We start from the raw sequence: 65,978 nt of genomic DNA on the forward strand, positions 1-65,978 counted from the left end.
TCTTTGGGTACTTTTCCCTGTTTTATGGAGAGGTTAATTATGTGAGCTATGACTGGTGAGATGGCGGTTGCTGTGTCTCTGAGGAATTTGGAGGGGATATTGTCGTGGCCAGTGGCCTTGTTAGGTTGGAGGGCGCTCAGTTTAATGAGTACCTCTGCTGTTGTTACCCTTGCTAGACTGAAATCATCTTTGCGTACCCCTAGGTTTTTGTAGTAGGTCATGATGTGATCTACTCCAAAAAGCCCTGAGTGGGAGGGTAATTTATTTACAAGAGTTGTGGCTATGTTTGTGAAAAAAATGTTCAAGTACTTGGCCACATCCAGTTTGTCTGTGATGAGCCTGTTATCTGTCTTCATATTTAAGTTAGAAAATCTCGTTTTGAGTTTTTTACTGCAGCCAAGCTGGTTATTGAGTAATTTCCAAAGTTCACGGGGTTTATTTTTGTTTTCCTCAGTTTTGACATTGATGAAATTCTTTTTGGCAGTTTTGATCATGGAGCTTACGTCATTTCTTAGTCTGTTTCTTTCAAATTTTAGTTCAGTCACGTGAGCCTGGAGTTCACTGCTCGTGCTTTTGGAAAGCATTGACTGACTTTTATGAAACTCAGAGCATTTTTTGTCTCTGGTTTTCATGGCGGTCAGTATGCCGGAGTGCATCCACGGCTCAGCGCAATTTTTTACCCTGGTTGTTCTTAGGGGGGCCAAATCATTGAGTATTGCAGAGAATTTGTTTTTGAAACCAAGCCATGTTTCTTCAACTTGTGTACCACTGAGCTCATCTGACCAGTCCAGGCTCTCCAGTTCTAGGTTAAAGGCCTCGCTAGAGTAGTGTTTGAGGTCTCTAGATATGACTGTTTTGTGACAGCCGGCCCTTTGTTTTAGCTTTTTGCGGGTACAGAATATCATATAATGATCACTTAACCCGCATGCTATAACCCCTTTACTGGAGATCCTGGACTTGTCAGAGGTCAGAATGAGATCAATGGTAGTTTGTGTTGTTTCACATACCCGGGTGGGTTGGGTGATTAGCTGGCTGAAGCCGTGCAGATCACAAATCCTACTGAAGGACTTGAAGACGGACGTGTCTTTACGTTGCATATCCGTGTTCCAGTCTCCAATAATAATTGTCTCTACATCCCCCACATCAGCCAAACACCCATCTAATGTATCATAAAAGTCACTCTGTTCCGGTGGTCTATAGATTGTCCCGACTATTACAGATTTAGCATTGTCAAAAAGAATTTCAACCCACACAGATTCAATATTTTCATGATGCAGGTCAGTACGGTTTTTGAAATTGGTGTCTTTATGTATGTACATGCAGACACCACCTCCATTCACGTTCCTGTCCCTTCTCACTACAAGATAATCTTCAATTTCAATCTCTGAATCTGTAATGGAATTGTCCAATTTGGTCTCAGAAAAGCATAATATGCTTGCCTTACCGTTCATGAATAGCTGCCTGAGTTCAGCCAGTTTGTGTCTCAGGCTGTTAGTGTTCAGATGAAAAATATGTAGTCCATTTTTGTTGCTTAAATGCACAATGTCGTCAGCTTGCAGATATTTGTCTTTGTCCGTTACAGCAACCGGCTTGAGGCCTGCCGTGGTGTTTGGAGAGGTGGGGTGGTGGTGGGGGGAGGGAGGCTCCGTTGTAGCTTTAGCCGTTGATATGCTAGCAGGGTGGCTAACAACATGTCGGATATTTGTTCCCTCGGATCTCGGTTCTCTTCCTCTCGTCACTGCCTCATGCGTGTCTGTCTGCCAAGGCGTCCCCGGGCAAATCTCGAAGTCTCCGTTAATTCCTCGGTCTCCGCTGTCTCCACGGTCTCTGTTGTCGTCGCGTAGTTGTTGCTGCAGCGGAAGAGATGCTAATTGTGATGCTAGCTCCTCGAGCCTGCAGGACTGGCTTCTTGTCTGCACCGGGCCCGGATTCAGATGGATGTCTCCCGCTAACAATAAGACCAAGACGATCATACTTCTTCGGTCTAGTTTGCCTGACGAGGGTAGGGCTGGAGCTATTGGAGCTACAACGAGCCGTTAAAGGCAGAGAGTGAAATTCAGTGAATACACGTAGTTTACAGAGATGCTGTTTGAGAAACCAATGTGAGTTGCGTTTATCTTTACCCATGGATAAGAACGGATCCATATCGTCTTACTGCCATCCCACGGAGCTGTAATAATGGATATATTGCACATGTTTGCTGTAATTCATTATCATACTACATGGGCTGTATGATTAAATCTTGTACCCTAAATGTTGTATTAAATAAAGTTAATATTACCGACATTATTAACGTCCCTGTAGCTTCGTATTGCACTAAGAAGCTTATTGCACTGTAGGCCTATATAAATATATATATATACAGTGCAATAATTATTTCATGCTAAATGAAGCTCTGTTGGATATCACTAGATCCTGTTACAGCGTAATATAAGTACATAACGATTGATGTGTACATTAGCATCATTACTAGCTAGCTGCTAACTGCCGCCTCGTTCATATCAAATCCATGATAACAACAACCATTACCATGCTGTCATGAACGCGCGGTGCTGTTACGTGTACGCAAATTGACGTGCTTGATGTGAACGAGCATTTTGGTTAAAGTTGCGCATGCTCTATGAGCGCATATGCGGGTACTTCTCAGGCATGCTGGGTAATCTGTGACGTTTCACTCTCTCAAAAGGTGGGCCATTTTATCATCATGCGCTAATGAGCAGCTCTCATAGGAATGAATGAGGCCCCGCCTCCCACGCTGTATCCAGTTCTTATTATACATCCATGGCCCATACTGGCGTCAGTAAAAAAGGTTTTCCCCCCAAAGCGCAAATGTCAAACTCCGCCTATGCATCAGACTACAAAGTATAAATCCACTAATTAATCATTAAGATACCTGGAAGAATATAAAGTAATATAAATAAACCCCAGCTTTACCAAGAGCAACATTAAAGTGATTAACACAGTTATGCATCAATAATTACAATATAACAATATCATGTATGAGTCTGAAACGTACGGAAGAGGATTAGGGCCACATAAAACATTTTTTTGTGAGGATTTGAAAAAAATATTATTATTTTTTGTTCTGAGAAAAAAGTCAGAATTCTGACTTTAATCTTAGAATTCTGACTTTTTTCTCAGAACAAAAAAACTTTTTTTTTTTTGGGAGAAAAAAGTCAGAATTCTGACTTTAATCTCAGAATTCTGACTTTAATCTCAGAATTCTGACTTTTTTCTCAGAACAAAAAAACATTTTTTTTTTGGGAGAAAAAAAGTCAGAATTCTGACTTTAATCTCAGAATTCTGATTTTAATCTCAGAATTCTGACTTTTTTCTCAGAAATACCGGTAACTGTAGAACCAGCTTCACTGCGATTTACACATTGCAGTAGGCAACAATGGAGGACGTGAGTGAATTTCTGCGCGCCAGAGGGGTCCAAGAGGAAACCATAATAAATCATTTTACAACCATCTGCAATGTGTAAATCGCAGTGAAGCTGGTTCTACAGTTACCGGTATTTCTGACTTTTTTCTCCCAAATAAAATGTTTTTTTTTTGTTCTGAGAAAAAAGTCAGAATTCTGACTTTTTTTCTCCCAAAAAAATATTTTTTTTTTGTTCTGAGATCAAAGTCAGAATTCTGAGATTAAAGTCAGAATTCTGACTTTTTTTCTCCCAAAAAAAAAATGTTTTTTTGTTCTGAGAAAAAAGTCAGAATTCTGAGATTAAAGTCAGAATTCTGACTTTTTTCTCAGAACAACATTTTTTTTTTTTTTTTTAAATCCTCACAAAAAATTGTTTTATGTGGCCCTAATCCTCTTCCGTATAAATGGGCCATACTGCATGATAAATGCTTTTCCTTTTTGTACTTAGCGTATCTTTTTATGATAATATGTTTTACTTTTACTTCATATCTGAGTACTTCTTCCATCTCCAAATTACTAAATTGTGCAAATATGCTTTCATCGACTGCACAATTACGTCACTGCGTCAACGCCGGTGAGTGTGCGTCGGGACGGGGGGGCACGGAACGCACGGAACTGCTGTAGGGTCGACGAATAATTGGAGATGAAGAAGATGGAAAATAAACCAGCGGTTTTAGAATTGTAGCGGTAAATTGATAATAGAACAATTATTTGTAGCCTCGCTTTAAAGCGAATGTTATATGAGAACCCTTGGAGAAAGTGCTTTAATCGCAGTGAGGTAGCGAATGTAGGGAGAGCTGGGGAGGGCTGTAGCTGCTGGTTTTTTTTGGAGAGGGAAAACAACATGGCTGCGGTGGAGCTCGAATGGATCCCAGAAACACTGTACAACACGGCTATCTCGGCTGTGGTGGACAACTACAGCCGGTCAAGAAGGGACATACGGTCGCTCCCAGAAAATATACAGTTCGATGTATATTATAAGGTACGTTAAGATTTACAAAGAGGCTTAGGCATATGACACCCCACACTCGTACAGGCTGTACGAGTTTGTGTAATCAGCAGCTACCATTGCTACTTACGTTAGCTTACGTTACATTACGATAGAGTTACCCTAGTTTCTGCAGAAGGGACAATATGTTTTTGTTGGTTAGGCGAACTAATGTTAAGCGTTAGCTTACTCACCCTTACAATGTCCAAAAATACAGTATATCTCGTATGAATATCTGTATGATAAACGTTGTTGACAATGAAGCCATGAACGCCATCGATCCTGTAGCTAGTTTATGACACCAGCGAGCCATCCTGTAGCCATACATGAATGTTGTGGCAATGTTGTCATGTACATAAAAAAGGTAAAAGTTGGTTAAAAATGAATGTGGACCACAACAAAACCATAAATAATCTACTAAAAAACACAGCGTCAGTTGTTACAATATATCTCAGTCTGTTCAGGTCAGATATGAATTTGCCACAGACAACAACCTCTAAACAGCAACAAAACCATGATTGTGGCCCCTACGACATTTAATTAAATGCCACATTAAAATTGAGGATATAAAAACGACATTATCATATTCAGGGCCTTAACCAGGCACCAAAACTACTCAAGGACTGTACTTAAGTACAATTGTGAGGGACTTATGAATGTTTTGCTACTTTGTACTTCTCCCCCACTACAATTCAGAGGTTTATCGTGTACTTTTACTCCACAACATTAATCTAATACCTTTTGGTTATGTTGCAGATTTTGATTGATGATGTGAAATATAATCATCAATTACATTTGATTTTAGTTACACCTGGAATAAATTCACAAGCTACCCTGCAGTATACACAGTCATTAAATGTAGCTGCAACTTTACCAGCGTTGATAGCACTTTAATGCATCGATAATTATAATCAAAACATAATATATATTTTTCTGAATGTGCCATTCTGCATATTGCTGGCTTTTACTTTTGGTAAACTAAGTATAGTAAAATATATGAGTACTTCTTCCACCTCTGTTAATTGTTGATACAGAATTGAGTGCTGACATCAAACTGTTTATGAACTAATGCCATCGGCACTGTCATGTGATTAACAAACAAAAAAAGATGTTGGCAGCAGCAACAAAACGGGAAAAAAGGATATTTTGACAGCTGACTGAATCAAATCTTTCAGACAGCTGAAGGGTAGAATCACATTTTCCTCCTCTCCACACCTATTAACAAAACTGAAAAATAGAATATTTCTTGGTTATTTAGTGATGTATCCATTATTAACTGATGGAACCCAATATATAAAACGTCAAAAAGAAATTAGTACGGTAAAGTTCAGTAGACATTTTACAAACCACCAGTATTTATCTGCAAGAGTGTAGGTTTATTGATGGGCATGAAAACATCCCATTCACAAGACAGGATGTCACTGTGGAATAACCCTCACCTTCACTTCAAGGTTATAGTAAAGTCATAAAGTTAAAATATGTACACAAAATCATCACATAGAAAATGTATTAGACATCTACAGGGGGACATTTTTATAAAGGCTATATAAACATGCACTATTTAAAGAATGTACTTTTTACTGTGAAACCTCTGGTTTACTTGGAGACAACACAATGTTTTAAACAACATTGCAGCTGTTTTGCAAGTGTTTCTGTCTGAACTACATTTGACCCATTTGTGTGATAGTTCTGTCACCATATGTAGACTGTAGTTGACACTGCTAGTTAAGTTTTGTTTATACTCCCTTTCTCTTGCTCAGACACTCACCATTTCTAAACAGTCGCTTTCTGTCATCCCTTCAAATCTAGCACTCTGTCTAGTCCTGTTTGACATGTGTTCCTTGTTTAACGCACAGACACACCCTAAATGTCCAAGTATTGGAATGATCAGACGAGATGAAGACAAACATTTGAAAAAGCCCATATGTGGGCCCTCTTGACTCAAGTTGTTTTCTGTTACTCTTCTCATGCACTGATTCCCTGAAGTTGAACAGCCAAACCGAGTCATTCCACTCACTGGTGGGCTCCACTGCAGATTCAACATGCTGAAACAGTGACAAATGTGCAGACTAATGCCAGCAGTGCTGGAAAACGATAGCCTGGTGTCGGCCACCAGCCGGCCATCGCTTAGTTTGTCAGGGCATTAATGGAGAAATTGGAAACCATTTTTGACAGATATACATTGGATATGATAAATATACTAGTTGTATTGTTTTAAATGCTCTAAAACTCACTCAATGGTATACTGTTTCACGCTTATATTGTTTTATGCCACAAACGTGGTTATTAAAAACCGGTTAACATGATATGGAGAACAAATGACCTTCCTTGATAAATTGGCTGCTTGTAAAGCAGTATGACTTTATCTGTGGATTGGGCTGAATATGACTCTTATGTAGACCCACTACTGAAACTAGCTGTGTCCCCAGATAGACCCCAGCACACAGAGCCACAGCATATATCTAGTTCCAACTCAGTGCATTGTGATGACAGGCTAGACATCAGCCATTTTTTTGTTTAAACTCCTGATCAGCAGAGAGCATTTTCTAAAGCATCCCCTAAAATACACCCGTAATAGAGACCAGAGAACTTTGACACAGAGATGCCATCACACTGCTGGTCACACATACGAAGACGTTGCTTTTTAACACACCAATATTGTGTGTTTGGGTGTACCCAGCTGTTCTGACTTTTCCTGATAATCAGACATTGGCTCATATCTGTGACTACCTCGGATGCCAAGCAGCGGAGCAACTCTGTCTGCCCATTTAGTTTCCGTAACTATTAGGGGTGTAACGGTTCACAAACATTTCGGTTCGGTACGTACCTCGGTTTTTTGGTCACGGTTCGGTTCGGTACGTTTTCGGTACAGCAGAATTTTTTTTCACAGAACAAAACATATATATATATTTTTTTTTTAAAAATTATTATTAAACTGTGAATAATGTATTCACTCAAATAAATACAAAATAAAATAAACATTAAGGTGCAGCATTTCGATGAACTGAAATAATCTGTATTTGAACTTTACTGTAGGCTACTAGTACTCACAAAACATAAACTATTAGTTTTGGGTTTTTAATTATTATTAAACTGTGAATATTCACTCAAATAAATACAAAATATAATAAAATAAACATTAAGGTGCAGCTTTTCGATGAACTGAAATAATCTGTATTTGAACTGAACTGTACTAGTTCCTAAGCAGCCAGTTTGACATTAGGACTTGCTTGTCATTGTATTTTCATGTTTTTTTTAAAGAAAGATGAACTTGTCCACATTGCTTGCTGAAATGGCAGATCTGCTGGCACTAACAATGTCTCCTGCTGTGGAGAACACCCTCTCGCTAGGGACAGAGGTAGCAGATACAGCCAGGTAGCGCTTTGCTAACATGGCAACATAAGGATATTTGGTGTTTGTAATAGCTTTGGCTCGGTCTGAACTCTCTGCGAGTGGTGGAGGCTTAAATGCTAGTGGGAGTTGGGTTTGCACTTCAGTCTTTTTTCTTTTGGTACCGGTGATATTCACGTTCGGGTGATGCCTTTTCAAGAGTGTGCAAGTTTGATGTATTGCCAGCCGCGTAACCAATATTAATTGAACAATGCCGACAAACAGCTTTGGTTCGGTCCACCTGTCTTTGTCCGTCATCCTTGTACGTAACTGCGAAACCAAAATGTTCCCAAACCGGAGACTTCAATGATGCTGGAGGATTTTCGAGCTCAACTTTATCTGCGTTCGCCATTAATTTTCGACAGTTCCTCAAATTACTGACTACATTTGAACGCATCCCTCTGACCAGCTCTCATAGTAGGCCTCTCATCCAATGAAATGACTTGCTCGCTCTATGACGCGTTGAACCCAATGTGAGCAAATTACTCTGAATGCTGCGACGCAGCACCTGAGATTACTTCCAAAAAGTTGTTCACGTTCTCAATTTTTTACGTTTAACGTTATATTCGTTCGGTACACTTCGGTACACACCTGTACCGAACCGAAGGGCCCGTACCGAATAATTTCGGTACGGGTACGTGTACCGTTACACCCCTAGTAACTATCATACACAGTACAGGGCAGGCTGCATAAAATATGCTTAGAGTGAAAAGTTAGACAGAAACTTCAACATTGTAGTTACAGATCTCTCAGTTTTTCTGCACATTAGTATTCCAAACAGTTATTAACTTTAGACTGATCATTTTGCAGCTAATGGAAGAGTTGACATCTGAACTTTTGTCAGTGAGTGAACCACCTTATTCCTCAATCTGTATGTCTGTGTCTTTCAGCTTTACCAGCAGGGCCGGCTCTGCCAGCTGGGAGGAGAGTTCTGTGAGCTGGAGGTGTTTGCTAAAGTTCTGCGAGCTTCAGACAAAAGGTGAGAAAATCATGGGACTAAGTAAGAGGTGCCAAAAAAGTTGAAACATAGACCCATCAGTTATCTTAAAAACGCTTGAAGACTGGTCCCTTCCACATAGGGCTGTGCAATTTAATCGATCCTGCGATATATATCGATATTTAGTTTTCCGAGAAAGTATCGATATTTCAGCCGCGGGTATCGATACATTAAGTCTGATAACTGTGTTCGTTATTCTCGCGTCCAGGAGAGAAGCTTTAAAAAGGAGACTAATTGAGTCTCTGAGAAGGTTCAAATGTATACTTTAATTAATAAAAAGCGCGGTAATGTTACAAGCAGAAGATGGTTCAGTCAGAAAAACAGCTGTGTTCTGGCTCTTGTGAGCGAAGGGAAGAGAGCAAGCTCCATCTTTCCAGCTGTTAAATATCCTCTGCTGGCTCCTCCCTGTGGGCCGGTTGGCGCTGCTGGGGGCCGGCCCTCCACGTCTCCAATGTTTGTTGTTGCGCATTACAGAGGATTCAGACATTGTACATTAAATATATATCTAAACACGCCTTTTCTCCTCCTTATCTCTTTCATGACTTTTCATTTAATACATTTTAAACGCTGTAATCAATACTCTAAAAATACTTCACGGCTGGTATCATTTCCGGTAGTTCCGGATGTTGTCTCATGCTACCCACGTCTGTAAACAAACGTATTCAAATAAACTACCTTCATTTAATATTCAGCAATAATAATATCTCGACGTCTATAGTTGTAGTGTTGAAATCAGTAGGTTTCGGTGTGCAACACTCCGTGTCATATCGCTACTAAATTCACCTCTATAGTAAATGGTATATTAGCCACATGCTAAATGCTAACCGGAGATGAAGGATTTTCAGAATAAAAGCTTAACAACTGGTTGTGCACAAGAACTTCTGGTTTTTCAGTATAAAACAGCATTTAAACTGACGGTATGTTTAAGGTACTTTATGCCATCAAAACATTGATTTTAATTTCTAACAAGTCCCATTCAAATCCCCCGTGTTCCGCCACCTGCTGCACCTTTTAATTCTCCATTGTGATACTGCACTTTATGTACTTACGTTTCAAAGGCTTGTAAGCTACAGTTTGCACGGTTTCAATAAATGAAACTAATTTTCTCACCACATCTTTTGATTCATTTTGTCCAGCATTTGCAAGCTGTAGACTCTCTGTCAGAGCCATATATTGTATAATTGATGCTTTCAGTTGAATTAATTCAATCCAAGTCAATGGAACACTCAAGATGTCACCAAAATCACACTGTCCCTTTAAAATCATTCAGAAAATGATATAAGTGTATCGAATTATATCGAATCGTATCGTTGGCTGAATATCGTGATATATATCGTATCGTTGGCTGTGTATCGTATCGTATCGTGAGATTAGTGTATCGCTACAGCCCTACTTCCACAGTTGTTCATCAGAGCGGTTTATGCTGTATGTGCTGAAAACTGCATTATTTAATAGTGAATATGGTTGAATATTCTTAGCCTGATGTATTTATTTAGTTAAATCACCACAACCAAATATGTTTTGTATAAATAATTAAGCCAAACATGTACTGCATACCCTTTTAAATTTAAACTTCACCTTAGGAAAACGATTTGAAAATTAGGCGAATGCTTCTAACCCTCTGCTTGGTAAAATGAAACTCCTTAGGTGAAGGTACGTTATTGATGTTCTTTCTACAATGTTATTTGTGTGTTGTTGCTTTTACCCTTGATTGATGGGCTTAACGAGAAATTATAGTAGAAGCTATGTTATTCACTGATTAGCAAGGTGTTGTGACGTTTAAACTACTGAGTTTTTTTTATTAGTAAAGGCTTATATGTAAAACCATTACCTTTTACAGTTATGCCTTTGGCTGACATGTTCCATCTCTTTGTCCTACCCACTGCAGACACCTCCTGCACCACTGCTTTCAAGCGCTAATGGACCACGGTGTGAAAGTGGCCTCGGTTCTGGCGAACTCCTTCAGCCGCCGCTGCTCCTACATCGCAGAGTCTGACGCCCATGTCAAAGAGAAGGCCATCCAGTTCGGCTTTGTGCTCGGTATGGGAAAACATTTTCACACAACTGTTCCTTTATCTCTCAATAAGCCATTTGTTCCTCACACTGATATTATCGTAGGGTTAGCTCATTGGAAGAAAAAAAATAGGGATGAGAGTTGGGCCAAATCTTAGCCAGCATTTCATCCATCCATCCATCTTCTCCCGCTTATCCGTGGTCGGGTCTCGGGGGTAGCAGTTCCAGCAGAGAGCCCCAAACTTTCTTTTCCCTGGCGACATCAACCAGCTCTGACTGGGGGATCCCAAGGCGCTCCCAGGCCAGCGAAGAGATATAATCCCTCCACCTGGTCCTAGGTCTACCCCTTGGTCTCTTTCCAGCTGGACGTGCCTGGAACGCCTCCCTAGGGAGGCGCCCAGGTGGCATCCTAACTAGGTGCCCGAACCACCTCAACTGGCTCCTTTCGACACGATGGAGGAGCGGTTCAACTCCGAGTCCCTCCCGGATGACTGAACTTCTCACCTTATCCCTAAGGGAGACACCAGCCACCCTGCGGAGAAAACCCATCTCGGCCGCTTGTATCCAGCATTTCATAATTATTTAAAATAGCTTAAATGGTCTTATTATAACACATGTAATACTACTATGGATGTACTATTAAGTAGAATAGATTAGGGATGGCACAAGAACTGTTATTTCCACACCAAGTCAATGCCCAAACTTTGAAAACATGCTGGTACTGCAGGTACAGTAGGTAACACAAGTACCAAAGGTAACAGGGGATTGGGACTAAGGGAGGCTGTGGCTCAGTGGCTTGTGTGCTGGACTTTGAATCAGGGGATAGCAGGTTCGAGTCCCACTGCAGTCAGCATGTCGTTGTGTCCCTGGGCAAGACACTTCACCCCAAATTGCTCCTGTGGGGATTGTCCACAGTACTGAATTTGAATTTGTAAGTCGCTTTGGATAAAAGTATCTAACAAACGTCATGTAATGTAAAAGAGTCCTTTTCATTGGGATAAAAACGCTAACATTTATATTATCGTTATCAGTCCTAAAAGCAGACAAATGTGGCTTGTTTGCCCTGGAGCGCAAATCTCCTTGAAAAATGCTGTTTGCTGTCGGCTATATCCATTTTGTTCATCAACACACTTGGACGTCACTATTTCATCAATAAACCCACGATGACCAATCCGATTTTAACCAACACAAATCCATGTGAAATCATAAAGAGTATGGCTAGTTATTATTGGATTTAAGCTTTTTGCAGAAACAGAAGCGGCTATTGACATTCAGTGAAGATTAGTTTTGGTCAAAGATAAAGTATAACGTCATCGTGATGTGTTCAAATGTCATCTTATTAGATTTAGATCATTTTGCCTAAACGTATTAAATAATCGTTGTTTAAGTAACACGTTTTTAAAGGAAATGGAAAATTGTTAAGAAAATAGAATTATGACCTGTTAAGCCATCTAGGAAGAAAGTGTATTTAAACAAAACAAAGTAGGACTTCTACATTTCTGCTATTGTGGTTATTGTGGTATTGACACTCATCCCCAAAACATACATGTAAAAGTGCAACACCAGAAATAATTGTTGGCTCTTATCCAAGAAAGGTACTCCAGGCCAAGCCTCTTGTCCTGGCTTGTTGATCAGTTGCTTGAAACTGCTTTCCACAGATAAGACCGTTTCACATCTTCTCACACTTTAATATAACCTTAGTTAAACACTGGATGTTTGTTGGTGTTAGAACGCTTTGGATGAGCTCCTACATAAGGTTCTACAGATATGTTGCTTCTACACACAGTTGGGGTGGAGATTTGTTATGAATAGAATTTGTATTTATGTATTTTCAAAAAAGATAATATGTTTTACCCACCAGTTAGATGCTAAATCTATTTCCCTCTGACCCTAGACAGCTCTATTAATCTGATTAATCCAATATGATTTTAGGTGGCTTCTTGTCGGATGCTGGCTGGTATGGAGATGCAGAGAAAGTGTTTTTGTCGTGCCTGCAGCTGTGCACGCTCCAGAGTGAAGTCCTCCACTGCTTCAGGGCTGTAGAATGCTGTGTCAGGTCAGTGTGAAAAAACCTATGGCCACCAGAGTTGACGGAATAGTTTTTTTTGTGTGCTTGTAATGGTCTCATGCCATGACACCAAATCAATAATGCAGAAGAAATATGCAATATGTTCGTAAATCGTGTTTAATACAGTCTTATGAACCCAAAATTAACACATTTGCCATGTTTTAATTGCACTAAAAATATCAAAAGGATGCCGAATAATTGACATGATACAAATGAGTAAAAACTCTTTATTAATGCTTTGGCCAGGTGTGCCTGCAGACACTTTTAAAATGCTTGTTTTCTGAATGAACATTGGAATGATCAAGCTAATCTAAGCTACCGTTGTAGTTCATCCACACTCATGGCATGTGAAAAAGGAGTAGCTATTTTATCTGTTATACCATAGAAAGTGAATTGTTTGTACACATACATTTATAAGCATCAATTTGGCCCGGTTTCTGCACAAATGTAAGGTTCTGTAGAGCCCTGGCTGCCATTGCCCTTATCCAACAACCCGTCAGTATGTCAGTGAAAACGGAGGAGAATCTCACCGCTGATTGGCTTTTACAAGCTAGCATTAAGAATTAGCATTATTTGCTTCACCCGGCGTGAATGCTTCTATCTTTGCATTGACCTTAACAAATGTTAACTCGTCCGTTGTGAACGCACCATTACATTCCCAATAAAGTAAAAAGAGTTTGAATAATGCCATTACCACAAAAATAAATATTTTTTGATCACTGACAGAAAGTTAAAGTCTCCTCAAAAGTGGTTGTTCTGTATCGGTGGTTGGACAGTCACACCTGAGATTGTTATTAACGTTTCCTCTGTCTACACAGGCTCCTTCATGTCCGTAATGGCAACTGTAAGTACCACCTGGGGGAGGAGACCTTCAAGCTCGCTCAATCCTACATGGACAAACTCGCCAAACATGGCCACCAGGCCAACAAGGCAGCGCTGTACGGCGAGCTGTGTGCCTTGCTCTTCGCCAAAAGCCACTATGATGAGGTAGGTCTGAACACCAGTGACTGAACAATTTGTATTATCTATATTATGTATCATTTAGAGTTGCACAATTTAGAAAGAAATGACTTAATGTGATTATATTGACTGATTTTGGTATTTCAATATAATAAGCATTATTTAAGGAAAAAGTATAATTGAAAATACATTAAAATAATATATTTATTCATGAATTCATTTGAATGTATTAAACCTGCAGAATACTGTTGTAGTCTAGGATATCTCTGCAGCACCGCAACTTAAAGAGGCCCTATTGTGCTTTTTGGGGTTTTCTCTTTCCTGTAGTGTGTTATATATTTTATTGTGCATGTAAATGGTTTGCAAAGGCTAAAATCCCTGTGTTCCCTGCCGAGGGAGTTTCTCTCCCACACACACACACACATACCCATATTGCCATTTCGATATATAAATAAAATGATAATTAGTTGTGCAGCCCTTATATTATTGACACTAAAGGAACTGTTTCATAGTGTCAGTTTAATGATTTCAACTGACTTGCTACATGTTTTTCCTGATGTTTCCAGGCATACCGGTGGTGTATAGAGGCCATGAAGGAAATCACTCCAGGGCTGCCTGCCAAAGTAGTGGTTGATGTCCTCCGGCAAGCTTCTAAGGTTTGTTGTGTTTGTTTAGATTACAAGTTTCTATTGAGTTAGTATTTGGGTTGCTGTGTTTTTGCAGAAAGTATCTAGAGAGCAGCTTTCTTCATAGTGTGACGTTTGTCTTTCCGCTGCAGGCCTGTGTGGTGAAGAGAGAGTTCAGGAAAGCCGAGCAGCTGATCAAACATGCAGTGTTTCTAGCGAGGTAACCTGCTGCGTCTTCTAAAGCCTAAACATTATTATTTTCATTTGTTATCATTGATTCTGACTGAATGTTTTGTGTCCTGCAGAGAACATTTTGGCCACAAGCACCCCAAATACTCCGACACGCTTCTAGATTACGGATTTTACTTATTAAACGTAGACAACATATGCCAATCAGTTGCTATATACCAGGTACGTGGAAGGATTAGCAACATGAATGTTTGCGTGTTATCTATATTTAATAAATGCCCTTTCTTTTTGTGCAAATCCCAGACGGCGCTGGACATCCGACAGTCTGTGTTTGGGGGGAAGAACATCCACGTTGCCACCGCCCATGAAGACCTCGCCTACTCCTCATATGTGCACCAGTATAGCTCTGGGAAATTTGACAACGCACTGTGAGTACAATAAATCTTACAATCTCACGACTGTTTCTAAACCAGCCAGCTCATTACATTAGACATTAGCTCCCTTAGAAATGTAGCACTTTGGCATTACACATACTGTGCTGCTCTGTTTTAAACTCACTGTACGGATGTATGTTGTGTTGCTTCATGCTTTGGCAAGTGCCATCATTGTGTATAATATCAAAAAGCAATGGTCATTTGAATGTGGGGTGTAACAAAGCAGGGTTTCCGTTAGCCGGTAATAATTAGGGATGCTCCGATCGATTGGCCGTCGATCATTATCGGCCGATATTCACTCTTAATAGTTTGATCGGTGCTCTCTATAAAGGCCGATCAGGAGAGCTGGATCTGATCGATATGGACATAAACGCGAGTGAAGTGTAACCGGACCAGAGAGAGAGAGATCAGATCAGCTGCTGAGTCTGACGGAGACTCAGCTCTGCATAATCACCTGAAGCCCCACCCTGCGAGTTGCATGAGAAACTGACGGGCTGTCAGGAGAGAGAGAGAGGGAGAGGGGGAAAGAGAGGATCCGTTTCTCCCGTGTTTTTATTCAAAGTTAATGTAAACTTTTGAATAATGTACTTTATCTACTACAAGTAGTTTGTTTGAATGTAATAATCATGTTGTTTGTTATTTGTGGAATCATTTATTGAAAAATGAATCTGAACTTTTCGATCTGTAACGATTATAAACTGAAGCAATATAAAAATGACTCCCATTAACTGAGTTTTAAACATCAGCATATCCGGTCATAGTCTGGTGATTACCTGCTAACGGAAACTCTGCTACACCATTCTTATTATTATTATTGAAACATGATCGGTAAGTTTCAAATTTGTCCTGTAAAATAAATTCTTTCCGGACATTTGACCGGCAACAATAAATCCTAGCGGAAACCCTGTAACAAAGATGATGTCAAAATGGCATGGATAGTGGTGTTTTTCTTGTATTTGTTAATTGATGCTAGTACACTATCTTGTTTCCAAAGGCCCTGTTTTAAAATTGGGTAAGGCTTTGACCTCTAACCCTGGTTTAAGGTTCCAAACAACTTCCACCAGGGGAAATACTTGACTTTCTTGGAAGTGTTTATCCTGAATCCAGCCAAATCTGAGTTGCCTGTTGACATGTATTTGTCTCTCAGATTTCATGCAGAACGTGCCATAGACATCATAACTCACATTCTTCCCGAGGACCATCTGCTGCTGGCCTCCTCCAAAAGAGTCAAAGGTAAAGCAAGTTTTGCAGACATGCTGGCCCTCTGCCCACTGTGCTGAGGGTTAGAGGCGAATGGCAGAAGAGGATCATGAGATGCTTTTTCGTCTAATTTAAAAAATGTTTAACTATACAAATTACATTTTTTATTTAAACAACTCTTCAAAGAATCAAATAAAACTACATCTAAAAGTAGTGAGTCATTGCTACAAAATATCTCTTTTTATCAGTTGAATGGTCAACAATACATAAGCTCTGAGGGGGCCATGAGTCAGCCATTGAATTAGTTTGAATGCGGACTATGCATGCAGTCCAGTGACTGTCATCACCACGGAGATATTGCTTGATAGTTTATTCTGAATTATTTTAGTTCACTTATTCCACAGTTCACTTTAACATAATCAAACAAAGTTCTCTCATTGATAAACATGTTTCCCTCGGCTGGGCCAGATGATTTGGCGTGCGTATTGAGTAAATACCATGAATGTCACAATACCAGAAATGTTGATGTCAAAACAAATGAGGTGAAATTCCACGATTCCGAAACACAGTAAAAGGAATTGTTACTCAACATAAACTCCTTTTTATTATATTTTAATATTGCTTTTTGGAAGAAAGTTAAGGTCATAAGTTCCTTTCCAATATCTATTCAATATTGTTCTGACTGTCAACTTAAGAGACAAAAAGATAACATTTGAACACATTAGGATAATTATATACTTAACCTTAGCCCATTTAACACGTTTTAAGTCAGTAGCCCCTCTGACAGCTATGGTTAACTTCAAAATGTTCTTATTATTATTATATTATTTTAATGCGCCGTCTCAAGTCCCCCCAACATACAATACTTACTTTGGAAAACTACTTTATTACTTTTGTTTTAAAAAATATAGCAATGTTTAAAAACTTTTTACTGGTATTACTGGTTCTCCTGACCCCCTTAGTTGCCGCTTAAAAGCGAATGAGAACAGTAAAGGGATGATGAATCTGAAATGTAAAAATGAACTTTGCGCAGCAAACCCTAACCCGACGCTGTGGCTCCGCTGTTAAACCCTGGGCAGAAGTCTGATCTCTGCTTCCTCATCTTCTTTTTCCCTCAGCTCTGATTCTGGAGGAAATCGCCATCGACTGCCACAATAAGGAGACAGAGGAGCGCCTCCTTCAAGAGGCTCATGACCTTCATCTGTCCTCCTTGCAGCTGGCCAAGAAGGCCTTTGGAGAGTTCAACGTCCAGACCGCCAAACACTACGGCAACCTGGGACGACTCTACCAGTCCATGAGGAAGTTCAAGGTAGGAGGAACGTGTGCATAGAACAATTAATTATTAAGGTAACATGAAACTAACTGAAAATAGCTCAACGGTTCTTGCCTTTCTTGGTATATAATGCAAAAATAATGCTAATCTAATATATAATGCAAGAGCTCACACTGCCACTACACACCATACAGCTGAAACAGTTACTGTATCTTGGCCTACTATGTGCAATATCTTCTAAACTCTATATATTGTTTGTGTAAAGAATACATCTTAATCTGAAGTTAATTTGAGGCTTAAGCAACTGAACTCAACGTAACTAGCCTCAAATCTCAAGATCAATTCACAAATATATATGTTATAACTTCTCATTTCTGATTTTTCAAGGGGCGTTATCAAGCTCACAGATTAGTCTTTTCGCTAGGAAGCAAAGTGACAGTCTTCTGTATAAAATTACCCATTCGTGTTTTCCTGTTGAGCTACAATTGAAGGACAGTTAGAAAAGAGTGAATGATGTGCTATAACCAACTTTGGAATACATAATGGACATATTTGGATGACGAAATATCGGTTTTAGACAAATCGTGGAAATCCTTGTTGCACATTACAAGCAGAGGTGTGGACTCGAGTCACATGACTTGGACTCGAGTCAGACTCGAGTCACACATTTTATGACTTGAGACTCGACTTGACAACATCACAAAAGACTTGCGACTCGACTTGGACTTGAACACCAATGACTCGGGACTTGACTTGGACTTGAGCCTTCTGACTTGAGGTCACTTGATACTTTAATTCAGAGGTCTCCGATCGCGAGCTGCCGCTAGAAGAGAAGACTCCCGTCGGGGAATGCAGAATCTTCAGCCGCTCCTACTCTTGCTGAGAATCCTTGCAGGCAGGGGCGGGTCTTTATTTAGCTGGGCCACCATGCGGCCAATCATATGCAAGGACACACTAGGTCATACCATTATGTGAAAGAAGGGTGGGGGGCACAGCATGTGTAGTGGTACAGGCCAGCTGCACAGAGCGACGGGGAGCCGGATTTAAATGCAAGCGCGTCGGAAAAAGTCAAGAAATTAGTGAAAACCGAAAAAAGAAGCAGCATCTGGCTGCTTGTCAATGATATTGGAGAAAGCAAAGCTGAGTGCAGGATTTGTAAAATGAAAATAACCTTCAGAGCAGGGTTTTGTTTTGGTAACCACTCAGGATTTATTGTCAGAGATGGGAGAAGTTCAGACAATTTAAAAAAAAGTTACAATCAGGGTTCCCGCGGGGTCTTAACAAGTCTTAAAAAGTCTTAAATTTGATAATCAGAATTTAAGGCCTTAAAAAGGTCTTAAATATGATTCAGAAGGTCTTAAAAATTATCGGATTTGAAAGGTACTTCTGCGTTGCGATAGCGTCTAAATGTGTTTTGGGGAAAATGTCCGGGCTGCAATTAACCAGTGCGGTAATAGCCTTTCAGTTCCCCCCAACAATTTGTATTGAATTAAATCAACATGGAACCAGTAATAACTAACTTTGTTTCCCCCGGCCCCTTATTGGAGAACACTCAGCTAGTAACCTATCAACCAAGCTTAAGCTCATGTAGCCTATCTTCGAATCTACTTACAAATCAATATGTGGAAGTGTAAGTTCAACCGTATTTGGTTGGAAAACATCTAATTTAGTGCTTGGTTGAAACCAGTGGAGGGAACGTGTTTGAAGCCCGCTGCACCTTTTGCAAAATAAATTGGTGTTTGTTTTGCTAATGTAGCGTTAGCTAGTGCAGCGTTAGCTAATGTAGCGTTAGTTAGTGCAGCAGCAGCTAATGTAGCGTTAGCTAGTGCAGCGTTAGCTAATGTAGCGTTAGCTAGTGCAGCAGCAGCTCCCGCAACAACACCGGGGGACCTCCGGGCGAAGTTTGGGTCTCCGTCAACCCTAAAAGCGGAGGTGCTGTAGACGCTAAATACCGCAGCTAAACACCAATCATACAACAGCAACGATGAAATAGTGTAGCCAAGGCAGCAGAGCTCTGAATATAGCTCTTGTCACTCTCTCTCACACACACACACACACACACACACACACACACACACACACACACACACACACACACACACACACACACACACACACACACACACACTAGGGATGTGCATCTCCATCACTGAGGCCGATGCGATGCGCATCTCGATACGTTGCCACGATACGATACATTAACGATACATTTGAAACACCAGGCGATGCGATACGATACGATTCACCCCTGTTGCGATACAGTTCGATACGATTTGATTCAACATTATGCGATTCGGTTCGATACGATTCAACACGATGCAAAAATAATACTTCAATATGGTACGACAGAGGATTTTTGTTTTATTCCTTATATGCAGCAAATCATACATTAACAAAAAAGTGCTTTATATATTTGGTACTACACATCCCATCATGCCGTTTATTTTTTTGCCTTTAAAAGCTCTCCAGAGTACAATGTTATAACACCTCACAGTTAAACAATGTAAGGCTGCATTGCTCATGATTAACAATGTGCAAATAACAGCTACCATAGTGCAATGCCCATACAGCTGCTGCCTGGTGTGCTTAACACTCATTCATAGGCTAACTCACTAGTGAGCAGAAAGCAGTGGGTTCTATATGAACAATAAAGAAAATAACCTTTCACAAACATGTATTTCATAACTGCTTACAGTAAGGAAGACATTTAAACTATTATTGGCCGTCACAGGCTGCTGTAAACTAAACACCACTCTCTCTGACAGAACACCTCACTGAGTGATTTAACTCTTTTCAGCCGCAGACCCCATGTCGCCTCTTTATGTGCGTCGCTAAGTTCCTCGTACTACTTGTGTACTTTAAAGCGACTCGGCATCGTTAACAATTTGCGAGCGATTTTTCAAGTTGACCGTCTGTAGTATATAGTGCCGCGCACATATACCATCAGGACGTTACTGATGGGGTGCGGCTGCGGAGTGATACTGTGTGTATACAAGCCCGCATCTAGGACGGATCTATGTATCATGGCTGTAGACCTGTTAAGTAATAAAGATACCTTATTACTCTCCATGACCTGCGGTCAACTATATAGCATAAAGGACTATTACACCGTCTTTCTTGAACAATCCGAAGTGTTGCCAAACGTTTGATATGTAGGTATTTTTCAGTGCGCTGTGTTTCTCTTTCTCCTCAACTTCCGTGTGTTTTGATAACTGAGACTCTCGGCCTCCGTAGTGGCGAAGCAAATATCAAAGATCGTCTCTGCTGAGCGTTGACAAGATGAGGGGATTTTATATGAATGAATCGTTTTTTTACCGATGCAAAGACGCTACGCCATCGATGCATCGCGAGTTCAACCCGGTTCAACCCAAACTGTAGCCGATGTGCACTCTTTCAACCGGTGCACTCGCATCTTGAACGTTTATGCCGGTGCACCGATGCGAATCGGTGAATCTTAACATCTCTAACACACACACACACACACACACACACACACACACACTAGGGCTGCTCGATTATGGCAATAATCAAGATTATGTTGGTCAATAATTAATATCACGATTATTAAATATGATTATTCATTGACTTTGAAAACATCCATTTATTGAACTTTAAAACAAATAATAATTTGAACAGTATCTTTTTAACTGTTGATTACCCTGAACGTATAATTCCACTGAAAAACCAATACAAAAATTAATTAAATAAATGATACATTACTAAAAAATTCATTAGATCAAATATGTTGTAGTGCACTGTCACAACCTAGCAAAGCAAAATAATCGTTTTTTCCGATTATGTTGTTTTCGTAATTGTGGCAGGCCAAAATCGTAATTGCGATTAAAATATGATTAATTGCACAGCCCTAACACACACACACACATACACACTTTTTGTCTAACACGCTAACACAGTTCTGTACTGTTATGCTGTTGTGTTCAGTCATTGTTCTTATGTTGAACATGAATACATTTACTTTGTAAGTGATTATGGGACGTATTTCTTCTTTATATACATTTTCCTTCATACTTTATTGCCGTGAAATAGGTCTTAAATTCTATTCAAAGTGGTCTTAAAAAGGTGTTAAAAAGTCTTAAATTTGAGTTGGCGAAACCTGCAGGAACCCTGTACAATAAAAAGTCCTGCATTCAAAATGTTACAAGTAAAAGTATTAGCATCAAAATATACTTAAAGTACCACCTGCAGAGGGATCTAGATTCAGGTGTTCTTTTCCCCGCCTCGCTGCACATTATCCCTTGCATAAAGATAGATTGTGGGTCCCTTATAACATGTTGTACACAGTGGAAATAAACATTCTGGTTACCTCAACATCAGGGATCTTATTCATTAAACTCCTTCTGAATCAAACCGTCACGGTAGCCTTACCTTACTGATCCCTCTTAAATTAGAAAAACACACGTTACTTTACCAGCAGAGAGAAAATGGATTATTAAATTATTAATGTGACTAATAAAGAGCAATTTGATTATTAAGTATTATTCTGTTGATCGATGTCATTACATTTGGTGAAAAGCACATAATGACTTGTTTATGACTCGTTTTGTCAAAGTTTAGGACTTGACTTGAACTTGCCCATCCTGACTTGAGACTTGACTCGGACTTGAGCGCAAAGACTTGAGACTTGACTCGGACTTGCAAAACAATGACTTGAGACTTGACTCGGACTTGAGCGCAAAGACTTGAGACTTGACTCGGACTTGCAAAACAATGACTTGGTCCCACCTCTGATTACAAGTACTGAGAATGTCATCCCCCATAATTTACATTAGGCACATTTACACCGCAGTACTTTTCCCACAAAGGTTCATGAGAACTTAGTTCATGAGAACTCTTTAGTTCTCATGAACTACAGATCGCGTTCACACCAGAATAAGTTCCCTGGGGGAGGATTAGGCAAATGAAGCCGCTGACGTCACTTCTTCTTCTTCTGCTTTGGGTTTACTGGCAGGCCGCAAACCACTTCACGGCGTATACTGCCACCCGAAGTCCCCGGCCGGAAGTCCCCGGAGTTGGGGACTGGCTTCAGTAGAAGCTGCTGGGACTCCCAGCAGCTTCTACTGAAGCCTTCTGAGTAAATCGCCAGAACGCCGACGCCTCCTCATCTCCACCGCTCCCATGTTTTATTTTGTGTTGCCATAAGTTAGTCTCTCTGCGTTTGTGCGCTGGGCTAATGCTAATGCGAGGATAATAAAATGGCGGCTTCACGAAAGTACCTGCTCTCTAACGGGGACGGAAAAGGGGGTAAAAAAGGTTCTGATGCGATGTGAACGCGGCTATTGAAAATGATATTTGAAATGCCACAATTAAAAGGAAGTATGATTTGAAGGAATCAAAACCTGCTTGAATTTCAATATGGGTTTTGTTTTAAGATATGACTGTGGAAAACTCAAAGCAGGTGTGTGTTCATTCATGTAATCAGGAGGCGGAGGAGATGCACATCAAAGCCATCCAGATCAAGGAGCAGCTTCTGGGCCATGAGGACTACGAAGTGGCTCTGTCTGTGGGTCACCTGGCCTCCCTCTACAACTACGACATGAACCAGTACGACGACGCAGAGCGGCTCTACCTGCGCTCCATCGCTATCGGTCAGACAGGGAGGGGGTGCATGCTTTTTGGGGTTTTCCTTTCTTTTTGGGGTGTGTTATATAGGTTATGCATGTACATGGTCTGTAAAGGCTTAAGTCCCCCTCCTGCTGCCTGAAAACGCCTCCATCCGACTCCTGAGTTCACTTCTGTAACATAGTGACATCACTATGTAACACTCACGCATCTATTGGCTAGCGCTTCAACACATTGTTAGTGATAGGCTAAGGGGCGGGACAGCTCTAAGCAGTTGACCAGTCACAACAGATCAGGCTAGCTAACCAATCAGCAGACTGGGCTCTGGTTTCAGGCAGAGGGTGAAAAGATGTGCTGCAGCACAGGCAGTACGAGAAAAATAAAGGGCTTTTTGAACATTAAAGCAGAGAGACATGTCACACTTGAGGCTCAAAATACAAATATGAACCTGAACATTAGCATAATAGGGCCCCTTTAAGGTTATCCCCGACGAGGACTAATTTTGTTATAAACTAGTTTTTATTTGCGGTAGAAGTGTGTTACTAATAATTGATGGATTGTTAATAATTATTTATGATTATTTTCACTTCACAGGTAGAGGCACAAAATACAAATATGAACCTGAATATTTGCATAATATATCCTCTTTAAATACTAGTCCAACCAATGATGAACATTTTGTACGTCTTCGTTTTGGATGATTTTTGAATGACTTAACAGCTTTTAGTTTGTTCTAAGTGCCAAAATACTTCTCACTCTTTCATGATGTGCTTTATCCCTGCTGTCCTTGTATGGAAGCTTCTGCCTCTGAAAGCTGACATGTGTTGTTTAAGCACTTCTATTAGAAACGAGCTGTATGAAGGAAGTCCATTTACCATTTCTCCTGTTCTATCACAGGTAAGAAGCTGTTTGGAGAGGGCTACAGTGGGCTGGAGTACGACTACAGAGGCCTGATCAAACTCTACAACTCAGTGGGAAACTACGAGAAGGTGTTTGAATACCACAACGTACTGTCCAACTGGAACAGGCTGAGGGACCGGCAGTTTGCCGTGGCAGACGCCCTGGAGGACGTCAACACTACGCCCCAGCAGACCCAGGAGGTGGTACAAGCTTTCCTATTGGCCCAGAGCATGGGCCCCACCCGGCCCTGTCTCGGCTGATTCCACAAAGAAAAATGAAAGACATGTGGGCTTAAGCCTGATGAGGACACTTACTGAGCCCAAATGTGTTGGGTTCAGTAGTAATGCACAGAAAATTCAAGCATCATCGGCGAGTCGGTTGGCTTTACGGTCACTGCAGCTGCTAGTACACACACACACAGACATACACACACACATTTAGTCGTGGAATAAAAACGTAGAGAAGAGACTGTTATCAAACCTCATCGACATTCACAAAAAACCACCAAGATGCAACTCCAGGCTGGAAGCAGCGTCACCCCACAGAGCAGACTGTTGTATTACTCCGAGAGAAAGAGGAAATCGAGAAAAAGAAGGAAACCTCAAGCATCCTGTAAGGGTGATCTCTTCTCTCGTCTCGCTCGCCTTTTTCGTTTCAATTTAGCTTTTTGTATTTGAACCAGTGTAGCTCTGAATGCCATGAGATTCATCATCACAGATCCAACAACCATGTTCTCCAGGGCTATTTACACCACAGTATCTGGCCCCTCAGCCATCTGTGGAAAACCATTTTTAACACACATCCATCATCAACATCATCATTTGGTGGATCAGCGATGGAAAATGTCAGCTTTTTTTGACACTTGTACAGTAAAATAATACAGCCGATTGTACACTTGTTTTTTTTTTCCTTTGCAAAAAAGAAAAGAAAGTGGACCCTTAGGAACTCGTGTTGTGGACTGCTTGTTGGAGAGAGATTACAAACAGTGGAATGTGTTCAACCTGTTGGTATATTGTTACACATAAAAGACGCTTCACAGTTCTTGTTTCAATATATTTAATCTTTTTTTCTCCAGCTTAGTACTGAAAATAATTAAAATGCCAACAATTGATATACAAAATGGTATGTTTATGTAGCCCTTTGTGTATGCTTTTCAAAGAAACGGCTCAACTAGGTTAAAACAAGGGACAGGAGTGAAAAGAGGAAGAGTGTGTGTGTGTGTGTGTGTGTGTGTGTGTGTGTGTGTGTGTGTGTGTGTGTGTGTGTGTGTGTGTGTGTGTGTGTGTGTGTGTGTGTGTGTGTGTGTGTGTGTGTGTGTGTGTGTGTGTGTGTGTGTGTGTGTGTGTGTGTGTGTGTGTGTGTGTGTGTGTGTGTGTGTGTGTGTGTGTGTGTGTGTGTGTGTGTGTGTGTGTGTGTGTGTGTGTGTGTGTGTGTGTGTGTGTGTCACAGGTAGCACTCTGGCTGCCCTAAAGTGCTCCACTGATGATTACCAGCCTTACACCAGCTTGCAGTTATCTGTCTGTAGACGGACCCATACATCTAAGTGCTAAATAAACTACTATACCCTTAAGGGCACTAACAATGGGGACCAATATTGTGTATTTGTGCGAGTGTGTGTTGCGAGCCTGTTCACCTGTGCATCTGGCCTCCTCTCCACTCCTTCCTGGCTTATACCCAATTCATGCAAATTCCAGGATTTATTTTGACTGGACTGTGTTTTCCATCAGCTCTCACCATACTGACTGTTTGTCCAAATTCTCATCAGTTGTTACTTCAGAGCTTGCTATAGAGGGGTGGTTTTCAACAAGAATGAACCGATTGGAAATAATGACCCTAAACACAACTAAAACCTATTTTTTCTATCTTACAACTGTGGTCAGTCATTTTGAACATTTGTCTTGCTGTTTGATCCCTGATACAGCACTAAAGAATCAGGTCACTCAAATGACCTTAAAATGTTCACTTGCATCTATCGCAGGGGTTCCCAACAGTATTTGCTTTTGACCATAGCCAAAACACATTTTATTTTAAAGCTGGTACCAATATTGAATCTGTACATCCTTAAATATGTATTGTGTTAACGTAAACACATAACAAAAACAAAATGTCAAAAAATTACCAGCTGTAAGGATATTGAACCGAATGTGAACTTGACAGTGTAAAAAAACCCAGCTTTTGGATGTCAAATTCGTGCCCGAATGGTCTGAAACGTATAGGGCTGCTGGATTATGGCAAAAATCATAATCTTGATTATTTGGGTCAATAATTGTAATTGCGATTATTCATTGACTTTGAAAACATCCATTTATTGAAAAAATTTGAACAGTATGTTTTTAACAGTTGATTACCCTGAACTTTAAGTATAATTCAACTGAAAAAGAAAACAATTATTAAAATAATAATAAAAAAATTATCGTTTTATTTCGATTACGTTGTTTTCGTAATCGCCGCAATCGCGATTAAAATACGATTAATTGAGCAACCCTAGAAACTTAGCATTTCTCTGACAATGTTGTGATTTATTGGTCAATAATATAAATCTGTATTTAGCTATTATTTGCCAAAATACCAACATGGTCCTTATTGTGCCTCAAAGCACGATGTCAACTTTGCAACCCCAGAAGTTGTGAGTAATTAAATCGTAGTTTTATTTTAGGTATGAAAAGGTACAGTCATTTACCAGGTTGAACATATTTTTATTTTTGTCTTCTCCCTATGATAGTAATCCATTTGCAAATGTAGCACTGCCGCTCATTCAAATCATTCCTAATTTGACTGGAAACGAAAGAAATAGACCCTATGACAACTCAAATAGTAGGGACACATTGAAGGAAAAGTTACTGTTTATGTCATGATTCTGTCGGGTTGGAAGCAGACATTTTAAAGATAGGAATCACTTTCTGCATGCCTGAATAGCGTTAAAGGTAAGGGAGGAATATTCTCATTGAGGTGAACTGACCCTTTAAAGATGTGCCGAGTGAATATTTATAGTTGTGGGACAAGCATAGCTGTGTGGCGAACTGATGAGATTTTGCCACCGATGGAAAGTGTGAAATATTTCCAGCTTTAAAATGAATTTACGCTGCAACATTGCTGAAAATGTGATGCCTTCGATAGGAACCCCAGTGTTTTTGTTTCAAATGAATGAAGAAAAGGAGCTTTGCCTTGCTGTTGCTTCAGTGCTGTCGGACGTCTCCCTCTCTAGCAGTGATGTTAGGGCTCTAGCTGAGGAGGTCCAGCCTTAGCCCCCCCCCCCTTAAAGGACGCTCAGCTACAGTCTCGAAGCTTCGGCTTCAACAAGCACCCTTAACCCTCTGGGGGGCCGAGAACCTTTTTCCAGGGCAGAGGTGGCGATGAATGTTACCTGCAGTCGGTATTTCCAAGCAGTTCGTAACACAGATTTATATTCGGCAACATTTTTATTATTCCAGTGACAAATGGTCAATACATATATTCTAGTAATTAATGACAACATATATTGGAAAACATCCCTAAATACTACATTTCTTTCCATCCCAGGGTTCATTTTGTTCTTCTGTATACCTACACTGACTACATTTCATCAAAGGTCACATGCCGACCTTTTGAATTGCATTCTGGTCTATTAGGGCTACTTATTTGGAGCTATTTGCAAGACATTTTTTGTGTTTTATTTTTCCTGTACCTACCATAAAAGTGATTTTTACACAAAGCATTTTCTGTCCAAATTCAGGCTGAACTCTCACAATGTTGTTATACTTTCTGTCTGGCCAAGAAAAATGAAGAAAATGGACACAGAATGTTATTTTAAACAGTGTTGAAGTGTCAATAACTCAGCTGTCTGTTAGAATGTAAGATTGACAATACCTACGAGTCATTATGATCTGCTGACACCTGAAAGGGAAAACCATGGTTTCAGTGCTGGAGAGGGTGAGCGGGCGTGAGCTTGCTGGGAAATATGGACAAAGTTAAATATGTTCAATAAAGCTGTGATATCTCCAACAACAAGCCTGTTTCTCTCTACCAGTCCAGATGATTGACACCAAATGTTTCACTGTTGTCTTGTTACTTGTTAACTGTTAGCTGCAAAAACATTAAAACGTATATCATTGATCACAAAAGCCAAATGCATTTTGTTCTTGTCTTCACACATTAAACTACAAATCAATCACATCCCGGTGAAATAAAACATGGCCAAACACATGTCGTAAATATTTAAAGGTCACCTATTATGCAAAATGCACTTTTTTATGTCTTTTATAGATAAATATGTGTCCCAGGCAGTGTTGTGCTAGTTACTGAAAACCAGTAACTAGTTACCATTACTAGTTACTTCATTTCAAAAGTAACTCAGTTACTTTACTGATTACTTACACCAAAAAGTAATGCGTAACTTTTTCGTTACTTACAAAAGGGCTCCCATTCATTCCCTTAGCCTACTGTTATTGCATTGGAGAATAATACAATCTGTTGATCAACTTGACATGCATTATATGCAATCTGGATTGCATCGATATTAGCTGGCTTTCCATTTTTGTATATTCTTTCTCCAGGTAGTGCTAACTAGCTCCCTGAAAGCGGGTAACTCCACTGTAGTAATAGCCTGCATGTGTTCTACAACATACCGTGCAATGGCTTTATCGACTTTTCCCTGGCTAGCAGTCCCTTGGTTAAAATCCAGCCACTGTTGCTTACGTAGGTGGAGGTCATAGACTGTATATATAAATGGACGTAGGGTCCGTGACGTCACCCATAGGATTCTGCAGAGTTGCCGTGAACATAGATATGTCTACGGCCGTGAAGCCCTTAGTAGGCGGAGTCGGCCACTAACGGCTCGACAGTGACGTCAGAGTTCAACTCCCGCCTTCTCCAAATAAGGGCAAAGAGGCGGAGCCGAGGCGGGACCTGCCGCCACCCGAGCTGGAAGTTCCAGAGCTAGCTGAAGCTACCAAGCTAAGCTAACATGCTCCCCATCTGCACGCTGCCGTCGCATTTGACGTTTCTAAGGTAAGCGGACATGAAACTATTCAGCAAAACTATAAATAATAATCCAAGTTATTGAGTTTTAACATAATACTTCAGAATCTTAAAACCCCTTAACGTTTGTATGCAATTGTGTTAAATTCAACACTGGAATCAAGCAAATATTAATATGTTTGCATGACATTAGTTATTTATATTTTGATATCACTTAACTATACGTTTAATACATTTAAGTCAAGCTAAGGTACATGTGATGGTAGGTTTACGGGATTGCTGACGGGATTTTCGTTGCACCGGGAGAGATTATACACGCGGCTGTTATCCGGAGCCGCTGGCAACCCGTTCGACACACAGAGAGCTCAAACCAGGGTAAAGGCCTGGCCTGTTACGTCAAAATTCTTCAATAGTTTATGCAGAACAATCTTAGGACTGTGTGTTGGACGGCTGCTTACGGTTCCTGAAAATAGCTGGAAAATTAATGTTAAAACAACCAAACGTATAACAATCATAACACGTGGCGTTGCAGTTTCACAGGCACGGTGAGTTCAAATTTCTTCTTTTTCTTACATTTAACCCTGCATGCTATTCGTTTGTCTGTTATTACATGTCGGCAAAAGGCTAATCGCTCCAATAAGTGTTTTTTGTTACGTTTTAAGTTAACGTGAATGGTTTTGGGCCATTAAACAGTGGGGACTGTTTGAGATAAAGAACACAATCACAGTGGAAGCTGAGAATATTGGAGTGAGTGTTTGTGTTAAGGACAGTGTGAGGCTGTTTTTATTTTTTAAAAGTCCTTTGTGTGATGATGGATCATTTCAAGTGTTTCTTGTTACGTTTTAATTTAACGTGAATGGTTTTAGGCCATTAAACAGTGGGGACTGTTTGAGACAAGAACAAAGTTGAGTGAGTGTTTTAATTACAGCAAGGGGCTTTCTTTTAAAAAAAAGTCCTTTTCTGGGAAAAGGCCTGAAAAGTTTGAAGCTTTCAGTGGTTGTTTTTTCTGTTTTCAAACAGACATTGCGTGTGGATTACGATGAGAAGTGCGACATTCGTGCGTTAGATAGACGATATTCTGCTGATTGTGTTTGATTAGCGTCTTACTTTGTCCCATGATAGCGTGTTTAAACAGAGGAGATAACCATACTGGCTCTTAAAGTCAAAAACATTACGTACATGGGTTGAGGGCTGTGACGTAAGGGTATGAGGCCCATTTATAATTGTAAATTACATAGAAATGTTATTTTAAACTGCAGTGTTGTTTTGTGTTGAATTTTCTAGAATTAAAAGATCACCCTCATTATTTCAACTCCGCTCTGAGAGCCACGAGGTGTTTTCAAATCCCTTTGTTCTTCAGGTCAAAGCTTGGAAAATCAGTTGCCATCTTGTCTTGTCCTCGTGTTTACAATGAGCAATGGCAGTCGCCATTTCGTGAAATGCTAATTTGAAAGTACTCAGTCCTACTCACATGAGGCTAGGCACTCCATCTTGAGAAGGATAAATCATATTTCTTTGCAGAGTTGGAACTATAAAATAGACAGGTTATTTTACCGTGGGAAGTTTGGTATTTGTGGGGATCTGATTTAAGAAGTTTCTTTTCTGCTAGGAAGTGTGAATTGACGTTTTTGAAATAGTCCAGTTTGCAAATGTGTTTTGGCGTTTATGTGCTGTGTTGTTTTACCATAGTGTAATGTTCTTCCCTAGTGTAATTCTCTTTCCATTTTTAAGAAGAAAAATAAGCTTTTCTTGTTAAATAGAGGTTAGTTTTGCAACAGTAATCCCTAGTGGATTAAGCTGGAAATTACAATAGCGCACTCTGCTGGTAGTGCAGAATTATCACCAATAGCATTTTGAAGTTGAATTTTAAGTGTTATAAATAAACACATGCTTCATCGCCGAGATAGAATTGCAAGTGGTTTCTAATTATAAGATAAGAAACTTTACATAATACTTTTTCAAATAAGCAAACAAATGTATTGAAGCTAACACAAGTTAGGACATTTACATAATTTCATACACTTTGGTATGCACTGTACACAGTAGATTTAGATTTTCACCAGATTTCTAATTTTCATATTTTAAAGTCAAAACCATACACTGTACAATTTTTATTTTAGCATTTCAGATTTTAAAATTTGCATCATTTTGATCTTTTAATTAACTTTATTATTTAAAAAAAAAAAATCATAAAAACAAAAATCTATAAATTGAAAAAAACAAACAAACCAGATTTAACAATTCTGATGACATAGGATATTTTTGAAGGAATACAAAGGTACTAGTCAGAGGACTAGTGCTTCAATCTTTGATCATTCGAATAGTTAGTTTCTCTTGGTGACATGTTTTCTAAGTTGAGACCAGACGCAGAGCCAGGCTCAACTGCAGATATCAAGGAAAGGGTAAAAATCGGATCAGATGCTTTAACCTTTCCAATTAAAAGAACTATATGGAGGGAAGATGAAGAAAGATTTATAAGAGTTACAAGTCTGATACTCCATCTGGAATATGCCAGCCTATTGGCACACAGCATAAATGTGGTCCGAGTAGCAGACCTGCCAGTGAGGGAAGACATAGCAGAAAAAACAAAAGACACCGTAGCTTGTATGAACAAGACAAGGAGAAGGGAGGGGAAACTTCCAGAGAAGGCAGGGCAGACACCTCAAACAATTCAAGCTCAGAAAGAACCAGAGAATGCAGGGCAGACACCTCAAACTAGGGATGCACCGAATATTCGGCCACCGAAAATTATCGGCCGAAAATGGTTAAAACGGCCCTTTCGGCTTTCGGCCGAAAGGGTTTTAGCACCGAAAAAATATCACCGAATGTCAGAACAGGCTTACGTTGGTAACCTAACGTGTTGTTGTGATGACGTAATAAAGACGCGGCGACCATGCTCGCGACTGGCTCACAGGGGGGGGGACATTGACCTTTGTCATCGAGATTGCCCTGAGCCTTTAACAAATCGTATTAAATAATCTGATGACAGACTGTAAACAGAATAGCTGAAACTTTAACAAACTAAATAACTCAGTTTCCTCTAATCATTAACCCATGTTTGTATAATGTAGTTAACTCTGTGTGTTGCTGCTAGCATACATAACACCTGACGTGGAAACGTTACTCGTGGATGGGGCTACAGAGCTGCTAGAAAGACGGTCGAACCCGGTGCATTCCTCCGTCTGCATGCGGTGCACTTTTGCTAAATGTTTAGACAAATTGCTCGTACTTACATGCTAAACTCTTATTGCACTTATGGTAACAAGTATTCTCCACATCGAGACGGGTAAAGTTTAACCACACCTCGGAGCGCGTTCTCTCCGCCATCTCCGCAGTGTGCTCCGCTGCATGTAGCAGCTGCGTGTGTGTAAACTGCCCCGCCCCCTCGCACACAGACGGGGGAGAGAGATCTCGTCTGATCGAAAATACATCATAGACGCATTTGTTGTCTTTGCATATTAGAAACGAGTTGGCGACACATACATGACATATATAAATGTACTGTATGCATTCAAAAGTGCTGAATAAATGTTTTATTGACCCATAATAGTGATTATTATTTAAGTTAAGTTTTGCCATAATCATGTCTATTTCCATAATCAGGTAGCTGAACAACATTGGTAAAAAATGTATACATTATATATATATATATATATATATATATATATATTTCTATTAATCATTTTCGGCCTTTCGGCATTCGGTTTTCGGCCAACTGTTTCCTATTTTCGGTATCGGTTTCGGCCAAGAATTTCCCATTCGGTGCACCCCTACCTCAAACTGTTAAATCTCAGATAGTGCCAGAAAATCAGAAGCAGAACCAACAACCAGGAGGTTTCCATGATGACAACGGAGGCAGGGGGTCCCAGAGATGTCAAAGACGAACAGGGGTGCCAAACATGACCCAAATGTAACTGACACCCTGGTATCAATCACAGCAATGAGGAAGCTCAGAGAGCCAGACCAACAGGTGATGCATCCTCAGCCCAAGGGTATTTTGAAACCCAGCTACATTGAGCCACATCTGTCAACACAGGAGGGAGAAGTTGAATGTTATTTAAAGAGATAGTGAGTAGCATATTGCATTTACACATAAAGCATCCACAGATTAGTAGAAGATTAAAACATAGTAGAACATTTAGCAGACTATTTTTGTAATTATGAGAAGGATAGAGATTACGAGTGATGTTGTTCCCCCACACAGAAAACTATTGTGTCCACACAGCTAGTGAGGTCAAGACGATGGGGTTTCCACCCAAAAATATGAAGACGGAAACCTAGTACTCGCCCAAGACGGAGGATCCATACCCGAATCCTCCTGTTTACACTGACTGCAGTTCAAGGGGCGGCGATACACCTGACGTGGAGCTGTTGAGACCTAAAAACAGAAACTCGATTCTGCTGTGGTGAAGTCTGGCTACAAAGGGAGGTGTCCGATAGGGTCGCTTGTCTCAAACCAGTGAAGAAGTCAACAAGAACCCAGCAGAACTAGAGAGTGACTGTTAGCGGGAGAACAGTGACAGAGCGACAGAGACTGGCACAACATTTTCCAGCCAGTACATAGATAGACCCCGTCAGAAGACCGGGGCTGTGTTTTTAAAGGGGAACTTCATTTATTGTTAGTGGAAGTGTAGTTTTTTAGTCAAACAATTATGTGATTTATGGAGTCAGATTACATTTTTCTCATAAACACAATTTTATAATCGGTCTGAAGTATCTGTTTTAAGGCAATGAGCTGCAGATTAAATAACATAACACTGATTGAGAGCTTGGATGAAGAAGTTGTAGGGTTTTTACAACAGTTTCAAGAATCAGTTTTTATTTATTTATTCTTGAGTAATTTTACTGATTTATAATGTAGTGCGTAAGGCAATATCTCATTTTGAGTAAGGGGCACCAGCCCTTCATGCATGTCACCCTCTGTGTGAATGGTTCTTATTTTTCCCTCTAGTTTAGAGAAATATTATTTTATTATATCTTTGTACAGCAGTATCAAACAATCCTCTAATCCTAGAATTATTGAGACGCATTAGCGACACCAGGGGTATTGTTTTTCGCAGCAACAATGATGCATAATACCAGGACAAAAGCCATTATTGCAACAAGTAAACCATTTTTTGTGCTAATGGCAGATTTTAGTGAATATGTTTTTATACCATCAGAAAGCCATACATCATACGATATTTTGTACGCCTTATGGGTACACGGAGAAGTTATATTTATTTAATGCAACGTTATGGGTTTTACATGTCCTGTTCAGAATAGGGTAATCATTGCAATATTAATTGAGCATGTTCTGCTCAAAGGAGGGAGTGTCATGATTATACAGATATGTTGATTTCAGTGACGTTGTAGTTAATAAATAATAACATGTAGTTAATAATAGGTCTCATAACGACAAAAGGTATGCCGACGCTTGGGCCTCCTCCAAGGAGGGAGTGGTCCAGTTTTAGATATTAGACGAATAAAAGTAATGAATATGTCAGAACTCTGAGTAATATTATCCAAGTTTTGTCTACACAGGCTAAGAAAGCTACAGAGATACAAGACGAGACACCAGAAGAGACTCCTGTTCGGCCAGGTTATTGGGTGAGGGTGAAAGTTCACAAAAGACAGTGAGCTGATCCCGGTGGACGGAACAGTGAGAAGTTGTAACGAACTTCACACGCACTCCGGTTTAAAGGTAAAGACAAAGGAGCAAATTGACACCACCTCACACATTGTCACCCTTCACTGGCAACTTCCAGAACATTATTGGGAGTTAGGACTGATTTGGCAGAGCTGGAACAAAACAATAAATAGAAATAAGATAAAGATAGAAACAGCTCAAAAGACGAATTGTCTATAGATTTTTATAGATAGTACACTAAAGTGAAAACCTATTTTTTGTTTTACATCTGAAAAAGAGTCCAATTTTAGTATACGTTATTATAGTACTCATTATTTAAATTCTGTAACTGACACAACCAGGGAGAAAATAGAGATGTCAAGAACAAAGCCAAACCAATTGTGGGGTCCCCTAGGGATAAGAGTCAGAATAGCATTGTTGATTGTGCTCATTACACTTGGCACCTTTCTGGTTGGATGGGGAGTACAATATCAAGTAAGACATGGATCCATTAGTCCACTCATAGATAATGCCCACATCACTAACAAAACTCCAGCTGTGTTTCAGAGACTTTCACTTATCCCCAGAGCCAAAAGATCAGCTGAGCAACAAGAGGAGGAGTTATAAATACTCGGTCCCAAAGGTGAGGCGGTTACAATCAAGATGATTCAACCCCCATATATGCAGTTCTTGTATCAAATGATGAGATGGGTTTAAGTGATCGGGATAATCAGTGATGGGGATTTACAGATTAGGGGAATCTCCAAATACACTGGATCCATGTTTTAGTCTGTGCCAGAAACACCCCTGTTAAGTTTATGGACAACCAACCGGTGACCAGAGCACAATTATTGAAAATGATTACAGTAGAAACAGGCTACTAACCCACAAGTACAGCTTTGTACGTACAAACTCTATGAACAAAATTCCCCAGCAGATTGTAGAGACATTGCAGATATGTCCAGTCACAAAAGTTACTTATGTTCTAAATAACAGTGAGATTTAAAGTAATGGAGAAAATATGGGGACGTTCTTTTATAGTGTGTGAAATATGTGGTGCTTGAAACATGTTGGTATTTTTAATTTACAGAAGAAAATGGTTTCCTGAAAGAGTTATTTGGAGTAGCCATGTTAACAGTGGGTGGAAACAATGTTTAGGGATATGGCACAACCATTAGTAGACATTAATTGGGTTTAGATGACATTTAACATCTAAGACAGATAGTAAGATTAGGAAAATAGAGTGGAAAGGATTGGATATATTTTACCTCAGTGTGTTAGAATTAACTATAGGTAATGCGGCCCGAGATCTCTCTCTCTCTCTCTCTGCCTGTCAGAACGCTACGACCTCATCTTCAGACAAATGACCTCACCACAGGAGACTCCTCCTCCTCCATCAAACAGACAGACAACCCGAGCTGAACCAACAACGACCTGAGGCATCCAGAACCAACAACGACCTGGGGCATCCAGAACCATCTCCACCTGAGGCATCCAGAACCATCTCCACCTGAGGCATCCAGAACCAAACCAGCATGCTGACAAAGAGGCAAACTCTCATCGGTCCCCCACAGGAAGTTCCAAACTGAGCCACGAGATTTGGCACAAGAGCAGAGTGTGGGACATGAGAGCAGAATACGCCCTCCATGCAACAGCGTAGAGACTGAAAAGGAGGAGATGAAATGCAAAGCAGTTGGGCCACTGAAAAGACAGCGGGAAGATCCAAGTGCGGATGGACTGAGGAGAAGACAGGACGGAGGAGAAGACAAAACCAGAGGAGTTGGCATGGGCCAGCAGAACCTGAGGGGGTCGTGGCTTGACGACCAGAGGGGGAGAGAAGGAACACAGGAGTGAGTGAGTTTACATAAAAACACACTGAGGGTAGAACATATTATTCAATCTTTTCATCATATAAACAAATTATTCTTATAGAGATTCTTATCCATGTGAGAATTTGGGGAAAGATTTAATTTGTTACAATATAGATAGCAGGCAAATCTTTATTTGAATGGAAAATGTTAAAGGTAGAGCTGGAACCAAGCCAAAGAAAGTATTCCAATCTAGAGTATTGGTTTCACCATTGTAGCATGGTTATTACCAGGGCTGCACATAACTGGTGCGCTGGTGCGCAGGTGCGCATGCGCACCTCTGCCAAAAAATGAGCACCGGGTCATTTGAAAAAAGGCGCATTTGCGTACCAACATTGAGAGAGAGAGAGGAGAGAGAGAAGAGACAGAAGGGAGAAGAGAAAAGAGAGAAGAGAGGAGAGAGAGAAAGATATTTGCGAGTTGCATATGAACTCAGGGTCGGCTCCGTAGCAATGGCGTAATAGATGTTCGCCTAGGGCGCCAGATCCGGGGAGGCGCTGCGCTGTCAGCTCTGGGAGGGAAAAACAATTTTTTGACCGTTGGGGTTCATCCTAATTTTCGGCCTTGATGTAACAACATTCATAATTAAGTAAATGTAACACCCTTTTCACCCGGTTACACGTTTCATTTGCCCTGTATGATGGGCGCTGTAAGTGATGAAAATGGGGGATGTTGGCTTATCTGGCACCCGCAGCTCACAGCCAAAGTGCGAGTGAGCGAGGGATCGAGGGAGGGTGCACCGGTTCCGGCGCTGTTGTTATTAGCATCTGGTGCTAGCTGCTCTAACGGATATAAGAAGAAGATGTTTCTACATTAATGTGGAGGGAGAGTCCTCTCCAGTCAGACTGAGGCTGATAACTACAGCTCAGTGAGGTAAAGGACTCTGAGTGTTTAGATAGTTCACTTTAGTCTAAGTTATCTCAGTGGGTCTCAAACGTTTTGATCACAATTTATGTAAACACATATTTTCAAGGCACTCCTTTATAATTATTGGGATAAACAGGTTTGAAATCATTCCAATGCATACTATAGGACAGTAAACCAAAAATATCCTTTAAAACTGGAAAGATAACAAAAAATGCATAAATATATAAATGTTAAGGTAAAATAAGATATGAACAATAAAATAAGTTACATTAATTTGATATTGGCTATGGTAGGTTATTGGTTATGTTCACATACTTATGTGATTACATCCACTTGTCTAAGATGACAACAGAGACTTTCGACCCAAACCCAGCTGTTGACTTGTGGATGCAAGCAGCTAATCGCAGACTCAACCAGAGAGGAAGTAGTAGGCCTACATCATCAGCTACCATGTCTGACAGAGAGGAAGACAGTCAGGAGGGTAGTGATGACAGCTTGTAGGATTACTGGTCGTGCTAATGTTGTCTTGTGTTCACCACTGCATGTGTGTTCTGTGTTCACCTCTGCATGTGTGTTCAGTGCCGTGTGTCTGGCAAATAAAGTCAAGACCCCCTCAAAAGTTACGGTTTATTTCATTTTAAGGATGAGCACCAAGCAACATCTCCAGTTGCTCCTTTGAGAACCAGGGCCAAAAAGTTATGTGCAACCCTGGTTATTACCATAGGAGAACTGTTAAGGTGGAAACAACATTTGTTTGTCGTCCAAGATGTAGAGTTTTAAAAAAGAAACTAGGCAAAGAGCGATTGAAGATTTTAATTTTGAAAAAAATAGTATAATTGGGAGTAATACATGCGGGGCCTTGGATCACTCATTTTAATGGTGCATATTTTCGACAACAAATATCGTTCAGGGAGAAGGGGTTGCTCAACCCACCCTGCAGATGTTTTAAATCTTACTTGCAGCTTCAGAGGGAGCGCACGGCACCAGAGTATGAGTTTTAAAAGACAAGTGCCACCACCTCCTAATGCTCATCCATTTAATTAGTGATGACCTGACATTTAGAGATGTTATTTAAAAGGAGAAACATATCTGCCATGAGTAAAAATTCCTGAATTAAACTACAAACCATTAATGAAATGACTTCTGTTTTTAAAGTCCTTCTTAAAGGAGTGAGTAATTATCACATGCTCGGGCACCCAAGGTTCCACACACTGTTAAAGGAATGCTCCACTCATTAGATAATTAATCAAAACTTCAGTATTTAGTGAAACATTATGTTTAAACCATACCCTGAATAAATCAGCGATATTCCCCGGTAAATAATGATTTTATAGCTCTTTTTTATCAAAAACCTGTATATTCCGTCAGGCCGCTGCCATTTTGCCCATTTTCAGTAGTCACGTGATGGTTGTGACGTCATCCATGCGTTCACTTTGTAAACACACGAAAACATGGCGAAGTTTTGAGCAATATGAAGAGATTGGAAGGGGGAATTCAGCCATACAGGTTCGAGCCTACTTAGTACTACTTAGTAGATACAATGATTTTGATACTAGATATGTATGCATGTAGTACCACCCTTGCTAGCGATTCCCTCTCTAGTTTAGCATACTCAGCCTCGTTGTCCCTGGCCCTAGAACCACGATTTTATGGGGCCGGAAAAACACTGCGGTCAACTCAGCCGTCTCTCAAATTTGCTTGGTCAAATGAGCAGTTCTTCATTTCTGAGTGCGCGATTTATAGCGCCTTTACGGTAATCGCTGAGAAGCGGCACTAACGCAAGAGTAAAAATAATGCATGTTTTTTCTGCTTCATGCGATACAAATTATTTTTACCATGAGTTCTTAAAAAAACTAACACTGTTTGACTCAGTCCTAGTTTGACTGCTACCAACAATAAAATGAAGTACTTTTACTGTCTTTTTTCTGGGTAATACTCTCAAATTCCCCTCCTGAGAACAAAATCATGCAACTTCTGCTATATTTGATGAGATAAAATGATTTTTATCGATGCATCCTTAATAAAAGTGATACTGTTGGACTCAGTACTTGTTAGACTACTACCACAAGTACAATCAAGTACTTTTACTGTGTACTTTTGAGTAATCCCGTCAAACTCCCCTCCAGAGTACAATAATGCATGTTTTCTGCCCTCTTTGATGAGAGATAAAAGGATTTTTAAAAATAAGTTCTTAGTGAAATTGATACTGTTGAACTCAGTACTACTTGGACTAGTAGTACAAGTACAATCAAGTACTTTTACTGTGTACTTTTTGAGTAATCCCCTGTCAAACTCCCCTCCAGAGTACAATAATGCATGTTTTCTGCCCTCTTTGATGAGAGATCAAATGATTTTGTGCAATAAGTTCTTAATGTAATTGGTACTGTTGGATTCAGTACTACTTGGACTACTACCAAAACTACAATCAAGTATTTTTACTGTGTACTTTTTGAGTAATCCTTTGTCAAACTCCACCCCTGAGTACAATAATGCATGTTTTCTGCCATCTTTGATGAGAGATTAAATGATTTTGTGCAATAAGTTCTTAATGTAATTGGTACTGTTGGATTCAGTACTACTTGGACTATTACCAAAACTACAATCAAATACTTTTATAGTGTACTTTTTGAGTAATCCTTTGTCAAACTCCTCTCCAGAGTACAATAATGCATGTTTGCTGCCATCTTTGATGAGAGATAAAATCATTTTGTGCAATAAGTTCTTAATGAAATTGATACTGTTGGATCAGTACTACTTGGACTAGTAGCACAAGTACAATCAAGTACTTTTACTGTGTACTTTTTGAGTAATCCTTTGTCAAACTCCACCCCTGAGTACAATAATGCATGTTTTCTGCCATCTTTGATGAGAGATAAAAGGATTTTTTGCAATAAGTTCTTAATGAAATTGGTACAGTTGGATTCAGTACTACTTGGACTACTACCAAAAGTACAATCAAGTACTTTTACTGTGTACTTTTTGAGTCTTGTAATGCGCTGTTGAGGAACCTGCGACCCAAGTTGTGTATATGATCAATACACCTTAGAAAATCTTGAAATCTTGAAAGGGATGTGCAAAAGAGCCATTATACAGTTTTTAATTAACTATTAGTAGAGAATAACGAGTAATGAATATACTTTATAGAGATCTGCAGATAAATGTTTAGTCTTCTCAAGCACCAACTATCAAATATCTCTCCTGATTGTTGGCACTTGACAATCACCTTCCCTGAATTTCACTCAGGTGTAACTAAAGTCTGCTTTAAGGGTTGTTTATATTTCACATCATTAATCAGAATCTGCAAAGTAACTGAACTAAATGTAGTGGAGTAAAAATACCAGGTGAACCTCTGATTTGTAGTGGAGAATTACAAAGTAACAATGAGCTGTCATGTGGGTATATATTAATGCTGCACATTATGGATACAAGCGATTTTCACCTATTTAGTAATTACATGTTTTAAATGTGTACACACCAATGTGTTTCCTATCGCCTAAACCTCCAGGGCTGTACACAGTTTAATACTGGCAACTTCTAATTTTTGGAAAAACGTCTTTTAAAACTACAATTCCCAGTAGATACGGGCCATAGAGAACATGTTGCGAAACACAATAGCCAGCATGTGTAGTTCTCGGGGGGGCGTTCGAGTCCAGTTTTGAATAGTCTGCCGTGGTTTCGTTCCATTTCAAAGAGCTTGACGCTCGGCGTAACCTTGGCGCACTGCCACTCCAACATCACAGGGTTTGTCAACGGGACTGTAGTCCCAAACGATAGCTGGGGATTATGGGTAGTGTAGTATCTTTGGCCATCCTAAATCTTGAAATGTCCCGTCTGTTTCTGGTGACTTTATTTACGGCTAAAAAGCATGCTAAAATGCCCAAGATTATAGAATTAAACGAATAAATAAAAACAAGGATAATTGTGTGTTATTGTTGAGTAAATAACAGTGTGTTATTTAGAAAAGAATAACAAATTAGAAGGAAAAGATTAAAAAAATACAGATTTCAGTATTTTGAGGCTCTAAGCCCCATTTCTTTTCCTCACAGACGACAAAAAAAGTCCGACATTATACGATTTAAAATAAAAACAAATAAATAAAAAGATAAAAGACTGGCATGCAATTTACGTTAGAATAAATAGAATGGTTTTGAATAATAGATGATAGTAAAATCTACGTCACTTTACAGCCCCACCCACTTTTGGGGAAACCAACGCTGTCATTTGAACGGCGATCAAGCCTGAAGCCACAGAGATCTTCTGTTACTGTCCTTTCTTCTTAGAGGAAGCACAGAAACACGTAACTCTGGATTTGTTTTGATGTTTGAGGTGCAATAAATGACACAGCAGCTTTTTGTCATGTTAAAACTATTATTTTCTGCCTCGCTCATGAGAGTAACAGCTGGCGAAATTACAGCCTCGCCTACTGATTTTAATGTAACCATATATCGAGCCCGATTGTCGATTTCAAAGGTGTGCTCTAAAATGATATTTATAAATGACTATTATCATTATTATAAGCAAGACAATAAATGGCAAAGATATGTAGAAAATAAACGTATTTAAGATACGTTCATAACGAACGTAACGTGGGAGAAAATACGTTTCTAGAAGATATGTAGAAAATAAACGTATTTTAAATAGGTTCATAACGAACGTAACGTGGGAGTAAATAAGTTTCTAGCTAAACGTAATTGAGAATGCAGTTTAGTTCTGTGGGAACGTCATTTTTAGGAGACATGGTTGCAAAAATTATACATGTGTTATACATCCAGAAATATCAAAATATCGTTTCCCACAGTGTGACATGTATACATAAAACAAAAAGGGCCTAGATAAACGTGGTATAAATTAAACAAAACAAAAAGGGCCTAGATAACCGGGGTATACCGTTTAAAATGTTAATATATTTAAAGTGTTCAAAGTGCAGTTTCAGTGCAAGTCAGTTGAAACGATCTTAAGTTGGCGTGACGTTGAAGTCGTGCGACCCTGCTGCTGTACTGGCTTGTAGTTCGTTTATAGCATAACGTTAGCATTTCGCTTTTGGCGACTAGATTTATGATTCAAAAATTATAAAAGTAGGATAGACATGTGGAGATTATCCGACTGAACAAAACGTGATCCCTCTCTTAAATGTGTGTCAACCACAGACCTTATTTCGAGCTATTTTCCAAAATCCTATGGAGAATTTGCATTGCTTTTTCACGAAGGAACCGGAAGAAGTTTACTTCCGGGTTTTACCACGCGTCACTGCGGTTCTCTATACCTGTCAATTAGTGCTTCCATGGACCTCATCTGTAATGGAAGCTCGTCGAGGGTACGTATATTTGTATTTCAACAGAAAAGTAGTTATATACATAATTGTGTTCGAAAATAAAACACAAATGTTTATATGAATTGTTTATAGTTCTGATTTGACTTTATTTTAAGTCAAATCATAACTATTATATGTAGTTTAATCATTTTTATTTAGGTGGTCGCTCAGTTTTTCAAATGTACACCATTCAGCTCCTCCAGCACCCCTACTTCCTGCGGCACCCGACACACTGAACTCACATGTTGTTTAACAGATGACACGTTTGTAAACAAAAACCCTGCTGGGGGACTGGGTGATACATTATCTTTTAAAATTGTATGAACATGTCCAAATTTAAGAATCCCCATAGAAATTGTCCACGGACAAACTGTTTTCTCAAGATGTACATGTATTATTATTATTTTTAAATAAGAAAAAAACAGTGTTCTTGTTTATTACAGGTTATAAAGTTATACTTTTATAAAATGTATGGACAACATTTTAAAAAGTGCTGGGGACATGTACCCAGCATCCCCAGCTTAAATGACACCTATGAATATATCCCTCTGTCCTTTCAGCGCAAATCGACATAGCATAGGCAACAAATCAGAAGTCAGGGAATCAAGCTAATTAATTAAAAAAGTCTAAACTGAGTGAAAAGTCTAACTATAAATAATAGATTTTAACTTGTTATGTCTTTTCAGAGTCTTGGTTTTCTCAACGTTTGGGAAGGCAAGTGTTTCTTATTTGTCACACAATTGTAATTGCATTAAAAAAATTCAATGATTTCTCAAATGTCATATTTTTTTACAAAGAAATGACGGAACTTTGACATTTCAATTTCAGACAAGAAAAATAACAATAACAAAAGAAGTCCTTTTGGCTGTCACTGACAAGCTTCGAGCCACAACCAAAACAAAAGACAACGATGAAGGTGACGAGAAAGACACTTTCTGGGGCGAGGTGTGTCAGGAGCTTGGAATATCCGATTCCAAGACCAATAGGGCACGGCTTCATCATGCCTATAATCATCATAAAAAGGTACATTTTTTATAAATATTGCACTAATATTGATTCTTATTTCTGCTTTGCTTTTATCTTCATCATCAGTCTGCCTGTGTGAACAACTTTAATTTGGATGTGCTATAATATTTTATATTATTTGATTAATAATTACATCTTTGGATTTCATTTGCTCCTTGTCATGTGCAGATGAGACACAAGACACAGATGGTGACCGCAGCACCTGCCAGCCCATCGACAGACAGTGACCACACGGCCTGCCCCATCGACAGTGACCACAGTTCCACTGACATTGACCGCACAGTGCCTGCTACCCCATCGTCGGTTAGACAGGCATTCACAGAGACGAGTGAACCAGAAGACGTTTCAGAGGTAAATATCGCATATTAGCACGTAGTTAGTGTGTTATGAAACATGCACACTACTGTGTGGAGTGAAATTATAGTTAGTCCCAAATAAACAATTTCAGATATATTGATTCACATCAGTAAAGAGTCATTCCAACTTTGGTCACTTTCGCTAATATGTTTTCATTGTGTTTTACAGTGTAATTCATCAGGGACATATGACTCCTCATCACACTCAAAAGATGGGCAACTCTTACACTCATTTAAATTGCCTTCAAATCCTTCATTTTTTTTTGTCACTAAAAGTGACTGGAAGAAACTGAGGATGAGACAACATAAGCGTCGATTCAAATCTTTAAACTGGACTTCAGTCATGGCCACTGGCATCCGGAGTGTCCACCCACACTGTTGCTTTGTCTTCAAATCTCACAGTGCGAACAGTTGGGTCAAAAAGGAAAGGGTCACTTTTTTCATGTGTTGGCTACTGTCGATTTGATGACTGTCCTGTGGAGGTCGAAGTTGACATTGAGGATGAGTCATCCCTTAAGGCAGTTGTGACCTTCAGAGGTGAAAAAGCATGGCACAACTGTGAAGAACTCAAACATCGGCCTGTGCGTGCAGATGAAAGGGATGCACTTGCTAATGCCCTCACCAGCAAACTTCCCAGAAGTGTGTACCTTGATAAGCTCAATAAACTGGATGACACTGTGTTGGCTTCTGGAAACAGAGACCAGGTACCATCAACTGGTGTGATGAAAACATTGTCCTGGCAGGCAAGAAAGAAGCTGAGAAAACACAGCAATGAAATTATCAGCCTCAGAAAAATGATGGAGGAAGAGCTTGAGACTGAGGAAGCAGTCATTAAAAAAATTATAGCACACCCCAAAGGAGTCATGCTATGGTCCAACAAAACAATTGACCTCTTCCATGACAGGTGCAGGGAAGACATTGTATATGTGGATGCGGCAGGGAGCATTGTTAAAAAGGCAAAAGGGAAAACCTCACCTTTTTATGTGTATGAGATGGTGGTCCGAAATCCGTTCAAAGGATCCTCCCCTGTCCCTGTGGCCACCTACATCACAAACGACCACACAACAGCCTCCATATCCTTTTTCCTTGGGTCATTTCTGACTGATGTAATAAGACTCCATGGAAGGGGAGCCAAAAAAAGACCTGTCATGCTGATCTGTGATGGCTCTACAGACCTCATGGAGTCCATGGTCTATAATTTCTGTGGAGTCAGCCTCCAGGAACTTCTCTCCATGTACTACAGCATCGTATCTGGACAGGCAAAGCATGATTGTACTTTTAGTAGTAGTCCAAGTAGTACTGAATCCAACTGTACCAATTTCATTAAGAACTTATTGCACAAAATCATTTTATCTCTCATCAAAGATGGCAGAAAACATGCATTATTGTACTCTGGAGGGGAGTTTGACAGGGGATTACTCAAAAAGTACACAGTAAAAGTACTTGATTGTACTTTTAGTAGTAGTCCAAGTAGTACTGAATCCAACAGTACCAATTTCATTAAGAACTTATTGCACAAAATCATTTTATCTCTCATCAAAGATGGCAGAAAACATGCATTATTGTACTCTGGAGGGGAGTTTGACAGGGGATTACTCAAAAAGTACACAGTAAAAATACTTGATTGTACTTGTGCTACTAGTCCAAGTAGTACTGAATCCAACAGTACCAATTTCACTAAGAACTTATTGCAAAAAATCATTTCATCTCATCAAAGATGGCAGAAAACATGCATTATTGTACTCAGGGGTGGAGATTGACAAAGGATTACTCAAAAAGTACACAGTAAAAATACTTGATTGTACTTGTGCTACTAGTCCAAGTAGTACTGAATCCAACAGTACCAATTTCACTAAGAACTTATTGCAAAAAATCATTTTATCTCATCAAAGATAGCAGAATACATTATTTTGTGTACTCAGGACAGGAGTTTAAACAAGTATTACTTAAAAAGTACACAGTAAAAGTACTTGATTGTACTTTTAGTAGTAGTCCAAGTAGTACTGAATCCAACAGTACCAATTTCATTAAGAACTTATTGCACAAAATCATTTTATCTCTCATCAAAGATGGCAGAAAACATGCATTATTGTACTCTGGAGGGGAGTTTGACAGGGGATTACTCAAAAAGTACACAGTAAAAGTACTTGATTGTACTTTTATTAGTAGTCCAAGTAGTACTGAATCCAACAATACCAATTTAATTAAGAACTTATTGCACAAAATTATTTTATCTCTCATCAAAAATGGCAGAAAACATGCATTATTGTACTCAGGGGTGGAGTTTGACAAAGGATTACTCAAAATGTACACAGTAAAAATACTTGATTGTACTTGTGCTACTAGTCCAAGTAGTACTGAATCCAACAGTACCAATTTCATTAAGAACTTATTGCACAAAATCATTTAATCTCTCATCAAAGATGGCAGAAAACATGCATTATTGTACTCTGGAGGGGAGTTTGACAGGGGATTACTCAAAAGTACACAGTAAAAGTACTTGATTGTACTTTTAGTAGTAGTCCAAGTAGTACTGAATCCAACAGTACCAATTTCATTAAGAACTTATTGCACAAAATCCTTTTATCTCTCATCAAAGATGGCAGAAAACATGCATTATTGTACTCAGGGGTGGAGTTTGACAAAGGATTACTCAAAAAGTACACAGTAAAAATACTTGATTGTACTTGTGCTACTAGTCCAAGTAGTACTGAATCCAACAGTACCAATTTCACTAAGAACTTATTGCAAAAAATCATTTTATCTCTCATCAAAGATAGCAGAATACATTATTTTGTGTACTCAGGACAGGAGTTTAAACAAGTATTACTTAAAAAGTACACAGTAAAAGTACTTGATTGTACTTTTAGTAGTATTCCAAGTAGTACTGAATCCAACAGTACCAATTTCATTAAGAACTTATTGCACAAAATCATTTTATCTCTCATCAAAGATGGCAGAAAACATGCATTATTGTACTCTGGAGGGGAGTTTGACAGGGGATTACTCAAAAAGTACACAGTAAAAGTACTTGATTGTACTTTTAGTAGTAGTCCAAGTAGTACTGAATCCAACAGTACCAATTTCATTAAGAACTTATTGCACAAAATCATTTAATCTCTCATCAAAGATGGCAGAAAACATGCATTATTGTACTCGAGGGGAGTTTGACAGGGGATTACTCAAAAGTACACAGTAAAAGTACTTGATTGTACTTTTAGTAGTAGTCCAAGTAGTACTGAATCCAACAGTACCAATTTCATTAAGAACTTATTGCACAAAATCCTTTTATCTCTCATCAAAGATGGCAGAAAACATGCATTATTGTACTCAGGGGTGGAGTTTGACAAAGGATTACTCAAAAAGTACACAGTAAAATACTTGAGTGTACTTGTGCTACTAATCCAAGTAGTACTGATTCCAACAGTACCAATTTCACTAAGAACTTATTGCAAAAAATCATTTTATCTCTCATCAAAGATAGCAGAATACATTATTTTGTGTACTCAGGACAGGAGTTTAAACAAGTATTACTTAAAAAGTACACAGTAAAAGTGCTTGATTGTACTCGTGGTAGTAGTCCAAGTAGTACAGAATTCAGCATAACCGATTTTATTAAGAACTCATTGCAAAAAATGATTGTATCTCTCATCAAAGAGGGCAGAAAACATGCATTATTGTACTCTGGAGGGGAGTTTGACAGAGTATTACTCAAAAAGTACACAGTAAAAGTACTTGATTGTATTTGTGGTAGTAGTCTAACATGTACTGAGTCCAACAGTACCAATTTTATTAAGAACTTATGGCTAAAAATAATTTGATCCCTCATCAAATATCATTGATTGATTGATCAAATATAGCATAAGCACTTTTACTATCGTCAGCGCCACTTCTCGGCAATTACCGTAAAGACGCTATTAATCGCGCACTCAAAAATGAAGCGCTGCTCATTTGACCAAGCAAATGCGAGAGACGGCTGAGTTGACCGCAGTGGAAAAACTGGGGGGAAATACCCACTAGCCGGTACTACGCTATATGGAAAGGCCACCAAAAACTGGTCTGGCCTGGACGATAAAGGACGTGTAAACGGGGCTACCCACTGCAATGGAAATGCGCCATAACATACCTTATTCTTACTCCGAGCACTACTTCTGGTCCTCCATCGCTTCACACTTGCAGAGGGCGATTTCTCAACTGGCCGAACTGGTGTCCTGGTCGGTGATGACACCAGAAAGACCGATGGTACTGCATCTCCATTAAGTAATTGTTGTTCAATAAATCCCATGTTATGTTTTATCATACTCATAGTAGTCGTCCGGAAACTTGAAATGTTCGCTGCATACATGCGCCTGTGGATCTTTCGGTTCGGGCCGGCCACATTTCGCTAGCCACTGCCTCCGAACGTACTTCCTACGCTTACCTTTTGGCAACAGATAGAACCGAGCATTCCGTGGATTGTTCCTATCAGAATTGTGGCAATGTTTCGCGATACAATGAGGCATATTTGAAGAGAGTAACTACAGTAAATAACATGAACATCAACGTGTCCTCGAAACCAAACGCATGGTTTACGTCACGTCCGGTAAAATGGCGCCGCCCACAGTGTTGATGTTATTTCGGTAATTAATCAGTTTAAAATCACTGATAATGTCATCGGATTAAAAAAAAAAAAAGAGAGACTGGCAGAGACTGGTCTGTTTTATCGGATGATAATTATTTAAAAATGAGTGTCATGAGCATACCATTCCTTTTAAGGAGGTTAGCATAGTTATTTAACCTGTTAAACCCCAAGCCTGTTTTTCAGGTTTCAGGCTCGAAAATGACATTCCCAGAACAAATGACCATATCTTCCCTTCTAAAAGGGTTACATTAATAATCTTTTTTCTCAAAATAATGATAAACCTGTGAGTTGGATGTAGAAAAGTCAGATTCAATATAGATGTTTTTTATTTTAAAGAAAATTCAGATTGAACATGGTAAAAAACTGTAAATTATAGTGTCCGTCCAAAACATATTTTGTACTTATAGTGAAAACTAACCTTGGATGATGGGTTAGTAGACTAAAAGCTTTAGGAATCCAAAGTACAACATATAATAAGTACCCTGTATCAAGATTGATGCAAAACAAGTGATATTTGACCTTTTTAGACAGATTTAGCAAAATAAAACCTCTTCTGGGGCCATTTGGGTGGATTTTCCATATCTCTGGCCCCCCTTGCTCGATTTTGACATGTGACATCTCTTTCTGACAGTCAGAGCCAATGGAATCGAGGGGAACTCCCACATAGTCCTTATTTGGTCATGTGTATGTGTGAGACTGCTGTATCGCCGAGACCGGAAGCAGCAGCTAGCTGTGGTGGCTACCATTAGCAGCTAGCATTTACTCTCCGATTTTTACATAAAAATGGAATTATGGATTATAAATTCAATCAGTTTTTTATACATGGACGTTAAGAACCTATGGATTAACAGATTCAGCCGCGTTTTTTCTCATTTTAATGCCATTGAACACGTACTTTGATCAGATTGACAGCTACTTGTGAGACGATCTCCCTAGAAGCTTCGTAAAGGTACGTGTTGTGATGACTGTATTTGCTTCCCCTGTCGCGAGTCCGGATCACTCAGTGATGATACTATATACCTACATAATCTATGGAGTCTCAGCTTTAATCGGATATATTGTATATGCAGCTATGATAAGTAATAAGGGTACTTTTATCTTGAGTTCTGTGCCAATGTCCGTTAGCATTTTTCGCTCAGGGGTAATTTAGATGCTTCTTGTGAGACTTGTGTTTTGTTTTGGTAAACATGGTTTGTATCGGCAGTTAGCTGAGATTATTTCCGTTAATCTGGTATAACACATTAATAGGTTCTTAAATATTAAGATCCCCTGAGACAGTATCGTGAAAAAAAGACCCAGGGTCCCCGCCGGCGGGGACCTTCGGGCTTAACAGGTTAAGTAGACCAGAAATGAAAATAAATTAGTATAATGAGTTATTGATATTCCACCGATTTTCACACCATTTCAGGGACTTTATCACTGCATTAGAACAGAACACCCCAAAGCCAGTAGGGCTAAGAGACCAGTCCCAGGGGGAGTTTAGGCTCCAGGGTACAAGGATAGCATAGGGGCGCCCAGGGGAGGCCTAGATGTTGCACTAATTCCATGTCCTAAAATACCGATTGATTACAATGGCCTCTTCTAGAGAACATATTACTTTCATACCTTAAATGATATGAAAGGAGGGAGGGTACATTTCTCATGGGGGACAGTTACAAATGCTAGTAGAACAGGACGATCCACCCCTGTATACAGATGAATGAAAATGATGAGTTAGTTTGAATGATGTTAATTGATATGGATGTTCAGAGACCAGGTTGTTCAATGAATGTCCAGCCAATGTGATTCTTTAAATGATGAAATCATGTGAAGAAGTGAGCAAAATAAAATGCTAAAATGGAGTGAATCCATTTCAATTTATAATATACTATTCCAAGATGGTATATTTGTATTATTACATTACACTGGTCCAAGATAGTTTATTTCATTTTTATTATTTTTCACTGTTCTAATATGATGGATCCCATGTTTTATAAATCATTGCTATTCTGAAATGGGTCGTTTCTTTTCACTTTGTAAAAACAAGTGCCTTAACACTGAGCGTGGTATGGGAACGGTTTCTGTGAAAGGAGGGAGGAAGAAATGTTCTGATACCAAGCCATTGCTGCTATTTTGAAGAACCATATTGAATGTTAACACTAGAAGTTATGCACAAGGTAAAACTTTTATGTTTGAATACAGTCAAGGTATTTTTGTAAAGTTGAGGCTATTCGAACCATTCCATTTTGATTGTATGTTTTTGATATGAGTTATGTACTATGCAGAGTTCAGATGAATAACTCATTTATTTCAGTATTATACACACCTTTTAGGTGTGTAAGGAGAGACTGTTAGAAATTAAAATCAATGTTTTGATAGCATAATATACCTTAAACATACCGTCAGTTTAAATGCTGTTTTATACTGAAAAACCAGAAGTTCTTGTGCACAACCAGTTGTTAAGCTTTTATTCTGAAAGTCCTTCATGACGACATCCGGGACTACCGCCCATTAGTATCATTAAAGTGGCTATTGACGCCGTTAACATGTATTACATATAAAGTTATGAAAGAGATGAGGAGAAAAGGCATGTGGAAGTAAGCAATGAATGTAAAATGTCGAAATCCTCTGTTTAACGCGAAATCGGACACAGACGAACGAGGGGGGAAGTCCCTTACGTCACTACAGCTCACAGAGAGGAGGAGTAAACAGCGAGCAAGCCGGAAGGACGAATGCTTGTAAACTCTCTTCTGCACGGCCAGCACCTGGGAGAGGAAGCTGCCGACTTTCTCTCCTGTCGAACAATATCCTGTTTGTGACTTTACCGCGCCTTTTTATTAATTAAAGTACCAAATTTGAACCTCCAGAGACTCCATTTAGTCTCCTTTTTAAGCTTCTCTTTCCTGGACGCTGAGAATAAGAACACAGTTAACACTAGTTAACGCTCTTACCTGTGAGGCCTCCTCCAAACAGCATAATAACCAGACTGTATCATTAAAACTAAGTACCAGTTATAGATCCTTGACTTTAGACAAACAATTCAAAAGACAAAATGTATTTAAAGACCAATCTTTATTTGAATGTGCCTCTTAACCTGAGATATTAGTTATACAGTAATAGTATTGACAATCTAAAAAAACTGAGCAACTCAACAGTCAACTTTATGTTTCTTATTGTCTAAAGCATTTATTATTTTCATTTTCCCAATCTCATATTCAGTGTGGACGGATTGAGACAGCGTGGTGTCCAGAGAGCTGCAGAGACTTCAGGGAGAAACCTCCGTGTGATGGACATCCTGTCTGTTGGTTTGGAGAGGACTGAGGGTCTTTCCTCTGCGAGGAGGATCAGGGCTGATGAAGGAGCCCATGCTGGGCAAAGCTGATACCAACTGCACAGGCCTAGTCGGTCACTTTATTTGACTAAATGTGTTTAATACATTTAATAGGTTTACACCTTCTGTCCATATGTGCTTTTTATTTAAAACATTTGATTAACTTTTGGTTCATATTTCAATAAATTGTATTTGTATTTGCACTCCTTTTGTCCATTATTCTTACTGAAAATGTTAGATTACACATTAACATCTGACTGAAGATTGGCCCCATTTATTTGTGACGTTGCAAAACAAGGTACATGTTGTGAAGCTCATAAAGTGAGGCAAATAGAAATAATCAGCTGATGGAGTGTAGATGTGGAAATAGCTGCATTCAATCAGCTGACTGTTTTTACAATAAAAGTAGTTTCTTAGTGAATGTCCTGTACTGGTCTTAAAATCTCATAACATCAGCTTTTAATGTTCCTCTTGGATGTTCTTCTTGACCCTCAGAGAAGGAGAAAATGTCCTGTCTTTCAGGCATGTCCTTTCCTAACAATGACAGGAAACATAAAACATATTATTGCAGAACAAGTGTTATTTATGAAAGCGGTGTGTTTGTGTGTTTAGGGGCTGTAGATATAATTATTTTGTAATTGTAATGTTTTTTTTTTTATTTCAACAATGAGCTACAAAGACAATCAGATTATGAATTAACAGTATGAAGTTCATCAACATTGAAATATGTTATTATCAAAATAATATTTAACTGTTATCAAAACGTAGTGCAACTGTAGAAGCTTGCTCTGTTGTCTCACTGAAAGAATAACTTTTACCACGTTTTTTCAGACAATATTAAGAGATAAATAGTAGCAGTTCTCACTATGTGTTAAATATCTTTGCCTTCAATACATTCAATTAGAAAGCTGACAAAGTCATATTGCTTGTTATCATCTAAATGTAACTTTTTGCATGGAAAAAACCCTCAACTTAACTGATGTGTAGGTGATCTAGTATTTAGTATTGTTTAATGGTATGTATATCAGTGTATTCAAGTCAATACTTCATTCATTTAAACCAATATCTTTCTTGATTCTTTGTACAGTATGAAAAAAGAGTCTTTGTACCTGTGCTGAAGTTCACTGCTGTGAGGAGTCCAGTTCTGTCTCTCACTCTCTGGTCCAGCCTGTCTGCATCACCTGGACACCTTAAACAAACTGATTCTCTTCTGTTGAACATGTTGGATTGTGTATTGTCCGAGTCAGGGGCCTTTTTATTTTACTGTAACTTTGGAAGTTGTGTTACCAATGCTTACTGTTTATTTGATATCCATTTGGTAATGCAATTAATAAAAACAACAAGGTTTGGGTTCGTTTTTCAGATGACTGTGACGTTAACGTGTAAGCTCAATAATGAACTCCAGCTCAACCAACCATATTGTAATATCTAAGTAATCATCTTGAAATATGACATTAATAATTGTAATATACACACATCTTATTGTGAGGTTGATTTCACATACACTACTTCGACATTAGCTTGTCTACATACTTGAGCATAGCCAATTTAAATTAACCTTAGATGCATACAGTTCTACCTACATAATAAAATATCTCTAAGTTACAAGGATGTAACCTTATTTTATCAACCTCAAACAGAAGCCGTTTGTTCAACAGTATTATCCCACTTAACACTTGTCTATTTCGTTTTAACCTTTATATATACAGTAAGTCTGTGATTTTAACTTGGAGGCTACGATTACAATCGTTAGCACCGATGTAGCTACCACTAGCTTACATGCTAACCCAAGCCTTGCCATTCATTACGTAGCTGATTAAAATCATTAACACATAAATAAAGCACTAGAATTTCACTTACCGCAAAACCGCATTCATGCACCGTCTGTTTTAACCGCAGAGCGAGTCACAATAGTCCGATATATAAGCATGAAGAACAAACAACCACGGCCGGCTACAAGTTGTGTTTCCTGGATGAGCTGAGCAGGCAGAGTCCCTGTAGCTAGCTTCACGGAGCAGCTAGCAGAGAGACAAGAAGCTAACAGCGGCAGGCACTTGACAGAGCCGTCACTCAATGTGACCACGCCCTAATTTATGCACAAACTTTAAGACCTAATATAAATAAAAGGGTCGCGTTAGAAAACAATTCATTCACAGATCCATAATCATGAAGGTGGAATCTAACTATATTGATAATAAACATTTATGGAGCCAGGGGTAGAAACATGTTTTTTTCTGCTGTAAAGTTGGGCATTTTAACATGGGGGTCTATGGAAATTGCTCCTTTCTGCAGCCATCGCCTATCGGCCAATATATGAACTGCAGTGTGTGGCACTTCCGTATTGGCTTCCCGGCTCTACCCCATAGTTTGCCGCTTGGTGGAGGTGGAGTGGCGTCGGCTGAGTCTGGGTCTGTGCCGGTCTTACTAGCTTCGTCCCAGCATGTTGTTTTTGCAGATGTTTTAAGAGATTTGAATTACTGGTTTGGGCAGTAGACAGGCTCTTTGACCCGCCAGGACACAACTTACATTTAACAGAAACTCTCTTTTCTTTGTGCTCGACAAAAGTGAAATAGTGAGAATATCTCCAGGTGGAGAAACTAGACTTGAGCTCCGCCGCCGCCATGATAGTCTTGTTAGTAAACAACACAAACACGCCCACAGCCCGTCTCCGCATGTGACACAGGAAGTATTTAAGTACATTTATTACTTTAGTACTCCTTATCTCTAAAAACGGAGCTGATCCAGATTTGCTGAGAACTTGACGTCATTACTAAAATGTGGGCTGGCTTTACATTGACCTCCTGGCAATGTTCCACCCATATCCCAACCTATCGTCCCCATATACAGTCGGCTAGCTGAATCCCCCCCCCGCACTATTAATCAGCACTTTTGTAACAGAGCTGAAATAGAGGGGTATGAGGCATGCTACACTGGTGATCTGTTTGGTATTTTGAGCAAAACACTTCAGAGACTTGTTTCGAATAGATATGGCCCTATAATATATTGATCAAATATAGCATAATAGGTGAGCTTTAGGTTGAAGATCGTATGGTACAACTGCTGAGGATCCACGTTCGAATCCCGCATGGTTTGCTGCGTTTTAACCATAGACTGTATATATAAATGGACGTAGTGTCCGTGACGTCACCCATAGAATTCTGCAGAGTTGCCGTGAAGCCCTTACGGCCCGTCCACACAGCGGCGTGCGTTGAAGCTTCCAACGCTTCTGCCCATTCACTTTGAATGGGGTGACGTCACTTTTAGCCGAACTGCATTTTGGGAAGCGACGTGGAGCGTTGCTGGCGTAGCTGGCGTCAAAAGTTGAGCAATGTTCAACTTTTGACGCCTCGACGGAGGCGTCAGCCAATGAAATCCCGTTTATTCAAATCTGCCAGTACAATCGCTAGCCAATCAAACCGCGTGTATGCTGGGAGAGACTACGCAGGTCATTTCCTCATATTCAAAAAAATTGAGGGAAAATTCATTGTAGCGGTAGTGAATCACCCGGTGCTGTATGATCAGTCTCTGTTCATCTACCGGGATACAAACCGGAGGAGCGAGGCATGGAGGGAGGTGGCAGAGACAGTGGGTGAAACTGGTAGGTTTTCGCCTGTTTGGGGATTTTATATCCAGTTTACTTCGTTTTAACATTGCTATTGCTTTGTATGTCGGGGGCGGGAGATTCATGTGATTGGTTGTTGGTCGTGTTGCTCGCAAAAAATCCCCAAGCTTCAGATACGCCCACCTCCAAGCGTCAACGCACGCTGCTGTGTGGACGCTCCGTAAGTAGGCGGAGTCGGCCACTAACGGCTCGACTGTGACGTCAGAATCTAATCCCGCCTGCTCCAAATAAGGGCAAAGAGGCGGAGCCGAGGCGGGACCTGCTGCCTCCGAACTGGAAGTAAACAGAGCTAGCTCAGGCTAAGAAGCTAAGCTAACATTAAATACATGCATACCAAGTTACTGCTAACTGTGTAGTTCCCTAAACGTTACATTCATAATCAAATGAGACAATCTGCAAGAGAATTAGCTATATTTTGTTATTCTTAATGCTTGTCATTCACACGTTGAGAAAAGACGGACTCCACCGCCCGGACCTAACGGAGCCGCAGTGGGCTAGCTCCGGGACGCCGGCTGGAGCTAGCCCCCTGCGGCTCCGTTAGCTCCGGCGGCCACCACTGGGATAATTGGGTCCCCTATTAACATTTGCTCCCGTTTAGCATTATGGGCGTCATAGCCATAGACTATAAAAGTCTTACCCAAGGCTGAATCATAAACTAAAATGTATATGTATGCATAAAGGGTTACGTCCTTAGCTGGCTAATAAGTAACAAGCTAAGCTACCAAGCACACAAACACCTGCAAACGGGGGTTAACATGTATAATATTATCATTTTAGACTTCTTGGAAGTTCTGTTAGTACATTCAAGCGCACAGCACGACATTTTAAATGTCTGGTATTTGTAACAATATTCCCTAAAAGGCACAATCACCACGAACACGGCTAAAGCTAAAGGGTCAAGTACAGTACTATGACTAACTAACGTTGTAGCCTCTATGGTTGTAGCCTAGCAGAGTGGACAAGTTGCTGTTAGCTGACAGTGAGGCATGTACGTGTCCATCAAAGTGACCACGCCCTAATTTATGCAAAAACGTTAAGACCTAATATAAATAAAAGGGTCGTGTTAGAAAACAATTCGCTCACAGATTCATAATCATGAAGGTGGAATCTAACTATATCGATAATAATATTTATTGCATCCATGGGTAGAAACATGTTTTTTTCTGCTGTAAAGTTGGGCATTTTAACATGGGGGTCTATGGAAATTGCTCCTTTCTGCAGCCAGTCCCTAGCGGCCCATGTATGAACTTCAGTGTGTGGCACTTCCGTATTGGCGTCCCGGCTGTTCCCCAGTTTGCCGCTTGGTTTTAACCCCTCTGTCATTCTCCCTGTCACTTCGATAAAGGCAGAAAATAAAAAAATAAAAAAAATAATTAAAGAATATATACATATATATAATTTGTATAGCTTATATCACAGCCAATCAATTTAATTTCCTGATTAATGGATCCATAGAGATCAATCTAGCAACCTCAATTATTACTTATTCAAAAATGTATTTACTCTCTACAGCTAAAAGGATGCAGACACATTCTTGTGCATTTATGGTCTGAAGACCTTTGAAGGTTTGGGCCTCTTAGTTTAAATTAAAAGAAATGTTGATCCTAGCTTATGCAATATTTTAGACTGTAGTGGTGTACCCAACAAACTCTGGTTTATTTCTGTTTGAACAGTCAATTATTGATACCTTATTGATCTATTTTGGGAAATTGTTTGAAGTGTTCAGTGTGTTTGGTCTAACTGTGATGTATATAAAAAACATTGTTTACAGGATTAAAATCTTGTGAAATGAAAACATATTTTCTGTAAAATATTACTACAAAACAAAACATATAAATGTGAAGAAATGTAGCATTTACAGGGTCTTTATATAAATTGCAACTTTCAAAAAAGGGTAACAAGATTAAATAGTGACAACAATAACGTAATTTACACACCCCTTAAATTCAGAATTCCAATGTCTGCTTTCCATTTGGACGTTGAAACAATAATTGTGAACATGAAGTACTAACAACGAATTGGAGAATAATGTGGGACCAAGAGAATATTTGTTTTCTCTTTGTAAATTAACTTTATCCTATTGAAGTGTTTTGAAACAGAGAATGTAACCACATACTCAGAACACGTTCCCATGGGTGCTCTTTGTGTCATCAAGAATGTATTCCCTAATTCCCTGTTTATAGAGCAGTTCAACACACATTCTAGTTTTAGCACTCTTTGTTTTGGATCTGGGAGAGTTACTCATGTTTCCTTATATATTTGGATTATCTTAGGCCCTGACAATACCATTTAAACGAAGAAGTGACAATATATTTAAAAAAAGGAGATGTTTTTTCAACCTAATGAGTGAATAATCTTCACTCAAATCTTCTTAAATATTGGGTGAAACTGGCAGTTTAGAGATGGGTTAGAAAAAACTAAGGGATCCAGAAAGGGTGTCTTTAGAGTAGGACAAATCCTAGTGTATGGTTTGTGAGAGGATTCTGGGTTTATGACTACCTTCTTTAATCACATTATGATTAATAGACATCAGACCTTTGAAAGAAGCAACGGAGACATTGTTCATCTAAAATTCCAAGTCTGCCTTACTAAATCATCTTTATAAATTCCTCATTTATTTTCATTCAAGGGAAGAGCATTTTTAGCTTTTTATTTCTGACGGGAGCTACGGAGTCTGGATTATTCATGCGTTCATTGGTATTCTTTGGTACGGAAATGTGTTTGAGCAGTAAAGCTAGAGATGAGAAATGAGCAGCAAAGAGGTAATACCTGGGTTGGGAGCAAATCACAGTCATTCGTCAATAAATATAAACATATCTTTCATTTTCCACATTCTCTCTCAGCTATAACTGAAAGTGTTTTCCTGTGGAGATACATGTGACCTGAGGCCAGGTTCATATACAGATAATGGAATAAAATCTGCATTATTCCAGCTTAGATGTGACATTATAGGATGATAGGAGTAGCTTTCATTCCCTTTTCTGTTCCGGCTCGTCCTCTGTGAGGTGTTCAATGTGTGTCCAAATACACCAGATCTGCAGAGAGACAGAGGTTTGGCTATGAGACAACTTTACATCAGAATCACAATGGAAATGGTTTTAAGAGATGATACAACATGTAACGGTTATAAAAAGAAAACAATTAAAAAAACAAATGTAATATAAAAGAGAATAGACAACTATTTAGACCAAATATATTACGGGAAAAAATGTGTACTTGAATGTACAATGAATATATGACAGACTGCAGTATATTATATTTTAACGTTGCTGTGCAGATTTAAGAGCGGTAGGGATATTGCAAAACAAGAACATGAACAAATGAAACATGAAATTCAAGCAGGAATTATTTTAATACAAATTCAACTTTAGTTAACCCTCCTGTGTGTTTGTGTCAAATCTGACTGATTTACTACTTTCATCAATCATAAATATTGTGTTTAACATTTGATTTCCTGAAGGCCTTACGGTATGCTCCACAGTAAGCATTTGATATATAACACTGCTAATCATCACTTTGATCACTTTCACATTGAATTTTGAGTGGTTTAGTCAACTTTGTTACCAGGGGCGGTTCTACGGGGTGGCACGGGGTGGCAGCTGCCACCTCAGAAAAATGCCTTGCCATCCTAGTTGCCACCCTAAATGTAGGCAATGAATGTATTAATAATATTTTTGTAATGTTGATTATAAATGTTGGTGGCATTTCTCCATAGTTCGTGTAAACGTTTTACTTACTCAACAGTTTAGAATGAACTCCCCCCCCCCTAAATAAAGAAACAAATGGTTGCACCCGCCTAGGGAAAATTGTGTCAGGTTCGTCGTCTACTAGCACTGTTGCACCCTACTAGATAAAGTCCACGGAGTCGGTCGGAGTGACAGTTGGCCCCAGCAACTGAAGGTAGATCAGCTTCCCCTTGGAGCATTTCCCCTTCGACTAGTTCTGTTTTTACTAAAGACGAGAGCTTGAAACAAAATATTAATAAAACGCTGCTGTTTGAATCGATAGCGTTTAACAGACGGTCGCTGTTACAAAATACTACGCAGACAGCGCTAGCTGGGATATCGATCACTTTTATTTGCTAAACTATGCGGTGCTATTAAATCCACGTAAATTACACATCACAGCAATGAGGCCAGATAATCAGGATACATCCTTTACCGTCAAACTGGGTCTAAACACAGCTGCCTGTGTGCGTTTGTTAAAAACGTTCTCATTGTATATTTATGTTGTAAATGTATTATCTTTTCAATTTACACACGGCATCTATTGCACGTCTGTCCGTCCTGGGAGAGGGATCCCTCCTCTGTTGCTCTCCCTGAGGTTTCTCCCATTTTTTCCTTTAAACTGTGGGTTTTCTCTGGAAGTTTTTCCTTGTACGATGTGAGGGTCTAAGGACAGAGGGTGTGGTATTGTCATACTGATATTCTGTACAAACTATGAAGTCCACTGAGACAAATGTAACATTTGTGATATTGGGCTATATAAATAAACATTGATTGATTGATATATGCTAGGCTACTTATTAGCTACATGGCCCTAACGTGTAAAGTTATACAAGCATTTGTACCAGACAGTGCTTTTCAGTAGACTCTTGCAGGCCAGAGTAGCTGGAGTGATTCAACAACAACAAAAAGACATATCTGAGAAGTGATCAGGACGAACAGAAAGAGGAAGAGGAAAAGAGAGATGAAGAGACCAGGAGGGTCAGAGCAGGAGGAAGCCAGGAGGAGATGAAGAGACCAGGAGGGTCAGAGCAGGAGGAAGCCAGGAGGAGATGAAGAGACCAGGAGGGTCAGAGCAGGAGGAAGCCAGGAGGAGATGAAGACATTAGTGAAGAAGAAGAAATGTGTGTGAGGAATAAAGATGAAGTGTCAGAAAGAGGGACAGAGGCAGGGATCAGGAGGCAGATGAGACTCCAGCTGGACCACATGGTATGTTCTTATTCTCCTTGCATATTCCATTACTGCAGCACAATCTAGCGGCTCTTAGTATTGACACATATGTATTGAAATGTGTTGCTGCACAGGTCACCTTTAGCTCTCTTAAGAGATGGGTTATGTAATTTGTGTACTTAAAGGTGGGGTAGGTAAGTTTGAGAAACCGGCTCGAGATACACTTTTTGTTATATTCCATGGAATGCTCTTAACATCCCGATAGCAATGAATATCTGAAGTGCTTTGACAAAAAATCCATACAAAAATGTCATCTGTGGAAGCCGTAATACTGTAAAAAGTACAACCAATCCGTTTAGCCGGGCCGGCTAAACGGATTGGATTGCCGCCCTGTCTGTCAACCTTCCATCTCGTGCACGCACAAATGTATCTCGTGCCCTCATTGGGCGTGCTGTCATTGGGCGTGCATTGCAGCAGTACTTCAATGACTCGCCAGCAACAGGCGGCCACTTTCACCACGGCAGAGTTAGGTTCAACATCGTCTACTGGTCGCAAAAAAAAAAATGTAACGGAGCAAATTAAGAACAAAAAGAAAGTGGAAACTAGGAGAAGTCAAACCAGAGTCAATATCGGAGTTGCTTTTCAACGATGGCGACTACTGATGGAACACACCGAGTTGAAATCTGACGCCGTGGTCGCTCTTTTTCTCTTGGACAGGTAATTATCTGTTTTGTATGGTTTACAATTCCCCTGAACTGTCATGTGCGCGTTCATGTGTGTTGGAGGAGGCGCTCTGTAAGGAAGTCTGAAGGAAGGGGCGGATTCTTTTCGGCTGTGTACTTTCACATTTTAGTGCACTCGAGCCGGTTTCTGAAACTTACCTACCCCACCTTTAAGTATAACTAAGTACTTTTACTGTACTTACAATAAACATAATTCTAGGGTATCATGAGTATTTTCTGCTGTTTTATACTATATTTTTGTTTGTTTGTCTAAGTGAACACCTTGTTTCTCTTGTTAGGGCATGATTTAACAATAAATAGGTTATATGTTGTGTATATACAAAATACCACGTACTGTCCGCCCTCCCATGCCACCCTGGCATGAACTCTTGCCCCCCCTTTGCCACCCCATGTAAAATGTTCTAGAACCGCCACTGGATAGGACACACCCACTAATCACGTTCATTTTGGAATACATTTTCAGTGTCTATTTTTTGTATATTCACTGCAGTTATTCATGTGCCAGTAGTCTGAGACATTGTTTACAGCTTAAATATGGGTTTAATAAAAGTTGGTGATGATTAATGATGTTTGTGTTAATGTAAGAGCAGTTCAAACAGACTGGTCACATTTGACCAGGAAAACCAAAGTAAGGGGGGAGAAAGGAAGACGACAGGAGGGATAACATGTTTATGATAATTGGAGGTTAATTGTACCTCCGCTGATAGAGCCAGCAGGCGTCCTGCAGCCAGCAGCAGGGCCCCCAGAGCCTGGATCCAGGGAGGGAGGAGCAGCCAGTGGGAGAGTAAACCCGTCTGATACCCATACAGCCACAGGGGGAGGCAGTGCAGCCCACTCACTACCCATGTGCCAAGAGGGGTCCGAAACCCTGACAGATACACAGAATAATTCACATTGACTTACTGTATCTTCAGCTGCGGTACATCAACTTATTTACAGTGACCGTCTTTTACCGTTTGCCATGATGGCTTGTATGAGTCGAGGACTGCTGATGAAACTGTTCTTCCACTGGTCCCCTCTGGCACTGTGGTTACACACAAACACACACCACTCCACAGCAGACACTAGCCAGGCCCACTGCAATACAGTACAAAATAACAGCAGACAATAAAACACCTCTTAAAATATGGTACAGTGAGTGATTGTGAGTGTTTCATCTAATCTTATCTCGATATTTATGGGATACTTCACAATCAAACTTTGAACCTTTTGCAATTATTAAAAAACATATCTTCCTTTTCTTTTTCATCTGAACACAATACCATTATTTTTCACAATATCCAAGAAAACCCTGTCCGTCTGATGCACTTTTCACGTTTATATTATGAATGATTTAAAACCGCCAAGAAATCCTATATGATAGTCATATAGTAACATGCAGCGTAATGTGAGCAGCTCACAGTGTGAATGTGTGTGTTTTGTATGTGTTTAATGTTCAGCAGCTAACAGACCTTAAACAGCAGGCTCCACAGCAGGCCTCGGCCCAGGTTATCCACCACTACATCCAGCCAGGCTCCAAACCTGGAGCACTGCCCCAGCCTCCGGGCAAGCCAGCCGTCCACTCCTGCACAGAGGACACACATAACGCTCAAGCCCTCAGTAGCTCTGATGCTTCCTGACTGTGTTCAGGAACGAGAATTCCCAACCAAAAAACTGTTGCTTGTATGACGAGTGGGCGTCCCATTATTAATATTTCCATCGCTAAGTAGGAATTCATATTAGTAGCTGTATTGTTCTTTACTTGGTCTTTTATTTTGAAGAAAAAAAGGCAAGCCTAAATCTGAACTCCCTGTAACAATACAGTTTTTTTCTGTGATAAAGGCCTATATACATTTTTTTGTTTTTGTTAATGAAGGCAAAGCAAAGGTGTAATCTAACCCTGTGTGTCTTACCCACACATATGCTCAAAAGAATTCAGGCATTCTCCATGGAGATAGATCTGGCCATGTGAGTATATGTTATTAGATACACCTGTGGTTATGTTTCTGTGAAAAAGGTTAATTTTCTCTCAGAGGCATAATTTAAAGCTTTTATATTACTATATTTAATATATACTTTATCATCGAGTGCTATGAAGATTGAATAAAGTAACACAAAGGTTGCAGGTGTCTCATGGGCAGCCCAGGCAGCAAACACAAGGCCAATCCTGAAGTATCCTGAAAGAGATCAAATACAAAAAACAGAACTCATTACAACAGCCAGATGATTGGATTCATTGAATTCAGAGAAATACACATGGCACTTGTACTAACATTAGCCAAGATCAGTATATCTTGCACATTACTGTCAATGCTACCTCTTTTAAAACTGCACAGCTCTCCACTTTCAACACAGTACATATTCTATTTTTCAATTATATATTTGTCGAATGTAGTTCAATTGGTTGTATTTTTAAATGAACTTAATTTTCATTACTGTGTTTATGTTTGCAATATTTACACTAAAGCTAATTCCTTGTATGTGTACACCTACTTGGCCATGAACCTGTTTTCTGAAGTCCACTGATGTACTATGACATCTTTCAGCGTCATAGTACCGCCTAAAATCACAGTTTAGTGACAATTTTATTTACTAGATACTGTATGTGTTTATTAGGTTATTCTAGGTTCTGGCCTACAGTATATGGTTCTGGCTGATGTGTTTTTAGCCTTTGAACTAGTTACCTGGGTTAGCAGTTGTTATCACGCGCCTCAGTGAAGCGACGCCCACGAATTTAAATCTAATACAAAACTAAATTCATTCAAATTCAACCGAATGTGTCTCACCAATAATATTTGGCCAGTACAGCAGAACTTGAAGTCCCATCTCCTTTCAGTTATGAGAGGTAGAGCGGTGCTTCATCCCGGAAAAAGGTGACACGCAACCTGCCTTGACATGCGCCACTATGGACAAACACACACGCGCATTAGTATAACAGCCATTGACATATTTATGTTTTTATCACCGTATGTTTAAGAGCTTGGCAGGTCAGCTATTGTACCTTTAAATGGGATGTGCTGTCTACGCCTTCATGTTGCTCACTCCTTCTAGGACTGGGTACAGCAGTCAAGCTAGCCTTCACTTCAAAATAGACAGTCAAACTTGCCCCCCACGTGTTTTGAAGCTCGTGTTTTTAGGAGCCATTACGATAAGAGTATGGACGAAGTGACTTCAAAATAAAAGCTGGGTTCCGGTAATTGTAATATTTTGAAAATGAGAACCATTTCACATGTATTCATTGGTTAGAGCAGGGGTTCCCACCCCCGATCCGCGGACCGGTACCGGGCCGCGGAGGTGTTACTGCCGGGCCGCGAAATAGCTGAGTTTATCGTAATATTTTCAGAATTATAAATATATAAAAATAGTTTATCAAAAAAAATTCTATTTTTTTTTTACAATTTTCGCGCCTACCAGTCATATTATTTCATCCAAAACATACAAATAAATCAAAATTGGTTAGCATAAGGTCTCAGCCTCTCGTGCGCAGAGAAAGTTACCGGTGCGCCAATAGGAAGTGGAGCACACAGGAGACAACCGTTTCATCGCAGACTGTTATGTTTATGTGGGGAAATGGCAGTGCATACATTATTTGAGATATATTTCGAACTCGGACTTCATTTTAAGGACATTGCGGCCAGGGGTGTAGAGCTATTTTTTTATTTGTAAAACCTCCTTCACTTCAAGAAATGGCTGCAGCACCAGAGCGACACACCGCCTTCACTAGGCTTGTTTGAGACAAGCAAGACCTGCGCAGACCTGCGCAGTTGCGATCAACGTCTTGCTAGTGCGTTGCATGATGGTTAGTCATTTTGTCCGACTTGCTCTGGAGGCCCGCCCACATGAGACTTTGAAATTTCGCGGGACAAAGACGCCCGCAGCCTTGAGAGCGAGGCGAGGCGAGTTGGCGCAGTTGCTCTCCACGGGCTGCGGAAGCGAAATGCTTGATGGGAAACGGCACGCTGGTATCTCGAGCTGAGCGCTCATTGGTGGTTTATACCACGTGCTGGTGATGAAACTCTCCAATTGGCTGGCAAAATGTTGTTGTTGTTTTGTGTCAGTTTTACGTCGCCACTTCCATTCACATTTTTCATCATTGTTCCACAATATTTATCATCATGAAATGAATATCTATATATTTTATACTATACTTGCACTGCTTACCGTTTTCATACTTTATATATCTTAGCATATTCATACACACTGTTCATACTGCTCTCAGGCTGCTGTGTATATCTAGTGTATTCATAGCCCTCACTGTTTATTCATCATTCAATTCATTCTATATGTTATTCTGTAGATTGTGTACATTACTTTCACTTTACTGCTTGTTGCCACCTGGTTAGAAGCTAAACTGCATTTCGTTGTCTCAGTACCTGTAATATGTGCAATAACAATAAAGTTGAATCTAATCTGGAGCAGGAACAAATGTATTGTACTTAGTACATATCTGACATTAACGATTAAACACATGTGTGCATTCTTTATAAATGCAAACCGAGTCAAGCCGACTCCGGAGGTGGCGGTATGCACCTTAAAGTTGTTTGCAATCCGCCAAAAAACCGAGAGAAGAAGAAGAAGACGAAGCCGACTGAAATGGCTGATAAAATGGCCCAACTTTTGAGAGAGTGAAACGTCACAGATTACTGAGAAGTACCCGGATGGCACTCATAGAGGCATGCGCAACTTTAACCAAAATGCTCGTTCACATCAAGCACGTCAATTTGCGTAACACGTAACAGCACCGCGCGTTCATGACAGCATGGTAATGGTGTTGT

General features: G+C 39.7%; 1 protein-coding gene across 1 annotated transcript; it reads left to right on the forward strand.

Annotated features, from left to right (window-relative positions):
• Positions 1-3,997: 3,997 nt before the first annotated feature.
• Positions 3,998-25,161, forward strand: LOC117556313 (amyloid protein-binding protein 2). The gene is made up of 13 exons (XM_034231623.1): positions 3,998-4,405; positions 8,692-8,780; positions 10,687-10,838; positions 12,744-12,867; positions 13,698-13,866; positions 14,406-14,495; positions 14,618-14,685; positions 14,771-14,876; positions 14,958-15,082; positions 16,236-16,321; positions 17,407-17,597; positions 23,002-23,167; positions 24,039-25,161. Exons 1-13 carry the CDS (start codon positions 4,157-4,159, stop codon positions 24,299-24,301), a joined length of 1,878 nt encoding a protein of 625 aa, XP_034087514.1. The 5' UTR covers positions 3,998-4,156; the 3' UTR covers positions 24,302-25,161.
• The last annotated feature ends 40,817 nt before the right edge of the window (positions 25,162-65,978 follow it).

Source organism: Gymnodraco acuticeps, unplaced genomic scaffold (assembly GCF_902827175.1).
Source record: "Gymnodraco acuticeps unplaced genomic scaffold, fGymAcu1.1, whole genome shotgun sequence".
NCBI lineage: Eukaryota > Metazoa > Chordata > Actinopteri > Perciformes > Bathydraconidae > Gymnodraco > Gymnodraco acuticeps.

Excerpts from the sequence above, each read along its gene's own strand:
- LOC117556313 (XM_034231623.1), top strand. The coding sequence starts at position 4,157 with ATGTTATATGAGAACCCTTGGAGAAAGTGCTTTAATCGCAGTGAGGTA. Across the intron at positions 13,867-14,405 it reads CCAAAAGCCACTATGATGAG|GCATACCGGTGGTGTATAGA; the intron begins GTAGGTCTGAAC and ends TGATGTTTCCAG. Across the intron at positions 14,686-14,770 it reads CATGCAGTGTTTCTAGCGAG|AGAACATTTTGGCCACAAGC; the intron begins GTAACCTGCTGC and ends TGTGTCCTGCAG.